Here is a 72,089-nt window from a genome sequence, read left to right as displayed (position 1 = left end):
AGCCCACCAATTACTTTATATCCCCTTAACATATTTTGTTTATTTATAACTTTCATCAACCCCAGTCATATTTGTTCATTAGTCATCTGTCTTTGCTCACTAGCATGTTAGCCTCCTGAGGGCAGAGACTTTGTTTCATCCACCTATTTTTGTGTTATCAGGGGCTAGATTTATTTCTAACACCTGGTTGATGCTTAAGAAATACCTGTTGATCTCATTGTGAAGTAATAGATGGATGAGAGAAAATATAGACACTGTGGACAAATGGTACAAAGGAAGAGAAGGGAAACTTTCATTCTAGTTAGCCCGTTTTGAAACACTACATGCAGTCATATGGCTCTCTTTCTGCTCACGTTGGTTCCTCTGCCCGAAACGTCCTGACTCCTTAAAAAGCACCCATCGCTAAACACCCCATGCCAATCTCACCTACTCTCCAGAGCTGTCCCACCGCTCAAAAGGCAGAATTGATTATGTTCCGCAATATGTTTCATATACATTTTAAGCATATCTCTGCAAGATCTCTTGAACTAGGTCTCCCCCTCCTGTTTGCCTCCTGTATGAGACAGTGTGTTTCCTAAAGACATCAGCTGGCAAAGTCCTACAACATACAGTGATTTCCATGGAACCTAGGATACACCAGTGAGGAAAGTAGGCAAGATCCCTAACCTTATTGGAATTATATTCTAATAAATAGGTATTAAATATTTGTTTAAAAAATGAATTGTCTTCAGTGATATCTGACTCTCTATGTCAGAACACCCAAGAATGACGGTTGCTTATTGAGTGGACAAGGAAAAAGACTAGTCTTTTGGTGTGGGGGTGGGGGGTCCTGCTATTTAGAATTATTTTAGGGGTTAAGAAATACAGCTTTTAGCTGACGACAAAAGAAAAAAATGGAAGTGGGGAAATCAAAGATTTCCTTAGGCATAGGGTGCTGTCAGGAGCATAAAAGGCACCCAGCACAGCAGGACCACGATAGAAAGTCATGGGAGAGGGTCTTGACCTGCCATTCATTCCAGTACCATCTCTCTGCCTGTGGGAACCAAGCATCGTGATGGCTCCCGTGGCGGCCATAGAAATCGACCTGAAAATTTGCTACTCCATGTATGTATAAGGCATGGGAAAATCCTTTCCAAGTATTGGAACTAGTGGTTAAGTCCATGATCATCACTTAGGGAGTTCTTGTATGGAACCGTTTTTATAAAGAAGAAAGCATTAAGAAAGGAAGAGGATTCCTTTGATCTGAAATATTTGCAAGCCAAAGGAACTCAAAGTTATCCAAGATGTTAAGAAATCTAGTTTCTTCTGCGTGGCCTCTGCACATAAGGGCTTGCTCTGTTTGTCTCATAGTCCTCCTTGCCCTGTCAGTAAGTTATCAATATTCATTAAATCTCGGATTAGAATAGGTCATGTGTCAAGCAGAGGTAGACTCATGCAACAAAAAATGAGGAAGTTTAAAATCAGAGCTGGTCCCCTAAAATATGGGATTATGGGTACCCTATCAATAAAAAGAATGACCCAATCTTTTAAGAGGTTTTTACTGGAAAACATAGGCAACAACACCAATTCTTTACCCAGTATCTATCTATCTCCATGTCCATTTAAAAAGGCAATGCACTAGTTTCCAAATATTCAAACTGGCATAATCTAAATAAAATAAGAGATTTTAGGACTAGAAAGAACATTACATCATTCATTCTTCAAACTAAAGCTTATATCTTGCTTCTGAATGAATATCCAGCTTCTCCTTGAACATCATCAGAGGAAATTATTCTTTGTTCACTTGTTTTCAAATATCCCCGGACATCCCCAATGACATTTCACACCTGATGTTCAGACATGTGCAATGGCATATACAGATTGGTAAGAAGAGAGAGAGAGAGAGAGAGGGAGATTGATTTTAAATCCTGATTACCAAATGTTTCTTCAAGAAAGAAATTTTAATAGTCTTAATGGTCTGATTTCTAAATGTTTCTTCCAAAGAGAAGCATGCAGTCAGACCAAATGGTAAACATCCCCGACAAGGTGGGGGCTGCACAAGATGCCAGATCAGGCAGTCCCCACACAGTGCTCCCTACTGTGCCTCATGATCACAGAAGAATTCACTAGGGGTTAATTCAATGTGTGTAATGTTCTCAGAGGAGGAAAGAAATAACTTTCCCCTATTTTTCAAGCTATTTACCTTTATGTCCCCTGGAACCTTTTAAATAACATTGCTTGAAAAGTCTGTAAGCTGCCCTTGGCTCCAGGAATCGTTAAAGAATTTATAAGCTGTTTTCTCTCCTATCCCAGGAGCTACTGCCAGGGGAAGCAAAATCCAGACGTTTGCAACTCAACACCAGTGAGTGCCTGGCTAATCTGATCAATGAGGAGGCAGCAGTCACAGTCACTTCTGACACAGGGCATCTGACAGGCCTCGATATTCTGTTCTTGCTAATGCCACCTCAGGGCACCCACCCAGCTCTGTTCCACTGTGGTAGAGCTCTGGTCTTGAGAGACATGCAGACCCAGGTACCAATCCAGACAGCCGACTTCTCATGTCTGCCAGGGCCTCTCTGGAAAGCTCAGGAGTACAGACTGTCTTGGGAGGCTTCTGATATTTCCTGCTGGCGATGTCCAAGATATGATGGCAATGGCGTGCGGTGTCTACCTGAGGCCCTTGGAGTGGTAGTATGTAGCCCTGTTGACACAGTTCAGACAAACATCTCAATTTAATCACTGAGTGCTGGTAGTAGCATTTGGGATCTCATAAATCAGCTGGGGGGGGGGAGCTTTTTTTGCATGAGCTCCTCAGAGAATTTCCAATAACAGACCTTTAGCCAGACCTATGCAAAGCCAAAGAATTCTCTTTCGTCACCTGCTTGTGATGGCAAACCTGAGGAATCAGGAGTCCTGGGAAACAGTCGGTAGTACTGTTAGCACAGCAGTGGAGGCTGTCATTTGTCTATTCATGAGATTCGTCCCATACCCCAGCTTTCTGATGGACAGATTGTCAGTGGGGGCAGGAAGGAGACAGGCTACCACGGCCTTTCTCCTAGATTCTCTTATTCCTTTTATATTTTTAAGTTTTCTTGTCCTTTCTTCACCTAAAGCTTATCTAAGAACTCCTATGAGAAGTAGGAGTATTTTTGAAAGTTACAAATTGAAATAAGTTGGACTCTCTATTGTTCTCCCTGACAAAAAATAAAAGCACATGCATTAAAGTACGTACGTACACACACCCCAAATTAAACTGATGGGCCTGAGTTGCCCTATTTTTCACCAGTCTTTTGCTTGACGTATTTTCTTCATGAGGAGGCAACAAATTGGATTCTTTAGCTCTAATAATGACTATCCAGCCAGTCAAGAGTATTAAACCAACTTATTTCATTTAATAAGATGGAAGAAGTGGTTAAGGTAGCCCACTTAGTTATTGGCTGAAAAATCTTGACTGACATACAGCCAAGATCTTTCTCAGGCCTGGGCATGTTTTAAAGAAAAGTATATGAAGATGTTTAAGCACTAAATATTCCACCTTTGTAGGAAAATAAAGTTGTAACTCACTGTAGCTGTGATAATATGAATGGCCACACCAAGCATTTCATCAGCTCCCAAACCTTAGTCACCTATCGTTACAGGCTATTCTCCACTTGTTTCATGTGTGTTCATCTTGTCAAAGAAATTTCTCTAATGCACTAAAAACAGGAATTAAGTCTTCTGCTTCCTTTTTACCAGCAAACTATGACAAGTAGGGGTCTCAGTGGCATCCTCTGTAAGACAGGGACTCAGCAGAGGAAAACACCCTCTATGAGACCCCTTTTCTCTAGGAGGTACATTTCTAGCTATAAGGATGAGTTAATATGTAGACTCAGAACCAAAGGCTAAAAGAGTAATGGGGTAGGGACAAATGAGGTATCAGCTTAAATAGTGACTTTATTGAGACTTTCATTTCTATAATTATCCTAAAAAGTATCTTCATCCTCTGTCATGTGTCATCAAAATTCACTTTGTTGTGTTTTCCTGAACATATGGCAATCTGTATTTTTCTGCCTCTTTTGCAGTTATATATGACCATGTGACAAAATTTTAACCAATGGAATGTTGTCATAATGGTGTGCACCACTTACAGACATAGCCCATAATACCCTCCCGTATACAACCCTCTCCTTCTTTTCCCAGTCTTCACATGAACAGCGAAGACTCTGTGGATGCAGAAGTTGAAATCTAGAGCTAGAAGAAGTGTGAGTTCCTGAATTACCACTGCATTGCTCCCCATCTAATACCCAAGGGTTTAATGTGTGAGAAATACCTCCTATGGTTTTAAGTCTTTTGTTTTAAATCCAGGCTTATATGATACATCAGTTAGCCTACCCTAGTTAAAGCATCCTGTGAAAACAGATTTCTTTCTTTGGCCAACCATATGAGTGTACATCCTGGGTGCAGTTTGGTATACCCTGCTGATAATATTTTCTACCTTCTCACATATTATCTGTCCCTTAACTAATTTTTTTCAGATGGTACTCTACACAACACCCTCTTCCTTTCTTCTAGGCATTTCTACAGTTTCCTTGAAAAACAGAATGGTTATGAATAACATTTTTAAGATTGTCTATGTTCTGTAAGCCTCATCTTAAAACTGTTATTCGGGAGGAAGTATATGGGAAGGGAGGGAGGGGAAGGGCATTGTAGCCATAACAAACCATACAGAAGAGCCATGCCTGAGCAGAAGCGGAAGAACTTCTGACTCTTCAGAATAGCTGTCAAGGGTAAACTTCTGTTCTTACTAAACCATGGAGCACAAGTCATGACTCAGATCAACACTAATGACAAATTATTTGGCCTTCCCTTCTGTTTTGGACAAAGAAAATAACATCCATATATCTTCTTCTTTGAGAACAGTTAGAGTCCCACATATTATTCCAAGAGGCAAATCACCCACTTTATGAAAAAGAGGAAGACATAAACTGGGAATATCTGTGCTTGGGAAGACTGGTTTTTCACACAGCCCAGTATTTATTGAATTTTCTTAGGACAGTGCATGCATATCACTTGCGGGGGCAGGAGATGGGAAGAAATAAAAACAGACTACCTAAGGCACAGGACTATTATAATGACTAAGAAGTGCCAGTAAAATTCACTCTTGATCCAATTTACTGAAAGCTTCATGTCCTTAACACCACCATAAATAATGAACAGAGTAACAGAATGTCTATAAACATAAAATTCTTCTCAGAAACTATTTTTTTCTCAGTCTCAGGGAGCCCAGATTCTTGAACAGAATTCTCACGAGGAGCCAACGCAGCCCGATATGTGGGCTTCTCTCCAACATCAGGAGTCAACAAAACGGTTTTGCCTTGAAGACTGTGGCCAGCGCTGCAGTTAAAGTTCAGCAGGTCTTTGTGGGGAGATGGCCTAAGGAAACAAAATTCTGAGTCCTCCCATTGTGAAACCGCGGTGGCAAAATGCAGCATAACAAAGGGGAAAAATGCTTTTTCCTTTCAGTCCCCTGGAAAAAGTTTCCCATATTGTTTTGATATTTCTTTTTCAATGTTTGCAAACATATTCATTGTTAATTGCAGAGGGAAGGATAACATGACACGGATGTTCAGCCGGTGAAATAACTATTCTCTACACTCACAGCTTCAATTTGGTTATCACATTGAGACTATTTTCTGTGGTTTATATCGAAGTCCAACTCTGGAAAATGTTTATGTGAATTTATCTCCAGACATATCAACCTCTCTTTACTGTTTTTCGTAAATTGTTGAATTTGATAATAAATGAGATGCAACACCAATGACTGAAAAAGCATCCAAGCAGCCCAAAGTAGTGGTGGGGCTTGTCTCTCCTAAAGAATTAGGTATCACTCACCATTTTCCCCTCCAAATGCTGTACCCAGCAGTCATGTTAGACTTGAGTGGCATCTTCTCTGAGACAGACTACTAACCAGTGAAACCCTGAAGATTGCCTTGCATGGGGCTGATAAAAATCAGATGATGACTTAAGAAAATGTTCATGCTATGAACTGTTATGAGATAAACTGAGGCAGCTGAAAATTTTAAAGGTTTATTTGAGCAAACATTGATTACAATGTGTGTAGCACCAAACCAGAAGTATTTAAGAGTGTTCCACCAGTAGGAGCTGGGAAAAGACTTTTGTAGAGGAAAAAAAAAGAAGCAAAGTAAAAAAATTATTGGTTGGCTATAGCTTAAAATCTATTTGGCTATTTATGATTGGTTGTCCTTAGCATTTTAATTTTGTAACCTTGAGGAATTTACTGGCTGAGATCTTGGATTGCTTACATAGGCTGCCACAGCTTCTGAGTCATTTCAATCTAATGGTCTCCTTGCTTAATTAACTCAACAATGTACACAGGGCAAGAGTTTAACAGTGTACTGTCCCTGGAAGAAAGAGTTATCAATAGTTTATTTCCCTCCTTTTATTTAGCTGTATCTTATTTTTTAAAACAAAGAAAATACAGTATTTGGACAATAACATAGGTTACAAAGAAAGAAACATTTACTCTTTCCCTTTATTCCTTCCTTTTTTGTCCAAGTGGAAACTTGGCGTATGACCGTGAACTGAAACCTGTGTTTCCTAGCTCAGGACAGTGCAGGCATGCTTAAGGAGGGCGAGGACTAGACAGCTTTAAAAAATGTAGACAAGACTATCACAGCCTTGGTGGGCTCAGACCACAGGGCAGATTTTTTATCTGTGCTGGCCCTAGCCTATGGTTTAGAGTTTTCTGTTTTTTTTCTGCATCTTTTTCTAAATTCATGCATGCATATCTGGTTGTCAAAAAAAAATCATATCCTGCAGTAACACACACACACACACACACACTTACTTTTAAAGAAAAGTGAAATAGATGTTAAACACCAGTAAAATTTTAGAAAAATTTTATTACACTCAGAAAACAAGATAGAGGTGATACTTTTACCACTTTTATTACCATTGTACTAGAAGACAAGCCAAAATAATAATAATTATTATTGTTATGGTTATAATTATAATTTCAAAAGATATATAAGGCTTAGAAAGAAACAAAAAAGACTGGTCCCATTTTCAGATATTTTGATAGTGAACATAGAAAATCCAACTATGAACTAGTGTAGGAATAAGGGAATGCAGCAAAATTTATGGATATAAATCAATATATAGAAATCAACAGAATTTTTAACTAGTATTATTAATTAGACTTATTGTGGTAATAATATCACAATATATATAAACATTTAATTGCACACTTGCAACTAATATAATGTTTATGTCAATTATATCTCAATTAAAAACAGTATTGTTATTTACTACCAATAACTAATTAGAAAATGGCATAAAAATAAAAGTTAATAATCTGAATAAGTGGAAAGAATCATCATGTACATTTGGCCAAAGTAGATATCATGCTATAGCCTTAAGTGCTTGTACTGGAGGGGAGATTGAATACAACTTAATGTGATGATAGGCAACCACTTAAGAAAAAAGTAGAAAAAGAAAGTAATTATTGCAGAAATACAATATAAATAAATGTGTAAATGAGAGAATCAACAGCTCCAAGGTTAGTCTGGTTTTGAGCTTTTTTACAACTATGAAAATATCCTCCACCAAGATTGAACAAGGAAAAAGAAAGAAGCCACTAATAACTAATATGAGGAATATAAATAGAAATATAACTACAAATACTTCAGATGTTCAAAAATAAGAGTATTATAAATAACTTTATGATAATACATTTGAAAACTTATTTGAAATAGCCAAATTTGTAGAAAATGCTACCTCATCCAAATTGATTCAAGAAAGATAGACCATTAAGAAATAAATTAGAACCCTGGCTGGTGTGGCTCAGTGGATTAAGTGCTGACCTGTAGTCGCAAGTTTGATTTCCAGTCAGGCCACATGCCTGGGTTGCAGGCCAGGTCCCCATTGAGGGATACGTGAGAGGCAGCCACACATTGATGTTTCCCTCTATTTCTCCCTCCCTTCCTCTTTCTCTAAAAAATCAAATAAATAAATAAATAAATAAAATATTTTTAAAAAATAAAATAAATCAGCATTTACAATTTTTTGACACAGAAAACATCAAATGGTTTCACCACCAAGTTCTGCCACATAATCAAGAAACAAGTACTTTCAATTTTAAACAGATTCTTCCAGAAAATAGAATTAGAAAGAATGCTGCTTGTCTTATTTTACGAAGTTAGAGTGAGCATCAAACCCAATATTTGATGAAGGGAAGTATGTAAAAGAAGTCACAAGCCAGTCTCTCTCATAAATAGAGATGGAAAAATCCTAAACAAAATATTTGCCAACCAAGTCCAAATATAAAAAGGACTGTGCATCATGACCAAGTGGGGTTTATCCCAGGAATGTATCCCCTATAGGAACCTGCAGAAAAGCAAAAACATGGGTAAAGATGCAGGGAGACAGAAGGTTTGGGGCGGGGGGGGGGGGGGGGTCTTTGGAAGTTCTCTTCTGATCCCTTCAATTTTTGTTTCCAGTGAAGGAGGGAAAAATGTTATTGGGTGAAGGTACAGATAGAGGAGCAGATCTTGAAGATTTGAAGAGAAAATAGGTATGAAATAGTCTTCCAGGAGAGAGGGGACATAAATGGGGTACAGTGTGACTGAACTGTGGTTCATGGTCAGGAACCTAAAGATCATTTACTAGAGGCCCCTCTTGCACAGTAAGAAATAAAAGACGGTTTAAGGAGGAGGAAGGCAGAAACAAAACTCTCATTACTTATAAAGTATATGATTATTTCTATAGAAAACCCAAAAGGGACTATAATGTCAATATGTAAAGGTCAATTGCATTTCTGTACCCTAAGAGCAAATAGTTGGAAAATGTAATCTTAAATAAGATCCCATAAAATATAGATGTGTGTGTGTATATATACATATATAAAAATTAGTTTGTAATAAATCTAACAGTAGTACAGATTCTTATTGAAAAGTGTGAAACTTTGAGCAATATTAAAGAAGACCTAAATGAAGGAAATGATACAACATATTCATGAATAAGAAAAATCAGCATCATAAAGAAATCAATTTACCCCTAAGTGGATATATAAATTAAGTACAATTCTATTTTTTTAAAAAACTTTATAAAGATTTGTTGTTAGTGGAAAGGCAAGAGATAGACCCTTCCAGAAATGAAGATTTCTTTTCATGATATAATAGTTAAAGTGATGTGGTATCTGTGCAGGGATAGACAAAAAGATTAACAGTATAGAAGAGAAAGTTTAGGGAAAAAAACCCTGCACATATATGGAGACTTAATTTATAATGGATCACTGGAGGAAGGAAGGTGCAATTCAAAAATGGTGCTGAGACAATGAGCTATCCAGATTTTTTATTAAAATTAATTTTCTACATTATATCACACACAAACACATTTACATAAAAACTTAACTGTTGTTCTGGCTTATGTGGCTCAGTGGATTAAGTGCCAGCCTGTGAACCAAAGGGTCACTGGTTTGATTCCCAGTCAAGACACATGCCTGGGTTGCAGGCCAGGTCCCCAGTAAGGGGACATGCTAGGGGCAACCACACATCAATGTTTCTCTCCCTCCCCCTCTCTCTAAAAGTAAATAAATAAATAATTTTTAAAGAAAATTTTAGAAAGCAATTTTAAATGTACCCTGAAAACATGACATTATTTTAATGACATTTGGATATCCAATACTTTCCTAAATAAGATGAGAAATGCACCAAAAGGAAAATAATATGTAGTGAATTCACTAAAATTAAATTTTTCTATATGATAATATGTCTTGGTTTCACTGTGCAATATAGTTGAATCAAGATAGGAAAAAGGAAATAGGCTATAACTGAAGCCATGTTAGAAACTACAATAGAGTTATGGTTACACTACAAATGTTTCTCTGCCTCCTTTTGGTAAGATCAAGGAGCTTATTTTCCAAAAGACAATATATTAGAGACAAAAGTGAGTTATAGAAAAAAAATAGCTGTGCCTTTGTAACAGCTGAAAAGTAGACATAGAGATGTCTTTGAGAATCCAAATTAAGGAAGCTAGACCTAGCCCATAAGTTAAGTACAAGGAGCTGAGAACAAAGAGGAGACAGCTTTCAAGGGGCAACCAGAGAGAAATGGATGGATGTAAATAAATATGAATATGAATTGATGGAAAATAAATCCAGGATGGATTAGTCAATCCTTTATTCAAGCTGTCTTCCTCTGAATTTCCAAACTTCTCACAGCTCATGCTCCGGGCAATCACTAACCAACGGCCAGTTAATGGCTGTCCTGCAATAAGTTTAGCAAGGGCAGAAAAAAGTTAACCCTGCCTTCACTCGAGGCTTGAATTTAAACCACTCACTCAGACATAGCCATGGGTTCATATTGTATTTGGCTTTCTCAAGTCACCTCCACTGCCCACATCCAGGACCCAGCCAGCCCCACTCTAATTATATTAATCCCTAAATTGGAAACAACCCTCTTTTCTACCAGCCCTGCCCCTCAGCACCCTGTAGCTCAGAACAGCTTCCAATATTGGTAGCCAAGTCTTCCCATCACACCTCGGACCCGACTGCCCCAACTACCCTCCGCTTAAGAGTAGCCTACTCCTTTCCTGACAGCATACCACATGGACCCTCATAACTGTTCCTGAGGTCTCTTTACTAGTGGAAGAACTTTCTGTTAAAGAGGGGGACTTGCTTCAAGGAGAAATTCATTTAAGCTGAAAAGAGAGTCTACATCTCTAAAACAACTGTACGAAGGCAGTAGGGGTAGAATTTATTGATTCCAACACTCAGTCTCCCTACCCTAGTCCCAGAGCCCCCCACTGCCTGCCAAGAGAATAAATCTGCAGATACGAGATATTTGCCTGGGGTGGAGACCCCTGCAGGGGTCAGGAGACAGGGACGCACTACACCACAGCTGACTCAACTGGACGTCTTCAGAGCTGGACTGTCTCACCTTGTGTGTCCGCAGGCCAGCTGCCAGTGCATCAGGACCAGTTATAAGAGGAAAAAAACACACTTTCCAAAAGCTTCCCTAAGTGTTCACATGGCGAGCTGCCCTCACTTGTTCTTCTAAGTGCTCAGGCCACTGGAAGCCACAAAACCCAGCTGGGACCACTTCAATGACTGGCTCCCCAGGGAAAACAATGGTGTGAAAGGTAAAAGGAAATTATGGAAACCAGCTGAGTCTTCATGGAAGTATCACCCTGGGTCTGTACCAAGGGTTCAACATTTGCCAAAGTGTAATTTATTCCCCAGCCTTAGAGCCAAGGGCAATGTCTTAAGAGCCTGAGATGGCCCTAAGCAATTCAGTGAAGTAAGCAAAGTCTAACTGCTTACTATGAACTGGACCATTCTCCATTATGCTTTTATATAATGGGGTACAGTGTCCCCATGTTGATGCTACAAGCCAAATTCCATATTGCTTCATCCCATATGGGGCTCCCTACTCCAGATAATACTTCAAGATGTGGACCTCTTCTCTTCTCCTCTCAAAATCTACCAGTCCTGAATTTCCTTTATTTAGTTCTTTAATGTCAGCCTAAATTTTTTGGTCACCTGTTATGATCCAGGCACCATACTATAGTCCAAAATATAAAACAATAAATTACCTATGTCCCTGTTCTCAGGAACTGAACTAGTTTGATTTCCCAAGGAATATGTGAAAGTCTACCAAACCTCTAAATTTATACTAATGTATTAATCACATGTCAAGGTTTATTTATTCCACAGACACTTATTTCTGTTTTATACCACTGGGAGTCTCACTGTGGGAGACACTGAACTCTGAAATGCTGGAGGGGAGGGGCAGAATATGGGGATGAGTGATGTCTAGAAATTAGGTGGAAATTCAAATTGAGATTTTAAGGAAAAGTCAGGTCTGGATGTAAGCATGACTGGGCTACCCAGGTGGAGAAAAATGCCGAGGACAACACCCTGGGAACATCCAACACTTAAAGAGTACAAAGAAAAAGTGAACTCAAAGTAAATGACTGAGAAAGAATGCCAGTCACAGGAGAATGACAAGAGTGTAGTTTTAAGACATCATTAGTGCCCCAGTTAATAACACATGGCCATTTGAACAATGCCCTCCAACCATCTCAGGCACATGGGCCTTTACGACTCTCAAATTATACCCATGGCAAACAGCCAATCAATCTAGAAGTGAGTTGGGCCTGCCTACTGTTCTTCCTAATGGGGATGTGACCGAGGGTTGAGAATTCAGGGTGGGCCACATGGCCTCCCCAGTGAACTGTGCATTCAGACCTAGGGGAGGGCAGGCTGTGCCAGGAGTTTGGGTTTCAACTGTTGGCTGCAAACGTGTGCCACTTCCCAGTGGAATGCTAGGGTTCTCCCATGCACTCTCAGCTTACAACATAGGTCACAATGCGCTGAAGTTTCTCTCACAGTGCATTGCTGTGGATGTTTGGAATCAGAAGTGCAGAGTCAAACAATAGCTGCACGGGATTTTAAAGAGCATCTCCAGAGTCCAGGCTTCTCGTTTTACGCTGGAGGAAGCTGAGCCCCAAAATTATTAATTTGGCCAGGGTTGCATCACAGTTAGCAAAGTAGTTAAGCAAATTGGCTTTGGACTCTGAGTGCCTGGGGACCTTAAGCTGCATGCCTTGGGCAGGTCCCTTGTCACTATGTCTCAGTTACCTCTTTCTTCAAGTGGAATAAGAATAATATGTACATCACACATTATTTATAATACGAATGAGATAATGACTGCAAAGCTCTTAGCATAACAACCCTCATAGGGTAAAACAGCCAGCTCTTAAGCCAAGTCTTCTGATTCTTAGATCCGAGTTCTTTCCCTGAGCCAGGCTTCCTCCCCTATGAGAAATTAGAAAAAAACGTGTTACGGATGAGTTTGGGTTCTTGATTCCTGATATAAAAGAATTTAGACAAGGAGCACTGATAAAACCAAAGGCAGACGTATTGAGGCTCTGCAGAAGCAAGAACACTAAGACAGGGCCCCGGGTTCTGTGCACCGAATGTGGGGCTTAGGGGATTTTATGACTCGGGAACGTGGAGGTTGCTGGGGTTAACCAATCAGGGTTAGCAAGGTTTTCCTTTTTTGAAACACTGATGCCCAGGAATAGGCACACAGATGTCGGGGCATACGTCAGCGAAGCAAAGCATTCTGGGATTGTGCTGCACTTATCGTGGGATATAGAAAGAGACTTTCCCAACCAGGTTTTGAGTTGGTCTCTGTGGTTGGTGACTTGGCTTTAGATATGAAACACAAACTTCAAAGAAGTGAGGATAGTTCCTGGACCACTGTTTTATAACTACCTATTGATAACTGCCATAGTACTGGCAGGGCTTGACTCACTTAATTTGATGGAGCAATTTGTCTTTGTAGGGCTTGACTCAATCTAGCAATTTTGAGGAACATTCTATTCTGCCTATTTCAAATGTACAGAAGCATTGCATGTGTACAAACTCATCACTATAGCATGTGAGTTATGCATTCATTTTTTAAAACAAATATGAGTTGGTCATCTATATACTGGGTGCTGATGTGCCCATACTGAGCAGGACCTAGTCTCTTCCCACTAAGAAGAGAAATTGCACTTTGTAGTGAGAGATTGCACTTTGTAGTAGCCAGGGGTGAAGTGAATTTGCTTGGAGTAAAGAGGAATAGAGAGAGTAGAGGCAAGGAGGTTGATGGGAGATTCTTGCCATAGTCCAGGCACAAGACATCAAGGTCCTGAGTGACCCTGGCAAGAATGAGAATTAAGAGAAAGGACAAAGTAATGAGATAGGAGCATGAGACTTACCTCCAACATGTTATAATTACTGTAATGTGTCTATGAAACCTTTGTTTTTATGTGTTTCTGACAAGAAATTTGCTTCCAGAATTCTAATACGAAGCCAGTTAGTACTTCATACTCAAGGAACCATTACACACTTACTGTAGCACACAGAACAGGACAGCTGACACACATTAGGCCTCTCATCCAGAGTCTCACACAGGATGGGGGAGGCCCAGATGCTCGTGTCAGAGCTGCCGAGATGGGGTCTGTGCAGCCAGGTCTGAGGCCAGCTATCTTCCTGTCCTGCCAAATTCATTGAAGGCGTGGCATTTCTGGTTTAGATGGTGACAAAGTGAGGAGAGCGGGGCTGAGCAGCATAGGCAAATGTCTAGGCTTGGCAGGGCTGTGTGTTTGGCTCCAGGGGCTGCAGCTGTACATTAGAATCCACACTTGAAGGAATGGGCTCAGGCAACACCTTGATTTCCTTACCTCCACAGGCTTAGCCCCGCGTGCCAGGACTCCAGGCCAAAGCACAGTCATGCTAATGACATCTGGCAGAAATGCCCACTGGTCCATTAAGACCCTACACCTAAACACTGCCCACCCTGGCCATTCTGTCCCTATTATGGCCCTGCCCTTCCCTCCGCCCCCAGGCCTGCTTTCCTTCCCAAGAAGGGAGAATGGTTAGCAACTTTCAGAAACTAAAGCAAACACCAAAGTTTGCCAACATTAACCTCTGCTAAATGGACCATAAACTTTCAGGACCTGGAACAAAACTCTGATTCAACCCCCTCTTACAGGTGCTGTGGGCACAAAGACTGCATAGTATATTTTGCTCTGGAAAACAGTCTCGAATTATTTTTGTAAAAAAAAAGTTGCTTGGAAGAAAATTTCATCCTGTGCTTAGAAAAATAAGCCCAGAGGCAATGCACCTCCCTTTTCCTCCATTCTCACTTCCCCACACTCCCATGGGAAGGTCTCCCCCGTCCTGGGAACTCACAGCAGATGCTGAAGAAGTCAGACATCTTCTCCCAGGTTTTCAGATGAGCATCCAGGTTAAGGCACATGCATACCACTCCTGCCAGTCCCACCTTCTAAAAGGCCCATAGTCACGATACAAATTACATTAGTGGAAAGCACAGGCCTGAGAGCCAGAGGTCTGGCTCAGGCTCACCACAGTTTCCTATGTGACCTTGGCATGTAACTTCACCTCAAAGTCTATGTTCCTCATCCAAAGAACTCAGTATAGGCCCCTTCTCTTCCTAAAATTCTTTACAGGAGTCACATTGATCAATAGAGTAAGCAGAAAACTTTTTTGTTTAAACCAGAAGAGATATGTGACTAGAAGGGGTAGCTGTTAATAATTATTCCTGGCAGCAACCTGGATGGTGCCAAGGAACCAGAACCCACGGCTACTGCCGTCCTCAGCACACACCATCCACAGCTGTGCAGGGAGTGTCACTGGCCCATTCACTACCAAAGCCTCTGCACCCTGGAGTCTGGTAGAAGAGGAATAGAGGAAGTTCTCAGAGCGTCCACTGCCTTTCCTCCATTCTCTGGCTCCTTCTCACCCATCCCCTTCCCTCTCTGCACTCACACCCCATTCTGGGCTCACCATGTTCTAAGTTAACTTGACATCAACACAGAGTGAGCAAGAGCCAGGTTGTGGTCCCAGACTACATTGATTCAAATTACAGGTTCATAATTTCCATTGATCTTGGGCAACTTATTCAAACTCTCTAAAGTATAGGCTTTCAAATGTTTTTTAGCTGCAATCTATAGTAAATATATTTAACACAGTACTCTATGTATACACACACAGCCCCTGTTAATATAACAAGAACAGTTTGCACGATATTAATGTAACCTGACAGCCAAGGAGAGTGGACTGGAATGTGTATGAGTGCACAATGACAACTTCACTGTACTGGTCAGTGGGGGTGGTAGAGTCTGCCATTGAGTGAGCATGTGGACTGTGTGGCCATCACATTCAAAATGACTGAGCAAGTAGAGCAACAAATATGCATCAAATTTTGCACTAAGCTTGAACATTCCTCCATGGAAACTATTTGGATGATTCAGAAGGCCACAGCTATTGGCAACTGGTGACTGGCAGCTTCAACAAGACAATGGGCCTGCTCATGCATTACATCTCCTCGAGAATTTTTCAGCAAAACATCAAATCACCCAGGTGACTCAGTGCCCCCCTACAGCCCAGATTTGGTGCCCTGTGACTTCTGGCTTTTCCCAAAATTAAAATCATCTTTGAAAGGAAAGAGATTTCAGACCATCAGTGAGATTCAGGAAAATACTATGGAGCAGCTGGTGGTGACAGGAAACATTGTGTGAGGTCTCAAGGTGCCTGCTTTGAAGGGGACTGAGGCATCAGTGTCCTACATGCAATGTTTCTTGTATCTTGTATCTTCTTCAATAAATGTCTCTATTTTTCATATTACGTGTCTGGATACCTCTGAGCAGGCCTTGTATATATACATATATATGTATATACACATGCACCCATAAATTGATACAGAAATTTACTGTGACAGTAATAATTCTTGACCTGTTCTGAACAGTTACTCTTTATTCGATTGATTCTATTCTGTACAGATTTTTGTAAATGCTAGTCATGGTCCTCACTAAGTGGACTTCATAGTCTCCTAATGGGTTAAGACCCACAATTTGAAAAACTCTGCTGCAAGCTTTAGTTTCCTCATCCGTAAAATGAGGATAATAATAATATTATCTTTCTCATGGAGTTGTTATGAAGATTGACTAAAATGTTCACATAAAAGTGTTTTACTTGGAACATAGTAAGTGCTCAGTGAGTATTAAATATTATTGCTTAAGGCAGGGCATTGGTAGGAAATAAATCTTGTCATAGTTCAAGTCCAAGAGGGAGACTCCCAGAATTCACACCCCTCATGAACCTGTATGTGAATCAAATGGACTTCTGCAGGGGGCATGTCTGACGTCAAACAAGTCTGGATGTAAGCTTCTGCCACAGATGCAGGTATGCGAGGACATGCCTCCTGGCCCCGTGGCAGCAGCCAACTTGCTACCATGAGGTGGCATATCTGAGGAAGGGAAAGCAAAAATGTGGAAAGGGCCTGGGTTTTAATGATATTTTTGAATTGCTGAACCTGTTCTGGAACTCTCACCTTACTCTTTCTTTTTATTTAAATCAATAAAGTCTTCTAACATGTAAACTTTGTTTTGGTGCATACCAGCTGATAACCTGCCAGTGGTCTCCCTTCTCTCCCCAGCAGGAAGTACCTCACATTTAAATCAGCCTCCTATTCTTTAGAATGAGCTTTCCCTAAACCTCCACTCTGGAGCACAAGACTCTGAAACCACAAAGATACCCCATGGTATGAAATTCCCCTGTGGTTCCCAGACCATTTTTTATCACCCCTGCAAGGCTCATAAGAATAAAGGAAACATCTCCACCCTCTCATTTAGCCATGGCCACTGGTATCACTGCACTCCAGGGGAAAGGTGGGGGCATCAGGAGCCCCTTCCACTCCTCAGTGAGGTATCACTGACTCCCTGAAATTCTGACAGTTAATTGAACCTAAGCCACAAAGCGAAGAAGCCTCCTTTGGAGATGCAAGGCTAGGCTCACCCGAGCCAGCAGTCAGTGGACAGAAGAGAAAACAACTTGTAAATTCTTCAACGTTGCTTGGCTCAGAAGGTAATTAGCTTGCTGGCTGGCTGACTTTGCAACTACTTTCAGTTAAGGGTTCCAAGGGACTGAAAGGTAAATAACCGGCAAGGTATCATAACACTGAGGACAGAGGAAAATGTTATTTCCACCCTCCTGTGCCCTTGGTGGCCACTTTCCAACTGCAGGGCAAGTTTGCACATGACGATGAGTGGTATCTGAAGGTTGGTTCTGGCAGGGGATGCAAGCGGATGACAGCTTAGGACTTGAACCTTCCATCTGAGTCACTGGTGATCCCTGCCACTGATTCCAGCCAGCACAGTCCAAACCTAGTCTGTCCTTTCTTTCCCTTATGCTGTAAACTTTCCCCTGTTTTAGTCAAACTATGCCAACTCAATAATTCTGACAACTGCTAACTGAATTTTGAACCTCTTCAGCTTCCAAATAATTAAGACAGAATGAGTTCAATGAAATATGGTCAGATTAAGATAATCAATTCAGTATTGCAGGAGAAAAACTAAAGCTGAGTCCACAATAAGTGCCTAACCCAGGGCCCTGCAGAGGATGTATGAAAATAATTAAGTTGTTTTTTCAAAGGTGCACTTAAGCTCTGACTGGTATGGCTCAGTGGGTTGGGTGTCATCCTACAAACTGAAAGGTCACCACAGATGTGCCAGGGTCATTGGCCAGGTCCCAGCTGGGCATGCCTGCAATAGGCAACATGGATGTTTTTCTCCCTCTCTTCCCCTTTCTCTGAAAATACATAATATCTTCTTAAACAGGTGTATTTAAGGGTACATTTGATAACTAAAGAAAGGGGAGATGGGAACAATTATTTATCAAGTATTTGTTCTCTATAGGGCACCACACACACACACACACACACACACACACACGAGGTATGTCCAGACAGTATCCAACCATGTAATATGAAAAATAGAGACATTTATTGAAGAAGATACAAGATACAAGAAACATTGTATGTAGGACACTGATGCCTCAGTCCCCTTCAAAGCAGGCACCTTGAGACCTCACACAGTGTTTCCTGTCACCACCAGCTGCTCCATAGTATTTTCCTGAATCTCACTGATGGTCTGAAATCTCTTTCCTTTCAAAGATGATTTTAATTTTGGGAAAAGCCAGAAGTCACAGGGCACCAAATCTGGGCTGTAGGGGGGCACTGAGTCACCTGGGTGATTTGATGTTTTGCTGAAAAATTCTCGAGGAGATGTAATGCATGAGCGGGCCCATTGTCTTGTTGAAGCTGCCAATCACCAGTTGCCAATAGCTGTGGCCTTCTGAATCATCCAAATAGTTTCCATGGAGGAATGTTCAAGCTTAGTGCAAAATGTGATGCATATTTGTTGCTCTACTTGCTCAGTCATTTTGAATGTGATAGCCACACAGTCCACATGCTCACTCAATGGCAGACTCTACCACCCCCACTGACCAGTACAGTGAAGTCGTCATTGTTCACTCATACACATACACACTCCTCGGCTGCCAGGTTACACTGATGTCATTCAAACTGTTCTGGTTATATTAACAGTGGCTAGACTTTTTCTGGACAGATCTTGTATTCTCTCATTAATTTCTTGCAAGAAACATATATTCTAGGTATTATCATTTCCCATATTTGAAAAACAAAAATGAAAATGTTGCCCAAGATCATGAAACAGGTATCAGAATTAGAATTTAACACTGGCCTTTCTCATGCAGGAGTCATGCTCTTTCAGCCACACTACACTGCCCACCAGGAAGAGTATGCTGTGGGAGACAAAGTACAGGAGTGGAAAGAAGAGAAAGGGAAAGAATCTACAAATGGGGTGGGTCGTGAGAAAGGGAAGGAACAAAGAAAGAGAAAGGATGATTGATGAGTGCCTTGGCTTTTTAGAAGAACTTCATGATTTGAAATTTGAAATGTGTAGTGAGTCCCTATGGATTCCCTGTGAGAATGAAGACATTTGTAGAGCTGTTTTTTCCCAGTGTCCCAGGGGCAAATGCCTCCAGGGAGTCTTCCAGGTACTTGAAGGCAGAGCTGGAAAGCCAGACTCTCCTTTTTACTCAGTCATGACCAAAAAAAAATCAATAGCTCAGTGAAGTTTCTGAAGGGATGACCCTATTAGTTTACAGTTACCAAAAAGTGGCATTTTAGGACTTGCCAATACCGGATCCTACTTTTTCTTTGGCCTGCACCTTCCTTTGAGACTGTTAGCTGAAATAAGCAGATGTTTAGGATAAGAAACAGGGACCGGTCAAAAATGCATTTATTATCTGTGTTGATTATTAAGCTATTTCATCTCTAAGCTCCAAGCTTAGCCTTCATTCTCAGCCTTGTGATGCTGGGGCTGCACCTGCAAACCCCATTTCTGCTTTACCACCTGTTTCTCCACTAGGATCTGCCAATAGGGGGCCCTAGAGAGAGACTGGAAGGCAGAAAAGAGAAGGGACTTGCTCCTTCCTGTTTTCTTCCTGGTCTTGTGGGCACCACCCCAGCAGCAGTTAGTTCCAGTTTTCAGTTTCTTCTTCATTCCCAGAACCAGGCACAATTCTGTCCTTCAGTGACAGCCTCTGCAGGTTGATGCCCCCTCCTAGATGTGGAGTCCCTGCTCTGAGTCCTTCTCTGAGTTCCCAAGACTCCTGTGCCGGCCAGGCAGGCAGCACCTCTCTGGCTTTTAGCTCTGTGGGGCCATCCTCCATGCTTCTAGATCTTAGTAGCCGTAACTTCTCTTTGTTCCCTCCACGCTAGGGTGGTGGTTGCTTCCTAAAATTGCTACCTGAATAACAACTCTGCATTTCTCCTTTGCATTTTCAGCATTTCAATTCCCAATATTATTAGAAAATCTGGTGGGTTCTGTTCTTCAAACTGGCCTTTGCCTGACTTACTGTCATTTTTGTTTCTATCTAAGATAATGCTAGGTGTCATTCTAAGATTGAACTGCATACGATTTGATTCCTTTAGGAATTCAAAGATGTCACTCATATGGTCTTCAGGGCAGACACAGAGGAGTTTGTGGACAGTCTACAGCCATACTTTGAGAACACATTCTGTGCACTTCTTGAAAAGAAGTGCTCTGGTCTTTTTTATTACTTTCCTCATGCCAGTAATTGGGGGTCCAAGTTATCATTAAATTTAAACTCTCTTAACCTTATGTGAAGAAGATTCAATGGTGAACATAATAACATTCTTACTTCATTCAAGGTGCTGAGACTAAAATGTTAATGTGGTGTTCACAAAATAGTTCCAGTTTCCTGTCTTCCAAGCATATGAGTGGACACCATTTCTTTGGTCCCCTAAAATCAGGGTCACCATGTGGCTTGCTTTGGTCAATAAAATATGAGTGAGGGTGATAAACTGTAGTATATCCATACAATGGAATATTATTTGGCAACAAAAAGGAGTCAAACCAAAAAGGGCATGGAGGAAATTTAAATGCTTATTGCTAAGTGAAGGAAGTCACTCTGACAGGCTACATGCTGTGTGACTCAAACCACAGGACCTTCTGGAAAAGACAAAACTAAGGAGTAAGTGAGAAATCAATGGTTGCCGAGAGGAGAGGAGAAGAGGAAAGGATAAAAAGATGGAATTCAGGGCATTTTTAGGGCAGTGAAACTATTCTGTGTGAGCCTGTGATGTTGGATTCAGGACATTTTTTGCTTGTCAAACCCATAGAAAGTACAACACAGAAAGCAGCAAACCCTAATGCAAACTGTGGATTTTAGTTAATAACGATGCACCAACATTGGTTCATCAATTGTAACCAATGTACCTTGGTAATGCGAGATGTTAATAATAAAAGATATTATAGGAGTGGGGAAGGAGAATTTGGAAACTGCACTTTCTGCCCAGTGTTTCTATAAACTTAAAACTGCTCTAAAAAGGAAAGTTTATTTGAAAAAAAAAGAAAAAAATGAGTGAGTATAATCTGTGTCACCTTTAGGTGGGAGGGAGCATTAATAGCCTACACAAAATTTGCCATCCCTTCACCCTTTTCTACTTCAGCAGTGGAAACTGGAGAGTGAATCTCTCCCTTGCCATGACTGGGGTGACTCAGTGGATGGGGCATCATCCCACAAACTGAAGGGTGGCCAGTTCAATTCCTTGTCATGGCACATGCCTGGGTTGTGGGCCAGGTCCCAGGTTGGGGCACCTGTGAGAGGCAACCAATCAATGTTTCTCTCTCACATTGATGTTTCTCTCCCTTTCTTTCTCCCTTTCTTCCTTTCCTTCTAAAAATAAATAAATAATATCTTCAAAGAACAAGGTGAACCTCCCTCAGTCTGGCTACCTTAGAGAAAATAGTATGAAATATTTCCCCATCTACCCACTCCCTGCCACACAATCTTCAGTGCGTATGTACCCTGAGTGAGAAATACACTTCTCATTATTATTGTTGTTGTTTTATGCAACTAAATTCAGCGGTTATTTGTTATTGCAGGATAATGTAGCTTATTCTGACTAATACAGAGAGAAATTTCAAGAAAATACTGCTCTGGTCTCCAGTAGCAATGTTAAACAGCAGCTAATCACACCATTTTAGAACAAAGAAACACACTGAACAATTTTCAAATTGTTTACTTTTTCTTCCCTAACTGTAATATGTACAGTTTTATTTTGGGGAAAGGAGGCACCACTATGCTCAAGAACCATTTATAACTGCTGTCTTCCCCAAGAAAAATTAAAAGTCATATGGCAACATTAAAGAACCCAAACAAATCAAGGGCATTTTCTATAGTAAGTGGAGATCCCTTTGTCAAATTTTGCTTGTGTGCCCCAAATTTTACCTTATGACAATTGTTTAATATGTTTGTTTTGGTTAAGTAATTAATTATTTGTTGGAATTTAGTATGTCAACTAAAGTGTCAGGAAATACTATTCTGAACCAATAGAACTTAAATTTTAAAATAACCCCTGAAATAAAAGGAAACTACTAGTACATGAGGAAGGGACCACCCCAAAACATAATTTATTTATCAAAGAGTGTATATTTATTTGTACATGTCTAAACTTCAGTCACCTCCAAAGTACTCTCCATTTGGTGCAATACACCTATCAAGACTTTTTCCCACTGCTCAAAACAGTTTTTGAACATGTTGATTTTGATGCTTTTTAGTGCTTCTGCTATTTTTGGTTTCACCTGTTCCACATCAGCTAAACATTTCCCTTTGAGGACTTTTTTATCTGGGGAAGCAAAAAACATATTTGCTCAGGGCGAGATCAGGAGAATAGGGAGGGTGGGACTTGAGGGCTATGCCATTTTGGGTCTAAAACTGCTGAACACTCAGTGCAGTGTGGATAAGTGCACTTGTAAATCACTCATCACAGGCAAACGTGTTGAGTCTGCAAAGAAAATTCTCTCGGGCTGAACACAGCCTCTCACAACAACTCCAGCTGGTTCACTGATACATACAGATGGGTTCCTGCAACACTCACTGAGCAGGGGGAGCCTGTACCACAAGTGGCCCGCCTCATCAACATAAACAAAACCAAATAAAACTATAGGAAGTTTGTGAACAACTTTGTATCTGACACACACAAAACAAGACCCTTAACTGAAAAAATGCAAAAAAATTACTATCCAAATTGTCTTGTCAAAATCTTATTTTTATCACCTCCAAAAACATCCTCCTGCCCCTTAACAGTCCATCTCTACTTCTGCCCCTGTACACAGGCTTTCTGTCACTACATATTTACTTTTTCTGGAATTCCATATACATGAAATCATACAGTATGTATTCAGTTTTTGTTTAGTTTTTTTCACTCAGCATAAGGATTTTGAGATTCCTCCATGTTGTGTGTATTAGTAGTTCAAGTTATTTTGTTGCTAAGTACTAATAGTATGCATTGGAACTCCGTGTGCTTACCCATTAGCCCACTGATGGACACTTGCATGTGTCCATCTTACAGTGGCTATTTCAAATAAAACTACTATGAACATTCATGTATAGTCATTGTATAGATACACATTATTTATGTGTTTTAACATCACTATTATGTTGTTGCATCCTTAATTCACACACACATATACACAAATGTATTAACTTGGCCAAAAAAGTCCGTATGGTTTTTTCTGTATAATGAAAGACACACTTTTTATTTTCACCAATAACTTTATTGTTTTGGATACTTTGAGTATGTTGGCTATCTCCCATGTGGCACAATGTTGATTGTTCTTAGTTAATGTCCCGATTTGATTGATAATAACTTCAGCTGGTATACCCAACCATGGAGCATCATCCAGTGAGAAATCCCCACCATGAAACTTCACAAACCATTTTGACATGTACAATAAGTCCTGGCACCTTCTCTATACACTGCACAAATCTTTTCTTTGCATTTCAGTTGTGTTTTTAATAAAGCATAATATGCCAAAATGTTGCATATTTTCTTCCATCTTCAACATTAAAATGGCTACACCAAAATTCACCAATTGTGATAAGATTTTTTTAAATGCATGCTGATGTGGCAACTGTCACAATACAGTCTGACAAAATGTTTTGAATGAAGTTAAAGACAGCTAAGTGCTTCTAGAGCCATCTTATGGAAAGAGTCAAACAAACTTTTTGGCCAACCCAATAATAATAATTTAAATGAAATTTAAATATAGTGATGAGCCCTGGCCAGGTGGCTCTGTTGGTTAGGACATCATCCCATGCACCAGAAGGCTGCAGGTTCAGTTCCTGGTCAGGGTACATAGCTAGGTTGCAGGTTTAAACCCCAGTTGAGGTGCATATGGGAAGCAACCTGATTAATGTTTCTTTCTCACATTGATATTTCTCTCCCCACCCCTCTCTCTCCCCCCTTTACTCTCTCTTTAAAAATCAATAAGCATATCCTCAACTGAGGATGAAAAATAAAGTGATGAAAATAAAAACAAATGCTACAACTCACAACTCAGAATTACTTTGTATATAAGTTACTGAAGAAGACTTATTAGTACTCACTAATTAGTAAATAGAAGAATGAAACTGTTAGTCAAATTAAGCTATGAGAGTGATGATTTGGACAAGCATTTGAACAAGCAAAGTATGAGCAGGAAAAATCAGAATGAATTTCCAGACACTTAACTTTAGTAAATGCATGACCCACTTGTCCCATTTGCATTTTCAGTCATCAGACTCAGTCAAACTAAGGGCATGAAAACATCAAGATTTTTGTAACATTTTTCAAATACAGCACAAAAACTTCTCTGCAAAATAAAAGGAGTTTTTCCAATAAAAATATACAATAATACACTTTATTTCAAAATTAGTTGACTTACTAAAGCAATGGAAGCAAAGAAGACTACAGATGCCTTCCACAGTTGCACAACTCAAAGAATAAAATTGAATTCATACTATTAGTAAGGAAAGTACAGAGCCAGCCACAAAGATAATTACTATTATTGTATTCAGAAAAAATTCAGAATGAATTGAAAAATTACTTTTGCAAATGACTCTATTACATGTTGCCTAATATCCATGGCATACATCATGGAAAAATATAAAACCACAGATGTATAAATATGGTCAACACTTAGCATTATAGGATTCTCATATTAGGGAGAAGTACGTAACAGATTCCTCTATTTTAGTCATTGAAAACCCGAGCTTCAGAATTAGAACTTTTTTCACTTAATTTGACTCTTGTTTCATGGGGTACATATATAAATAATCACTGACCAAGAAAAAAAAATCTCCTGATCTTCACTTAGTGTTGACAGAAAGAATGGTAAGAATATTCAGTACTATCAACTTTCAGGCACTGAATGTACTTCTTTTGAGAACACTATTCAAAGAAATGAATGCCAGATATAAACATTGCATTTTTCACAGTTAAATATTCTGCTGTTGAGGAGAAAAATATTCATAAACATTTTGGAATTGAGGAATGAGATGAAAATATTGTTTCATGACTGTAATGCCAACAACAAATAGTAGTGACTTCAAGGACCTTCAGAAACAACATATCCCAGTAAATAATTCAGTATTGGGAACCATCAAAATCTCTCTTCAAGGTGTCGAGGTTAGGATTGACGATAAAGAATTGGGATTTCTAAGAAAGGCCAATTATATGGGCATGGACTTGACTGTTCAATGACTCTTTTCCAGAACCTGAAGATTTTCTTCACTCTTCAGAAAACATAGTTAATAGCTTCACTGGACCTTTTAAGCAACACATTCAAATGCTGTGACAGATTAGTGTATGTTCTGGGGCAGACCCAAGCAAACTGTATTCTGAAATCACTGCTGCTACTTCCCACTTTGAATCACCTTGGAAGGGTGATATCCCTCCCAATCCATGATCTGAAAAGACTTTAAACAGTCCAGTGAGAAATCTTCCCATAAGACTGGAGAACATCAGGAAGACATAAGACTCATGACATTTTGTCTTTGAACTACACAAAAATTCCTTAGTAAAAGATTGTTAAAAAAAAGAACTATGTTCGGTAAATTTTTAAATATGTTCTTTTGTTTTTATTCTTTGAAAATGTTCATAGTTCAAAATTCATGTAAAATTAGGAGGTTACTAATGCACTGAATGTTATTAAGTGATTCAGAGATGCTGAATATTTGGAAAGAACTGAGGTGTTCCAGGTGGCTGTTGGGAAAATAAAGGAGATTGATCTGAGATGTTTTAGCAAGTAAAAGAATGTGAAATACAATACTTTTTAATCAAATAGGAATGTCTGGTAGTGCCACTTGATGGGTAACTGTCTCAGATTTGGATATCTTGGTTTGCAGCTGTTCAGAAAGGGTACAATTTCCTGTTACTCCATATAATGGATGACCCTGGACTGGGTCTACCAGGGTACACACTCCTCTCTCATCCCAGCAAACATAGATGAGCCCTTTGTTGCTGCTTAAGCCCCATAAGCCTCCCTAATAACAAGCCAAAGTCAGTTAAGTTCAGGTGGCTAAAATGGTGCTTTTGTTATGAAAGCAGTGGCCAGAAAATGCAAACTCTTTGAGTCACCCAGCCCAACTATTTCCTTCAGAATCCAACACCGAGCCCAGCGGTTTTTATTTTGTCTTCACAAACGAGGTAACGCTCCCTTGTAGCAGACTCTTGGATAACCGCAGGCAGCCGGGGGCACACCCCACTTTTGGGGGGGGGTGGTAGTTTTCAGACCAGATTTAAAACCAATTACCAGGCTTATGTAAGTGAGGGCATCAGCAAGAGCCTGGCATGAGTGCGGTGCGAGGCATTTAGGGAAGGAAACACACAGCAAAATAGGAGAAAGCCACCAGAGAAAACACAGAGAAGGAGCAGCAGCTGGGGCCAACCAGAAGAAGAGAAGATTGTTTTCTGACAGAAGTTACAAACACCTTTAAACCAAAAGACAGAGACAAAAAAAGCAATCTCTGCTTCGGTCTTGGCTAAGCACATGGTTATCACATGGGACCAATCCAACCGTGAATGTTGATCATTTCCTTTCCTTTCCTTCGCTTCTGCTAATGTTTTCTTCTGCTCAACCCAGGGCCCTGTTTTGATTTTGTTTGTTCATTGAGGCACAGAAAGAACCAATATCTGTGTTCTCTTGAAGAGTTATGGAGAAAAGAGACCAAGGGAAGGATGACGAGCTCAGATTAAAGACTTCTCCGCCTTCTCCACGTCACACCTCAGGGCCCCAGATGCAGGGCTTTGGATCACAGGAAGTTCCAAATGCTTCTTGAAGGCCTTCGACATTGTGATCAACCTGTAAAAAAGCATTTTCTAGATATTTGATACTTAAAACAATTTCTCCCTGCTTTGAGGTTATAAGAATGCTACCATGGCCCACTAGTTTCCAGATCCCCCAGAACGGCACCAGAGAGCAGGGTCTAACAGTTAGTCCTTACCATTAAACAAATCACTCAGTGTAGAGTCTCCTTCCTAGAAATCTCTAAAATCTATTGGGATAAAGGCTATGTGAACATAGCAGAGGGCTGGTGGTTTGTTTTTTGGGTTTTTTTTTTTCATTTCTTTACTCCCAGCAATATCCTCTTTTGAACAAAGAGTAACAGAGTGGGAGGTGATTTTAGAAGGGGGAGGCAATCTAGTGAATGTCTTTTCAAAGCTTCGTCCCTAAATGTTCAGCACACGTGTGCTCTGACATAGCTATGAAAGCTTCTGATTCCAAATTCTCCAGGAACTGGGTCAGAAAAGAGTAAAGGTTGATTTTCAAAGTCAAAAAGTTCATGGTGTCATTTGGTCAGGGTTTTTCAAGACAAAATGCAAACCTCTCTTTTTAAACTGGCCAGTAAACAGAGGCTATTCACTCCTGCATTCATTCAGTAAGCATTTCTGGAACATGCTCATTGAGGCCATGAAAGCTCTATGCCCCTTCCCATATAACTTGCCCTACTCATCTCCTCCTTTTGGCTATTCCTGAGATGTATCCTTTCTAATACACCAGTAATAGCAAGTAAATGATTCTCGAGTTCTATGGGCCATTCTAGCAAGTTATCCAACCCAAATAAGATGTCATGTAAATTCTAATTTATATCAATAAATGAGTGTATGGGAGGCTGGTGAATTCCAATTCAGATGTGAAGGGGGATTAGCCCTGGGGGACTAAGCCCTTAACCCATGAGCTCTGTAGTAACTCCAAGCAGCTCATGTCAGAATTGAACTAAATTGTAAGACACCTGGTTGGTGTCTGGAGAGCTGGAGAATAAGTTGGTTTGAGAAAACGAAGACCACACATTTGGTATCAGAAGTATTGTATATTAGAAAACAGTTTGTAGAAGAATACACATTAGCACCTAGAAGTAAGAATCAGGATGAGTTTAGCTTGCGTGAATGGCTTGATCTGTGCCAACAGAAAAGGGACCAGGTTTGGGAAGTCATGGAGGTATCTGTGAGCTTGTCACATTGGGGGAAGAGTGAGTCAAGTGGAACATGAAGGTGTGTCATGGGAACCCATTGGGAAGAGGCAGGGAAAGAATCTGAGAAAGAAGCAAGGGCTTGAGCATGACAGACCTCAAATGCCATGCAAGAGAGCAGATCAGTGAACAGAGGAATAACATGAGGTCTGAGACTCGGAAAACACATCCTGGCTGACCACATGGAAGACCTGGAGAGAGACATTTAGGAAATCACTTACCAGTCTAAGTCCCCCAAACTTTTTTAATGATGAGTACTTGAACTCAGGTAGTAGTTATAAGGTTGGACATGAGGAAACAGGTCAGGAGATATTAGTGAGTTAAAATTGATCATGCCTTAGTGGCTAACTGAATGTGGGAGCAAGCGAGAAGTTCAGTGTGGCTCATTTCAGACTTGAATGCTAGGCAAGTGGTGCCATTCAGTGAGATAGAGAACACAGGAGATGCATTTTTGAGAGACAGCATGAATTGGGCTTATCAACTTTAAGTTGTTGGTGATACATTCTGGAGCAGATACTTTAAGATCTGGACTAGAGATTTAGATATGAAAGACATTCGAATATGAAGACCCTTCAGGCAGATGGAATAGACCAGAGGTCCCAGGAAATAGTATACAGCAGGCATATCTTCAGATCTTTAAATGCTGGTGGGTGGTGATTATCTCCATCGTTAGAAGCTTTATCAGTGTCTCAGAGCAAGTTCAGACAAAATGGCTGAAAAATAAAACAAAGAGAACTCTGCACTGAGTTTATCAATCATCATCCCTGGTTGTGAACTCAAGGGACAGATCAATGGTTCGTGGCATCTTGAAATCACACATGCCCCAGACAAGATCATCAGATACATTTTTGAAACAAGAGTGCCTGTTCCTTTAGGCCCCTCGTGGTGGCTGGAATGTCCCTGGGCCAGAGTCTGTTGACCTCTTGGGACTCTTCACTGTCTGTTTAGGTTTCCCATGGCCCCTCAGCCAGCAGCCACTACTTTCCCTACTTTCCAAATCCCCTCATAAGTGAGCGAGTTCCTTTGCAGGCAGCTCCCTCTGCACCTGATTTCACAGAATGACTCATCAGTCTTAGGTCATCTGATTATCTAAACCAGAACTACATCATATTGAACCCAGAAACACTGACACCTCTTTTCACAGAATGTACTTTCTAAGGGAAATCGAAGGAACCAGTAGAAGACTTACCTCTTCATTTTGACATGCTGCTCTGACTGCAGAACGTGATCACCCTGCTTGACCCAGGCCCCAGGCACATGGTGGCCTAAGCTCTGGGGTAAAGGGTGTGACGTACACTTTCTGTTCCTGAAGTCACTGCTTATCTACAAAAGACCTCCTGGAAGAATATCTTTAAAGGCACATCTCTATCCAGGACTCCTTGTCTCAACTTTTCTAAAGTTTGTTATATGAACTCAGCTTCCTCTGTGGAAGTGGCTTGTGGACTCCTGCTCTGGGTCCACATATGCAAGAAGTCAACTCAGGCTAACCATGGTGTGTGCCCAGCAGATGTGGCCACTGGCTTTGGGTGAGAAAGTACTCCTAATCCATCAGAAGAGTGATTTCAGCATGTTCTCGGCAGCTTCTCAGTGTGATCCCACGAGGGTACCCCCATCCCCCTGCATGATATGTTGTACTTGGAGTCCTTCCCCGTTTCAATTTCAGTATCAGTCAGAGGGAAATAGCAAAACAGCATTCCTTCATGTAGATAACCAGTAGGCAGCTGGCTACTCCTGGTTGCTAACATAACTCCACCAGTGTATTCTGGCAGCTGGGTTTACTTAAGGGAGAAGACAGACAGTCCCCTGCTTAGAAACAGAGCTGCTAAACATTATTCCAGTAGCCTCCTTGCTGTCTGCAAAAGTAAAACCCTTGAGGAAAATACCAGCAAGGGACCTGTCTTCGAGTTGGCCTGAGCACAAGTTTCATATCTGCTACTTACCAGAAGTGTGGCCTTATTCATTCATTTATTAATTTAAGAAGCATTTGTGGAGTACATACCACGTGGCAGGCATACTTCTTAGATAACTTAGCTGACCTTTCTAAGCTTCAGTTGCCTCATCTGAAAAACAGGGATCTGAATACATACCCCCAGAGCTATGTGAGGAAAGAACAAGATAATGTACATAAACACACAGCACAGGCTCATACAAAGAAAGAACTCAGTTAATGATGTCTCTTTCCTACAGGTTATTGTTCATTTTTCCCCAGCCCATGCCAACTTCCTACCCAGTGAGAAACTCCTGATAATGCCAGCACCTTCCTCCCAGCCATCAGGTGGTACAGAGTCCACCACTGTATTTTTTTCCATCTTTATACAATATGCATCGACCTGGAGCTACTCACACTAAGGGCAGTGTAAATAATGGCAGAAACCGCGTTCTCTGCCCTGACCTCAAAGCTCACCCTTGCTGTCAGCTGCTCACAGTGTTCTTCCTACTGAAGTGCTCCAGGGTCAACACCACATATGAATCTGATAAAACTATATATGTGTAATTTGTATTCTTTTCTTGACTCAAAGTTGAGTAGATTTCTCAGTGATGGGCAGGAGTAAGCAATAGCATTGACATAGACATTTGGTAAGGAGACATTGACCCAATGAGCAAAGTTAATAGAAAAGTTGAATTAGGCTTTGCCCAAAAGTCTTCTCCAAATATTCTCCATTTTATCTGAAGCTATATTATAATGTAGAAGCAGGAAGAGCAGATACAACTGCTATAATCCTGACATCCCTTCAAATATCCAGTCCCACTGGTAGTGGCATTGAGGTATATCCAAGCAGCATGGCAGGGATGATGCCTTTTAGACCACAGAGCAGGCCAGATGTCACTCCAGTCAAAATGAGCCTTCCTAAAATGTCACCAATTCCCACACTGTGCTCAGGTGACTTCCCTTTCAGAGCACAGGTCTCCTAAAGCCCTGGATGAAATTCTGACCCTAAAGAGAAGTCTTCTGAGCTCTGCTTCAGTGCTTCTGATGTGAATTTCAATCACATTTATTGCAAATTTTTATTCTGTCCTTTTATTTCTTCAGTAAATATTTGCTGATCTCATACTATGCACCAGGCACTGGATCTAGTCATTTGTTCAAACCCATAGGCACCTAACGCAAGTACCTGGGTCTTTGGCCCCAAAACAGAAATCTGCCCTAATACGCTGTCCAATTTCAGCTCCTCAAACACTTGGTCTCACCCACCCTTTTCACTGTGAACCACAGTCTGTCTCTGCTGTGAGTCACATCTGTCAGACCTCTACTGACGGCACCAGCTGGACTACAGTATCCCCTATTTCCCTTTGCATCAGGCTCTTCACCCCAAGCCTCCTCCCGTCTGCAGGGGCGCCACTAGTTACCCTTTGTTGGACTGCCCCATGTGTGATTACCTAGACAGAGAACTTGCATCTAGGATGCACTTAATAAATGACACTTATTCCATTTAGACAGTCTACTGATTAAACAACCTAAATGAAACTAGGATCTTGCCTGACTTGTTCACTGACTTGTTCACTGATGTGACCTTACCACCTAGACTTTGTAACACATAGTAGGCACTGAAAAATGCTTGGACTGAAGATTCATTCTAGCCTGTTTTGTTTTGTTTTGTTTTTGCTTTAAAAACACATGGGAATATAACCCCTTGCCTTTCAATGATAATGCTGAACTGGACTGGAAACAGCAACTTCTGCCTTGTATACCTCTTTTTATTGAAGGCAGCTATGAAAGACACCAGGAAGTTGAAAATTCATCCTATCCTGAATGAAACTACAGCACTGAGTACTGTAGCACCTTCCTCAGGCAAATCGACCTTGGAAGTGGAGTTTTCTGCTCAGTTAAGCAGAGAAAGGAGGGCTGTTCATATGAATGTGGACTATTTCAAGCACAGTATTGGTCTCTTCTGTGTTTTTTCACCACCAAATATGTACAAAGATGACAGAGTGATCTCCTTTGCCTGACAACTGCAATTTGAAGTATATCCTGAAGAAGAACATGCCTCCACATCTTTTTTTTCCCATCAACTGTCAGAAGCCCTTGACAATGAGGAGTCATGCACAAGAGAGCTGAGCTGAAAGCTCAAAGAAGCAGAATCTGTTCAATCATACATCCTTTTGATTATTTATAAGGTATTTTAAAAGGAGCTACATGTTTCTCTGCAGACTTAATAGAGAGTTGTGGAAAGTTTTGAGATAATAGGGGGAAATGGAGTGAACTGTTTTTTTCCGATAAAGCTGTTGTCCTCCATCCACATGTGATTCCCAGTTCACTATCTTCTTGGGTTCGTGAGCCTCCATTATCCCAATAAATGCATGCATCGAGCAGACTTCCAACACGTCTGCCTTAGGTAAGGGTTAGCACAGGTGCATGGGGAAACATATAATGTCAAGATAATGCTGAAATGCCATGATATTCACAGATCAGGTATACATATTGGTATTAGTGAGGAGGGGATTGAAAAATTAAAAGAATGAGAGTAGAGTTATTATGGAGTAGGCATGGTGCTAGATGTTTTCTATATAATACCAGTCTTATTTGTATAATGATCATATAAACTTGACATCACTATTTTAGACATTAAAAAATTGAAAACAGCTCAGAAAAAGAAAGAAACCTGCCTAAAACCCCAAATATTTGAGTTACATTCCCTTCTCCAAAGAAAAATTTTCTATACTAGTAAAATAATCACTACTTCTACAATATTACTTGAGCTCTTTGTCCATAACTCTATGGTAACAGGTATAAATTCCATCTTAATTGTCCGTATGATCCATGTCACCAACCAGGCTTATCCCTTTTGCCTGTTTAATATTTCTTCATAGAGCTGTATAAGTCAGGTCTCAACCAGAGGAGCAGAAACTATAGAAGATACTATGAAGCAGTTGACTGCAAGGGACTGGCTTACGCAATCGTGCGGGCTGCCTAAATAAGTCTGATACATACAGGACAGGTCGACAGGAAGGCCATGGGTTGTAAGCCACTGCCCACAAATGAATTTCTTTTTCTCTCAGAGGAATCTCAGCCCTGCTTTTAAGGCCTTTCAGCAGAATGAATCAGGCCCACCCACTTCCTCTATGATATCTCTCTTAAACTGAATATGGACTTCAAACATATCTACAAAATATCTTCATAGCAACATTGATATTAGTGTTGGATTGGATAATTGGGGATATAGTCTAACCAAGCTGATGCATCAAAAAAATTATCACAACCTGATATATTTTACTTATTTATTATTTGTTGTCTCTCTCACTGAAATGTAAGTTCCATGAGTACACCAGCTTTTTTTTTTTAGTTTTGCTTATTATCATATTATTCAGGAGCTAGAACACCTGTCTGGTACATGAAAAATAAGCCAAAAAATGTGGAATGAGTGACTTTCTGGCAGAAAGAAGCCTCCTCTTTTCACATGGTCACTCCAGCATATAACACAGTTCCCAGAACAGAGGAGTTAGTCATAACAGTTTTGAATTATAATTGCCAGGAGAAGACCACCCTGCAATGTACATTCTTTCCTTGCCTGTAGAACTTGGGTGAATTGTGTTGTGGCAACGATAGGCACAGAGAGCCCTGATATTCCCGAGGTGAGGAGGAGTGGACATCAGCATCATCACATCCCTGCCAGGGCTCTGGGATCTGAAGATGGGAAGAAATACAGTTGCAACTGGCAGTCATGCTCAGAGGGATTCAGCGTTGGCTGAAATGAAGCAGGAAGGGACATAGAGTGCATGGCTTCTTGATCATTCTACTTCTGAAAGAAAGCCCCCTGCTTTGGATGATTGCCACGCAGAAAAGTCACTGCCTTGGACTATTGACTCAGATGATCAAAGTTAACAGAGGAAATATCCATGAGTTCCTAAGGTCTAGCTTCTGTTTCTGTGGCCCCTGGAGAGTTGTCCTTGAAGGAAAAGGGCATCTGACACCATGGGGATTGGGGTTTTTGGTTTTGTTTTTTTTTTTTTGTTTTGGGAGGCCTAGGGCAGTGAGACTGCTTCTCCTAACCACGGTGGAGTATTTTTATTTACAGCTGGGATGATAATTATATGTATCATTCTTGTAATATGGAACATGGTTCCTCCTTTCTACTCTTGAAGAAAAGAACGTTTTCCTACCAAATCTGTTATTGCTAAGTAGTATTTTCTTCTTCCCGATACACACGGGACCTTCCAGGCTGCCAACTCAGCAGATGCATGCAAATGTGTGCATACCACACACACCTCCCCCCACAGGCAATAGTAGAGAAGTAAATAGGAATAGAGATGGAACTGTGTGAACACCCAAGGTATAGCATGCTTATTTAATGCATGTTCTGGTATGCTCTGGACTATAAGGAAAATGCACTTAGAAAGTTAAAAAGTAACCAAAAAGTTTGTAGACATGAGACTACGAATTTGGCACTATTTAATAAAGGCAACCATATATACAATGGGGTCAGTGGACAAGAGAAGCAGTAAACTGAAGTATAATACCATGGAGTCAGGCTGTAAATTTCCCTCTTTATAAAACTCTATGGAAGAACTAGAATCAGAGCCAGAACTCTGGGAGATGTGGTTAGTACCTGATATTGTTGTCACCAAATAAATGCTTGCTACAGGTGAAATGACAAAACACCTGTTAGAATAGATAGAGATAGGCTTCAAAAGGATATCACTGAGGTATTTTTAAATGCAAAATGGATGATGCCTTTGAAGAGATGTAGATTCTCAGCTGCACAAAAACCACCAGTTCATAATTCTTTCTCAGACTATTTTGGTGATGGGTATTTACAGCAGTCAAAGGCTCAGAAGGATCTGCTTGCTCTACTACTCCCAAAGAAAAACATAATTGTACAACACCAATCTTCAAAGTCCGGAGGAGCACTTAGGTGAAGCACTGAACCAATTAACAAAGAATAGTAGACTTTGCCCACAGGTATTTTGGGAGAGAATACTCATTAGGCTGAACTTTGAGGCTCAAGGATCCGGAGAGGCTAGTCTCTGGACATGATCCAGAGACAAAGTGGCTGTTAAACATTACTGAATCAATTTAAATATAAATTGAAAATAAAAAAACAGATCTGAAAAATAAGTATTAGTAGAGATTGGCACTGATAAAAATAATTTTTAAAAATTATTTATATTGGACTTTGCCATGTTTTCATGGGTTGAAAGAACCTGAGTGTTTCTAAATTATAAAACTCTACATTTCAAAGCAGGTTGTGCAGCCAAGTAGGAACTGGCTACTTTGGGAGGATATTATTTATTTATCTATTCTCTACCTTGTTGCTAAAATGATTTAAGAAACTTATAAAAATGCATACAGTGAAGTAAAATAAAATAAATATTCGCTTTTTGCTTTTAAAAATTTTTATTGCATTTTTACATTACCTTTTAACCCCCGAAAATAAATTTAATGCAACTAAGAAAAAAAGAAAAGCAGAAAATAAGGTTAGGCAAATAAGATGGAGTCAGAAAAGAGATTAATACTCAAAATGAATTTGTTAGACACTAGATGACATAGAAGGATAAGGAAGCTCTCTAGCTTTTCCTCCATCTTCTACCATCATCCAATCTCCCTTTTATTTCTCTAAATGCTGTGGGTGGATGACATAAAGTCGCAACACCAATCTTCTCTAGCTCTAAGCTAGCCAATTCTTTCTCATTTCTTTCCTGGGAGAAGAAATAGAAATTAAGTGGTAACTAACCGATTATGGAAGGATAAGGGGTCTCAATGTCCTTCCACAATGTGAACTGCCTTCACATAAAAGTAAATAAATGAATTGAATCAGTAAGTATGAGTCTTCCACTACAACCAGAGTTTAACAAAGACGAGATGGAAAACAAGAAATCCAAATATAGATAAGAAAAAGATCAGTGATTCTAAAAATGCTCAACATCACTAATCATCAGAGAAATGCAAATTAAAACCACAATAAGATATCACCTCACACCTGCCAGAATGGCCATCATCAATAAATCAGCAAACAATGAGTGCTGGCAGGATGTGAAGACAAGGGAACCCTGGTGCAGCCACTGTAGAAAACAGTATGGAGTTTCCTCAGAAAATGTATAATGGAGCTGCCTTTTGACCCAGTGATCCCACTTATGGGAATATATCTGAAGAAACCTGAAACACTAATTTGAAAGACTATATGCAGCCTTATGTTCATTGAAGTATTATTTACAATAGCCAAGATTTGGAAGCAGGCCAAGTGTCCATCAGTAGATAAGTGGATTGAAAAGCTGAGGTACATTTACTCAATGGAACATTACCTGGCTGAGGAGGTTTGGGAGGGCTGGATGAAAAAAGGTGAAGGGATTCAGAGAAAACATACATATAACACATAGACACAAACAGCGGTGTGGAGACAGCCAGAAGTAAAGAGGGGTGGGAGGTGGAGGTGAGCAAAGGGGGACATAAAGTGACTTTGCTTGGGGCCGTGGGCACACAATGAACGCAGTGTGCAGGTGTTATTTTGTTCAGTTCTACACTTGAAACCGGTGTGGTTTTATGGACAAGAAAAGCACATGGAAATATATTCAATAAGCAGAAAAAGAAAAAGTGATTCTATCATTTGTAAGGTTTTCAGGGGTTAAATGATGATATTTGTTTCTTCCCTTCTTGGATTCAGAACCAAATGAGAGATGGGTATTTTAGCTTCTATTTTTCTGATTCCAACTTTAACAGAAATCAGAAAGATGAAAGCTAAAATATCAGCTCTATTACTGGAGTAGCTGAATTTGAGAACATAGCTTGACCTATACAACCAGATATGAGAGTTAATGAGTCTCCTGTAAGCGGGATCTATAGTCTAAAGTGCAGGTCTCCCTCCTGCAAAGGCATAGTATAGCTGGGTAAGCTCCAGATACTTGAGGAGAGCAGTGGGACCCTGACAAGAAGACCAAGCTGAGCCACATGCATTCAGAGGCTTTTCTCTATTTGCCAATCAGACGAGTGTCTCCTCTCATTGGTGAGGGAGAGGAGTTGGTTAATGAATGAGACAAGAGAAGAACGTGCTCACAATCTATCTCCCATGCTTCTCTATCCTCCTTGGGGTGGGACATAATCATTGTCCCTGATGGACTGCAATGCAGCAGTACCATCCTCAGTTGCATCAGATAAATAACACTGGGATGCATAAAAAAAAAGGGAAACAAAATTGTACAAGGATTGATTCATTTACAAAGTCTATGCTCACAGCTGCTGGTAACATGTACCTGTGTGTGAGGTTTAACAGGTCTATGCAGCAAGAGTACTTTAGGTTTCTTCTAGCCCTAAGAGTCTAAAAGGTGTGAGAATGCCACAAATATCATATTAACATAAGGCATCAGTCAAGATCTCTCTTCCTGGTGCTGACTGTCATACAGGCCAAATGGCACGCTGGGTCATTCTTCTTCCCATGAAGCCTTTCAATCCTTTACCTTCTTCTCAGGTTTAAGTTCCAACCTCTTAGAACATCCTAGAAAGCCTCATCCTATGGTCAAGGGCCTATCTATAATTAGTATAATTAGTATCTTATTTCTACAGCTTCTTCCATAACCGTTAGCTTTGCTCTATATTTCTGAAGCATCAGCACCATCACATGGGCATTCTCCTCTACCTGAAACACTCTACTCCTACAACTTTTGCTGATTAACCTCAAACCATACTTTGGGCCCCCATTTCCTCCAGGTAGCATCCCTTTGGTTAGGAGCCCCTTGGTTAGGATTGTCTTTCCCTCTGCTAAAGGACACAGATTCAAAGGAATACAAAATATAAATATCAAAATATATGAAGAATTTGCATGACTCTACTCCAGGAAGACAAACAACCCAATTAAAAAATGGGCAAAGGACTTGAACAGACACTTCTCCAAGGAGGACATACAGAAGGCCTAGAGACATATAAAAGGATGCTCAGCATCACTAGCCATCAGAGAGATGCAAATTAAAACCACAGTGAGATACCACTTCACACTGGTCAGAATGGCCATCATAAGCAAATCAACAAACAACAAGTGCTGGCAAGATTGTGGAGAAAAGGAAACCCTAGTACACTGTTGATGGGAATGCTGACTGGTGCAGTCACTGTGGAAAACAGTATGGAATTTTCTCAAAAAACTAAAAATAAAACTGCCTTTTGACCTAGCAATCCCACTGCTGGGATTATGCCCTAAGAATCCCAAATCACCAATTCAAAAGAACCTGTGCAACCCAATGTTCACAGCAGCTCAATTCACAATGGCCAAGAGCCAGAAACAGGCTAGTGACCATCAGTTAATAAGTGGGTGTTTTGTCTCCTTGAGAGAAATTCAAAATGGGCCCTTTAGGCATTTCTCTTTATTTCTCTTGCTGATATGTGCCCTGCAGGGGTTCTTGAGCCTCTTCTGTGTGTTTTGTGGAGCTTCCCAGTTGGTGGTGCTTGTGATCCTGCAGGAGGTGGAGTTGGGTGCATCCTTCCCTTCCTGGAGGTTTGATCTCTGCCTGGGAAGCGCGCTCTGTCTGGCAGTAAATATTCTCAGGCACTCAAACCCTGCCTGTCCAGTTCCTAGCCCGCTGCCCTCACAGCAGACATAGTCCTGAACTCTCCACTTGCACTGCCATTGGCCTGGCCTGCTAGCTGCGCTAGGCTGAGCCCAAGAAATGCCCTCACTGTGCACGTTTCTGATCTCTCTGCCCAGCTGTATGCAGTGGGAGCAAACTGTGCTTTCAATCTTTTCCCTTTGCTGGCAGAGCAGCTGTGCACAGGGTCCCTACCCAGCACACTACAGCTCCCCTTTTGAAAAGTCTCTCTGGGCCCTCCCACTGCAGCGCTGAGTCACTGTCCATTTTACACACACCACCTCTCCAAAAAGCCAAAAGTCTCTCACACTCATCACACTCTTGGCTGGTGGCAGCCTGCCTCCATCTGACCCAGGTACAGATAGAGTCAGTCCCTCTCTCTCTCTCTCTCTCTCTCTCTCTCTCTCTCTCTCTCTCTCTCTCTCTCTCTCGGTTGGCATTTGCTCCTGCAGCTATGGGTGTGCTGCTTGCTGTCTGTGTATGTAGCCCATATCTCCCAACTTTGTGTATCCAAGTCACTCCTGGTCTGGGTCTGTGGGTTCCCTGCCCTGGGAGAGGAGGGAGCCACAGAGCTGCAGTTTGTGACTAGGTTCTCCATGGCTGCAGGCGCTATGCATACATGAGGTATCTCCCCTTCAACCTATAAAATCTCCTTACTGCCCATTGTGAACCATCTTCTGAACTCCTTGGCTCCCAAACTTCACATCAGCTAAGATTCCTTTGAATATTGAATTTTATTTGTTGAAAGATCAGCTGAGTATCCGAGTTAGGGGCAAGAGCAAGTGGACTCAGCCTCCACCTACTTGGCTGCCATCTTCCAACCTTGAACCTTTCATATTTGACAATTAGAGATCCATCTTCTTAATGCAAGAAGTTATATTAAATTACTAACACAAGTCACAATGGTTATTTTTGGATATACTGACTTTTATACACTAAAATAACCAGTGGATAATTTCTTTAAAAATGCACAATGCTTCATTGCTTTTTTTACTTGTATCAAGACATTAATAACATGCAAACACCATAGCAGCAACCTAACAGTGAAGGACACAGCTCCTTTGCCATGGAAACTCATCTGAGCTCAATAGAAAGGTGCCAGGCTGTAATGCTGACCACATCTCTGAGCTCTGTGGCCTGGCAAGGCAAGTCCTGAGTTTGGATTTATCCACACACCCGGACAATACACCACTTTGTACAGTTCTGACTGTGGCCACAGACCACAGGTGGCTCCCACATCAGCTTTCCTCCAGGGCATCGCTAGGAAAACAAGCTGGTATATTGAAATGACACTGACAGTCATTATGTTAACACCAGGAAAAGAAGTATTAATCCAGTAATGTCAAGTTTTGAAAAGACCCAAATTACAAAGCCTGGGGTTTTACATTTGCGAAAAGAAATAGTGTATTTGCAGACCCACATATACCCCCTGAAGAGAAGCTTAAAAATGCGAAGTATAGGACCTGACAGATGGGGGTCCACAGAATGTGTGGATGGCCTCTTGGACCACCTCGAACATTTTCTTACAAAGAGAAGAAACATAGTAGAAACTGTTTCCCTGCCACCACAATGCACCATTTATGTCTCAGCAGCATCTTTGACTTGGGAATAAAGAACACATTTTTTGTCTTTGTAGTTCTGATTCTTTAGGTGAACAAAACAAGGCATACAGCCTTTGTCTGTGATGGTTTTTTCTTACCTCTTCCTCATTTTTTTCTTTTTTAGAAATCTGACTCTTTTCTCATTAAATCTCATGTAGTAACTTTGGCCATGTGAGATTTGAAAGGCAACTTAATCTCCTTCCAACATTCACCCCTAACACCCCTAATCTCCTCCCAATCTTCCCTGCAAAAAGTGACCAAGATATCCCAACACGTCAGGATAGTTCATGCGAATGGGAAATGTTGATTTCGGAGTTAAATAATGTTTGTGAAAGTATCTTCAAAAATATGCACTGATTATTATCATTTCCCAGAAAAGGGCGTCTTTCCTGCCTAGCTGGTCACTGTCAGCTTGAGGAATAAGGGAAGGCAATCACGAGACACAGGAGGCAGAACCAGGCAGAAGGGGGGCCTCATCCAGGGAGAGACTCTGAGCCAGCAGAGGCGCGGTCTCGGCATTCCGGGTCAGCATTTGTGTTGACAACAACCAGCATCTCAGCAACAGCTTCACCAGAGCCAGAGACACAGCAGACTTGGCTGTGGCTTCAGCCAGGAGCCAGTCCTGCCTGTATGTACGTGATCATCCCCTGCCTACCTCTCCAGTTGTATCTCCACTCTCTCCCTCCTGTGCTGCACTCAGCCAGCCTGGAGTTCTCGCAGGTCAGAGAACAAGCAAAGCTCAGTCCTGCCACTTGTCCTGTACCTTGCTGTTTCCTCTGCCAGGAACATTGTTTTTCTAGATCTCTCCATGGTCACGTCCTCATTTTGATTTTTTCCCCCTCAAATATCACCTCCTGATCTTGATCCCAAATGATCCCACTTTCCATGTTCACTCTGTGAAAAATGCCACCACATGCTAACCACTCATTCATTGTCTCCTTACTCAGCCTCAGTTTTCTTTCAAGCCCTAAAAGCCAGCTGACATACAGATATAGACTTGTTGTTTTGTTTTATTGATATTCATCTTTCTCATTAGAGTGCATGTTCTATGAGGTCAGGGACCTCTCTGTATTTATCTTTTTCCCCAGTGCCTATGGTAGTGCAAAATACACAATTGGTGCTTAGGAAATATGTGTTGAATTAATTAATTAACTAATATGAGTTAGTTAGTTCCCCTTTAACTAACCTATGTCTGTTATTCTGCATTCCTCTAGCTCATAATTACCCTTTAGAAGAGGTGAAAATCTTCTCTTAAAGAGAGATCCACCCCAAACTGAGGTCTATTATTCAGTCAGTTATTAGTCATAAAGGATTTACTAGACATTGACCACATACAATGATTTGTTAATGCCTGTTTTGTATGAGGCTCTATGTTACACCCTATGGAGTTTACTCCTTATTAAGATCATCCTCATCTTTCAGTCATCAGTTGTTTAAAACATTCAATTAATTTACTAATACTTCCCTTCTATCACTTAAATGTGAATTAACATCCCCCTAGGTTCTGTATATACTTGCTGCATATAGCATTTAAGGCCGGATGGTATTATTTAATTTGGGGATATAAGATTTTGCTTTTCATCTATACAAAACTTTTTAAAAAATACATCATCCACAAAACTCTGTCCTCTGGCACCATCTCAGAGTTATCACAAAAATGCTGCACCTATTCTCCCAGGAGGGAATGTCCTAACTCTGCCCATTTTGGGTAATAAGATCATTAAACTTGGCTCCTCTGCTCCATTTTAATGCCATTATAAGAGGGTGGGTGCCCTGTTGCCTGGCCTTCCCTTGGCACGCATCCAGCAGGCTGCACACCCATGGCGATGTCGCCCCCGCGAAGGCGCCCCAGCTGGGGCCCAAGCTCCCTCTAAGCACCTCCTCGGGCAGCTCAGCTCGTGCTCTGCTGCCCCTCTCTGCACGCTCCCTTGGCACCGGCACAAATATGTGCTTATAATGGAATTAGTAAGTGACACCAGCAGCCTCTTCCAGAGTGTCAAGTGATTCCTCTAAATGGACATGACCCTTCCCTCACCTCAGTGGCGCCACGTAAGCCAAAACCCCAAGTTAGGAAGCACGGATTCCACTTGGTGTTTCCCATTGTTTATGGCTTCCCGGCCAAGTTCTCAAGCCCTGTGAACTTGTTTTCGTCCAAGTCAGTTAAACCCAGTTGAGCAGGAAACATTTCATGACGTAAAGGAGATCTACAAATAGGTGTCACCCTGCACCAGGGCTGGGCTAATTCTTCTGAAAGCAGTTCACTTAATGATTCTTGCTGTTACTTAAGTATAAAATCAGTCAAGAAAGGTAAGTCATGGGTCTTATGGGGAAGACAGAAGGAAGTAAAACATTCTCCTTTCCCTCTGCTGCTGGCTTATATAGATAGATGTCTTCCAATGAAATGGACTTTTGGTTTGGCACAATTAATTAGGTAAAAAAATCTCATAAATAAGTTAATTTAAATAAATAAATAAATTCATGCCAAGAAAAAGCAGATAACCTATATGAGACTGTAACCACCCAAAGGGCTATACTCCAATATGCTTACTTTCTAAACTTACCAAATCATTACTGTGCAATTCTTTAATAAGACAATATAGTGGACCTTAAGTGTTCTGTATGAGAAATCTCACTGTGACCTGCCTTACTGAGGCCTGAGAAGGGCCCTCTCCCAGAGACTTGGAGGTCAGGATCAGCCTCAGAGGCCATCCTGTTAGTGCATCACTGTTCAGTACATCACTGTCTGGGGCAATTCCCTTGTCAACTGTCCTGTGTGTTTGTATCCTTTTTAGGGGATGAGATTGCAGAGTGTGGATTGCTGAGATACAGCACCATAGTAGAAAGACCACAGTTCAACAGGTGTGCTCTGCTCACAGAGGTATCTTCTCTAAGAGAGATGAGGTATTAAAAGCAGGAGACTAGTGATCCCTGCCCACACTTGAACATTCACAATGTCTTTTTAGTGTCCCGGATGAGATAGGTGGTATTTGCACAATTCTGTGCAGGAGAAAATCTCCCTAAAGGAAAGGAAAAATGGTGACCTAAGAATGAGCAGAATTAAATTTCACTTGGTTCTTATGTTTACCAGGATCCTAACTTCCTGAGCAGGTAGTTGAATGCTAATGGTCACATTTTTGCTGGGATTCCAAGACCCCAGCTGTGATTTGACCTTTAAGAATAAAATTGCTACCAGGGTACACTTGAATGCTTCTTAAATCCTATGACAATTATATAAGTTGGATTGGAAATCTATAACTTTGTAGGTCTTCCAGATGCTGGTGATAGATTTTTCTTGCCTTTTATTTTTAACATTCTTAGTCCTTCCCCAGCCATAGTAATCCACCTTAGAGAGGCTAGTTTACCCAGTTAATTTTCTTTCACATCAAAATCTGGAGTATAACCAACATGAGCTTTCCTTGCAAGTTTTATTATATGTCTGTGCCTGTATACTCCAGGGAATGTGCATTTGAATTGGGACTAGGGTGGGGGCAGGGATTGGCAGGGTCCTCAGCATGCCTTGTGTGTGAGTAAGCCTGGATGTACCTGTTATGGAATTCTCCCTGACCATTAATCATAAACATGACCACTCTTCAAACTCTGTTTTTCCCCTCATGTGTGGTAGTCAGATATTTTCCATCCTAACATGAGCAATTAAGTTTTGAATTGTTTATATATCATTGTTTTGCCTTATTTTATTGGAAAAGGTGAATGCCACAGAATCTCGTTCATGAGTCAACACGATTGTGTTAATCAAGATATGGACTCAGTGGCAAAACTAAAAACTAGACATGGAAAACCTGTTTTCACTGTCTCCTACTTGAGTTGTCTGAATTATATTAAAAAATCAAGCAGTATGCATCAATATAAGCTTAAAGTAAATTAAGTGTTAATGACATTAAATCTCTTATTAGACAGAAATCTTGTAAGAGCTTCAAAATAGATTCATTTATATTATGTCCTCAATCTATCTATTTCATAAGACAGAGCAATCGAGCACCTTTTCCAAACACAAGGTCCATCTCCATCTTTTTCCTTATCAGGCACAGTATTTTCATGCTTGTCTGAATTTAAAAAGAGCTTGATGTTCTGCTTCAATAATTTTAAGACTTTTTGTATTTCTAATTTTGCTGCCATAAAATATTTTATTGCCATCTGAAAGTCTTTGGTATCTCTGTATTCAAAGCAGAGAATGATAGAGAACTAAATAGCCAAACCAGTAAAACTTTAGAAGGCAGCTCAATAAAAAAATCAGCACCGTCTTATTTTTAAGTGCAAGTATTAGTTTGCTCCTTGAACCTTTATTATGGTTACGTCACTTTAGAGTAACCTATCCGCTGTCTAAAATAGTTTTCCAGTATAAAACTGACCTATCCACTGCCCACTGCTACATAAGAAGGCTGATGCCTTTTCCCTCCTAGAGAGAAGAATCTGAGACTAGACGCTGTTGGAAGAACACAATTATTGTTCTTACAGCATGTGCTGGTTACTGTGTATACTTCTCCAGCAGTGTGCGTACCAGTCTGTGGCTTCACCTACAATGCTCCCAGCCAGCCTGGAAGTCCAAGTCAGAAAACTGCTTAAAGACTTCAGACACATGTACTCAACTTAGCATCTCTTAGCATCACATTCTTTACTTGAAATTTAACATTCTTTTGAAGGTTAGGGACTGAGATGAAAGGGCTGAATAGGATCAGATAAAATGGATAAAGAGCGGCTCAGTGGATTGAGTGTGGCCTGCAAACTGAATGGTCACCAGTTCAATCCCCAGTCAGGGCATGTGCCTGGGCTGCGGGCCAGGTCCCCAGCTGGGGGCATGTGAGAGGCAACTGGTCACTGTATCTCTCACATATTAATGTTTTTCTCTCTTTCTTTCTCCCTCCCTTTCCCTCTCTCTAAAAGTAAATAAATAAAATCTTTATAAAAATGTATAAAGAGTGGGAAAGATTTTGCTTGATACAGGAAACTATTTTCAAGACAACCAAGTGGATTATGACAAGGATGGTAACCAAAAGTTGTACATTTTCCTGGTGCACTGGGCAAAAGAAATAGATTAACTCTTAGTTGAAAACAGAATAGAAATAAGCAAGAACTACCTTATTTTAAATTGTTAGGCTTTTAATTGTGTTAAAAGTTATCACTTTTTCCTTCATTACTAAAAAATCAGATATCTGTATTCTTTTCTCTTCAGTCATATCTCAACTTAAAAACATGCACTGAAGGACTTTTCAAACTTCTTTTTTGCCAGCCCTAAGAAATATTCAATCTACTGTGACTGCAGAGTTTCAGAAGCAACTGAGAAATAACATGAGTTCCGAACTAAGATAGGCAGACTCATATGCTCCTCCTTCTTGTTCCCTGGGTAGATAATTCTAAAAATGGGAATCTTTCCCTGGATGGGGTTGGATAGTCCTATTGTCCTGGGCAGAGAGGATCCCAGCCTGGGCTTCAGAGACAGCCTGGAGGAAGAGCAGCTTCTCTTTCACCATCATCATGAATAGGCAGTCAGATAAATCCAGGCTTGGTCTTGAAATCCAGGGTTGCAAGGCACTTTACTCACAGGTTGGGCCCCTCAGATTCCATCACACCACAGCTGGGTGGTAAGAGGTCACTACACAGCTGTTTTGGGGACTGAACAATACTAAGCTTTTAGAAATTGCAGACTATTTACTGTTGTCCCACAGCAATTGTGGGAAGAGTTTTGGAACGTCTTCTGAGAAGTCCAGTGTAGTAAGAATGGAGAGAGAAAGCCACAATTTGAATAAAGGAAGCCCAAGAGGGCTACAGGAAGTAAAGAAATGATGGGAGTTTCTCCTCCCTTGTGGCCGGGCCTGCAAATAGCCAGGCCTTCTGGACGAGACAAGACCTCATGCTCTGGACGGCTTTGTTCAATTTGACAGACATTGAAATGTTTGAGGTACTGCACTAGTTTCTGGGGATGCAATAATGAATTCTGTCCAGCGCCTCTCCTCACATAGCTTAAACTCTAAATGAGGCCACAAATGTGTGAACCAAGTATATCAATAATCCTTCTTGCCCTTCTCTTTTCACCTGGGTCAGGGCAGCTTAACCCTCCTACGTTGCAGCCGGTCAAGGCTGGACAGGTCCACTCTAGCTTCAGGGAGATGGGAGAAAATGTGCGGAGTTGTGGGGATGTTTGACATGCCTTTGTTCATGGGTGGGCAAACCATGCATGCTGCAAGCTGCGTGTCTCCCTAGTGAGAAGCCCCTACCGCCTTAAGTACTAGAGGCAAATGAAGCCAGCTTCAAGCCAGAAAATTATATAACATAGCATAATTCTGGTCATGTGAGCCCACTTCACGTTATGGGAACAGTTTATGGGACCCAGTCTCAAGGCTATGAGGACACTACTTATCAGGCCCCTCCAAGGCCATGGGAATGCTGCTTCCCTTAGTTACCCAGACACCTGGGTGAGGAAGCCAGACTGCCTCCACTTACCCTACACCTCCAGATGCTGCTTACATGTCACCTTGTCGACAAAAAGCTTCCTTGACCTCACTGCCAGGCATGGTTTCTCTGTGCCTTCTACTTTGTAGCACAGCCCTCATTTGTCACTTCAGATTTATTTGTGTATTTTCTAATATACATCTTTTTCATAAAGGGGGTTATCCAGCATTATCACTGCAGTCTTCCCAGCATATAGGACAATGCCTGGCACCCTGTAGGTGTTCAAAACAGAACTTGGTGAATGAATGAGTAAAGTGGTGTCAAAAGCAAGAATGAAAGTATGTATGGGACACTATGTGAGCACAGAAAAGGGGAACTTACCCTGCCAGGAAGCTCTAGAAAGGTGTCCTTGAAAAAGATAATTGATCTGAATCTTGAGGGTGAGTAGATCATCCAGGTAAGAAAAGAGGACACAGGTGCACCCAGCTGGGGAAGCAGTGAGTCACAGAGGCAGGAAGCGGCTTGCGCTGGGAGAGCCGCTGCAAGCAATGCAGCATCCCTTCAGGACGTGGATTCTGAAGGAGGGCATAGCAGGAGCTGTAGCTCACACATGTGGAAGGCTTTGTAAGTGATTTCAAGAATTCCTTGACTTTTGAGCAATGAGGAGCAAGCCATTGAAGAGTTTTAAGTCAAGAAGTAATGTGGTCAGACTGGCAATATACCACTGTATGGGCAAAGTAGAAAAATAATGACCCCCAGATCAAGGTAGACACCAAAGACATGAGGCTCAGGGTCACATCCCCATCAGCTCTCCCTAGCACAGGGCCTGTGACAATGGATGTGGAGGCCCACAATGCATAATCTCAAGTTAGTCTCAATGGCAAATACTGGCTAAAGCTGTCTCAGGTGTCCAGCCCTTGTGGGGTTACCTGAGAAGTAAACAAACCTAGCTAGGGAAGCAAAATAGCTATGGAACAAAACTATACCATACCTAACAACAAAACTATGTGTAAGTAAGTACAGTGGTACCTTGGTGCTTGTCTTTATTCATTCTGGAACTTGTGATGAGTGCCGAAACTAACAAGTACCCAACGAATTTTTCAAGCTACAAATGATGAGGCATTTTCTCCTGCGGGGTGGCATTGTGACTCATAAAAGTTCTAGCAAGTGCGACATGTCCCAATCAAGCACCAAGTGCTGAAACACTTTTTTCTCATTAAAATGCAACAAACACAGGGAGTTCTGAAGACAAGTACTGAGATACGACTCTAACACAATATAAATTGGAAAACAAAACCAAAACCTCAGAACAAAGTTGGACCAGGAAATGTGGGGTGAGCGGGGAAAGACTTATTGTAAGAGGTGAGTCTTAATCTGGTCCTTTAAGAAGGTACCGAGCCCTGTCTGGTGTGGCTCAGGTGGTTGATCACCATCCCATAACTGAAAGGTTGCTGGTTTGATTCCTAGGTTGCAGGTTGATCCCCAGTCCAGGTGCAGCCCGAACGACCCTCAGTCCAGACACATAAGATCGCTGGTCCAGGCAGGTACAGGAAGAAACCAATCCACGCTTCTCTCCCACATTGATGTTTCTCTCTCTCCCTTCCTCTCTCTCTAAAAAGTAATGGAAAAAGATGTCCTTGCATGAGGATAAAAAGGTGGTAAGAGTAATGATGCAGAATGAGAGGAAGGGTGCTCCGAAGGAGCTGCCTGGGAGGCCGCAGGAGGGGTGAACACCGCCCGACAGAAGAATGCTGCCTGGGTGCTTTGGACGGGCCGTTTGAGGAAAGGACATGTGTGACGGCAGCTCTCATCAACTGACTATAGTAAAAACTATTTTAAAAATGTTTAAGACTGCCTGCTTCTCTTTTCTGAATCTTGAAGTCATTAGGTGGGGCTGAGTAAGGTGTAAGTAGTTCTGGCTGGGGTGGGGTGGGGTGGACAGTAGCTGTGGGGGCTCGGAGCAGGGTGTCAGGGTCTGAGCAGGAGGGACCCTCCCGGGAAGGCACCTGGTCAAAGGAATTGGAGCCTGCGGAGCAGGGTGAGGGGGCTTCCACACACAGGCACCTGGAGCACGAGTCAGTGTCCGATTGTGATGGATGCTTGTCAGTCGTGGAGAAGACGGTCCTTGTGTGTGGGAAATGCACACTAAAGTGCTCAGGCAGAATGTTTGAGTTGGAAAGCAACCATGTTAGGACAAAGTGTCAGCAATTTGCTTTCAAATAGTTTCATGGTACAAAATAAGGTTTTGTACCAAGCTTACAACCTCTGTAAGTTTGAGATATTTCAAAATGATACTGATTCCAAAAACTCTTAAACACTGGTAACTGATAGGTACTTACCTCTAAATTTGAGCTAAATCATAGGCATATCACACACTTAGACTCTTCAGAAACTATTTCCTTATAAGATTTTAAATTCTGTCTGTGCAAAAACTGAAATGAAAAGAAAAAGAAAGAAACAAAAAAAGTCTTAGATCATAAACCATGGTTACTTAGATAATCCCAGAAATGCTTCAGTCCCTGGGCTTTGTCTTTTCAGCTAAAATTGGCCTTTATTTTCCTATTTCTATTCCTCAGATCCATATATTCAGCTACTTAACAATGACTGGCCTTCCATGCCCAGAAGTGAGGTAGGTGTCAGCGGCGCAATGGAGAGGGAGAGACTGAGTTCCCCACCTCGGTTGCAGTTTGGTGTTACTGTTGCAGTCTAGCCCGTTGTTAAACAATAACCACAGCATCAGAAGAAAGTCCCCATGAGGCCAAGCAGAGTCCTCTGTGTTTGCTGTTTCTACAGCCCTGCCCACACCCCTGCCCGAGACATCTGCAATGCTCGCCGCTCCCCCACTCATTCCGTCCTCTGACCACACCTCACTATCAACTCCTTTCTTCTGCTGTATTCATATCACATCTTCATCTGGCTCCATGAGATCAGGGACTCGTGTTAGCTGACACCTGAGGGCTCAGTAAGTGTTTGCAGATTGAGTGAATGAGTGAATTGATGAGTTAGGCTGTGAAAGGGGGAGGACACCTATATGCGCCTGAGGGACAGAGGCAATAAGGACAGGCTTTCCTGAGGAAGTGACATTCACAGACACCTAGAAACCACAGGAAATGCCAACTAAATGGAGACAACTGTACTTGAATAGCAAATTTAAAAAAGAAAAGAAAAGAAAGGAGTGTTCACTTGAAACCTTTATTGCTTTATTATGCAACATCACCTCTATAAATTCAGTACATAATAATAAATAAATAAAAACTTCTAAAAAGTTAAGGTAGGCCTACTATGTGCAGGAGGATCAAAAACTGGCCTTGATCAATGAGAGGTCACTGCCTTCCAACAATATATATATTTTAGCGACACACTTCTGTGACAGAATCTCCATTTCTCCCTTCTCTGTTCTCTCTCTACAGAGTGTCCATACTAATCTGACCCAAGAGGCAGCTTTTCCTTCTTTTAACCCAGTTGCAGGCCCCCAGGGCTGACTAGCAATTGTTCACTACCGTGTAGGGCTAGGAGCTTGGCATAGGGGCACAAACCCCAGTTTGTGTCGCTTATTAGCTGTGTAGCCTTAGGTGATTCTCTTCACCCTCTGAGGCTCTTCCCTCCCATGAGAAAATCTGTCAAGTAAGAATTCTGGTCTCACAGATTAGGAGCAAAGACAAATTCATGCAAAAGCACTGTATAATTTGCCATTATTTCTGCCATACAACCCAAACATACGGCCTGAGATAAAAAGATGGTAGCCACAAGCAATGAAGGTAGTCTTTGTAGTACACAAAAACACCTGCCCTTTGTCAACAAGAGACCCTAGAGAGAAGATCAAGGTCCACCCTGAAAAGCTTGCTCTGTTCCTCTCTACCGCCGCACCATGCGGACCACCCACCCCCTTCCATCAGGAGCGCGGACCCTGCTGGCGGTTGCAGAGCTCCAGCTCCAGAGCTGCCCCCTCCAGGCCTGTCCTCAGAGGGCTGTGCTTCAGAGTGAGGGTGCCGCGCTTTAATCCTGGCACCAGCATTGACTATCTGTGCCTCAGTTTCCTCCTCTGGAAAAATGATGCTAATTATACCTACCTCATAGGGTTTTGTGAAAATTAAGTGAGTTAATGTGTATCAAGTGTTTAGAGAAGTATCTGGCAAATAGGAAGGGCTTAAAACATTTTCGCTGTTATCCTACCGTACTCATTGTTAATATGCAAACCAAGAATGGTTTTGTTCCCTAGAGTAAATTCGCCACAGCACAGTATAGGTGGCACTGGCACCCACTGCCCTATTGCCCGTGCCAGGGAGGAAGGGACAACCCCTTCCAGGGACATTTGAAGCTGGAAAGTGGTCACTGTAAAGAATTGGAATCTCTTGCTCAGAACGTGGGCTGGGGAGCAGAACACTAGGAACCTGCTGCTGTTTCGTCTGGGCTTCTCCACCTTTGTAAGGGGGCCGGCGCTTCTTAGTAACCCAAAGAAAGTGGAACATTCAAAGATCAATCATTCTACTGGTAAAGAAGGTAAAATCACATCAACTTTTCCTCAATATGGCACATACTCTTCTTTCCAGAAGTACTGGAAATTTCATTTAGTCAATGGCTGGCCAAAGGGAGAATGTGGCCATCGCAAGGTATGATTCACCCAGGGATAATTAAAATAAATGTAATAATAGCAGTAGTAGTGATAGCTAACATTTATTACATACCTCTTGTGGGCAATGCTCTGCCATACATGCGTTACAGACAATAATTTGTCACATGCCTTACAAAAACCCTAGGAGGTATTATCTCACTTTACAGAAGAGAAAACTGTCTCCATGGTTCCCAATAACAGGAAATCAGGGAGATTTCAGTACCAGCGTCAAACCGAGAAAAATACAGAATCTGCAGACAGTAGGAATCTGTCAGGAAATGGCGTGCCTGCCACTGTATCGCTCAGCCGCAGGAACCCTTGGACTCACTGTGTGAGTTTCTAACAATGAGGCAACCCTTTCAGTTCTCAGAAATGTCTCAATGAAAAACAAGTCATATGAAAAGCTCTTTAAGGTGGAATCGCTTTTGATAGCTTCAAAATTTAAACCCATCATAAAAGACTGGTTCTGGCAGGTCTATTTTAACAGCAGTTGTATTCTTCAAGTTGTTTGGAAGTGGTGTTGGTGATCAGTCACACTTGTATAGGCTTTTCAATCTAAAAAGCACTTTTAGTGCATTTCTATCTGATTATTTCAATGATGGTGAGTAGTAGTAGCCTTTATTCCCTTTTTATATATCAAATTGAAGCTTAAGGTGCCCTCAAGCCCCAGAGCTAAGTAGAAGTGGATGTAAAAGTCATGTATTCTGTTTAATTCCACTTTATTTCTCCACTATATCATGTAGTAGTTATATTAGTTTCAGGTGAACAATATAGGGATTTGACATTTTTATACCTTACAAAGCGTTCACTCTACTAGTTCTAATAGTCATCTGTCACTGTACAAACTTATGTGCAGTGTTATTGACTATTTTTTCCTTCACTTTTTTCACCCACCCCTCACCCCCTACCCTCTAGTAACCATCTCTTTCATCTGTTTCTTTTAGTTTGTTTTTGTTTTGTTTGTTCATTTGTTTCATATTTTTACATTCTATATATATGTGAAACCATTCAGCTTTTGTCTTTCCCTGTCTGACTTAGTGCACTTAGTATAATCCTCTACATTCTTTCATGTTGTTGCAAATGGCAAGCTTTCAGTCTTTCTCATTGCTGTGCAATATTCCATTGTGCATATATACTACATCGTACCCATTCAGCTGTTGATGGACACCTGGGTGGCTTCCATATCTTGGCTATTGTAAATAATGCTGTGATAAATACAGGGGTGGGTACATATATCTTTTCAAAGAGGTGTTTTGTTTTCTTTGGATAAATAGTTTTTGATAGACAGAATTCATGTCTCTGCACACAGTAAAATTCCATTTCACAGCCATACACTAGATACCTTAACAAGCCAATGAACTCATAAGAGCATGTCACTGCTTGGAGGGTAAATGTATCAAACAGAGACTATGGAGGAACCGGTGTGTTGAATTAGGGCGAACACTCCCAAACTCTCCTGCAAGCAGTCAACTGCATAGTCATGGCTTATAGATGCTTTTTATTTGCCGGGAAACAAAGACTTTGGAAAAACTCAAAAGAAATCTTATTGATATTGTTGTTTTCCTTCTTCTTGCTTTAATCCAGGTTGGCTAGAAGCCAAAGAAACAAGGTAGTCACTTCTTCTTCTGGACCCTGCCATTTCAATTGAAAAGACAGTCATTGACATTGCATTTTATAAAATAGCATTGAGTGATTTGGGGCTCTGAGACCTTCCCTGAGGCCTAGTAGGTAAAAGGAATGAAGGCTCCTGAAGCAGGACTGAAGCCACAGTCCACTCATCCCTAGCAGGTTACCAGAAAAGGAGTTCACATGGGAGCCCTCCAGTTTCCCTCTGGAATGCCCCTCTGAGGCTTTGGCTGAGTGTGGGGAAATCCATGTCAGTGGCTTCCCGCCGCTTCATAGTCACAGTTATTAGTGACTTCCAAAGGCACTTAGAGTCAGGTTTAGGTCATGTGGAACCGAACAATGGGATTCCTGCCGCCAAGGAGAGAGGACTCTACTTTCAATTCACAGTCAGCACCAGCACCCCTACTGCTTTTTTTCCCTAAGCACTGCCCAAAGTGAAGAGTTGTGGTGTGAAAGGTCTACTTCTGATGTTCTCTGGCCCCTGAGGGGCCTGGGCTGTGACGCTGCCTGCTTTTCTGCTCAGCAAACAAGGACTTCCAGCCTGAGATCTGCTGGCTTCCAGCTTGAGGTCTGATCTCTACAAAGACCCTGGCTCTCTCATGCATGTGGTAGTGTGATGGTGTAAGACAACTGAGCTTCAGTGGAGTTGGGACACCGAGCACTCCACGGCTGGGACCTTTGACTTCTTTAGATAGGGAGCAATTAGGGGAGGTATAGAGAGGTAGGGGAGACAAATGCAGCTCGTGGGAACAGTCAGCATGATCTCAGAAAAGACTTTTTAATGCCTTGAGAAGAAAACCTACAAGACAATGCATCGCAAAGAAACTCCTGACTGTATGTACTGTAACAATATACTCCTCCCCCCACATCCCCTGCCTTTCCCCTTGACATCATATCACACTGACTGATGGTAATACTGGTAATAAACCACTTCACTGCCCTAGCAAATCGCTCCCCTGCAAGTTGATCTTACTTATTTAGTTGACACTTGGAATTCTAATATCCCAAAGAGTGATACTCCTGTGAGTCTGTCCTGTTGTTTACACACACATATTGTCCACATAATACCCATTTAGCTGGCTTAGCACATCATCTAACACAGAGATTTTCACCCTACTTGTGATGTAAATCCCCCTTCATTATGTGCTTTCTCCTGTGATCCTAAGTTAGAAATTATTAGAGGTTACTATGTACTTTTTGAATCCCGTCAAGCTATCACTGATGCAAAAGGGAAACAGCCCCCTTCAGCTGCTAGTGAAAAGCCCTTCTGTTAGGCAAACTCCCGCTCTATAATTAGCTCACATTGCTTTCAAGCTTTGGCAGCAGTAACAAATGGGCCATTTCAAATATGAAGATTTTAAGAGCGAGCATGGAAAATGAGGGTGGGAGGACATAACTGTTGGAAACATTCACCTCCACATACTACAAAGAGTGTACAGCCTCTCACTTTTTACCTGCTGAGACTAGGTGAAGAAGCAAGAAACAGACATGGCATCTGGCTCTGAACTGCAGCCTTAGTTTTTAAAAACACTTGCCCAAGAGACTGACTGTATCATAATAAAAAGTCTTCGTCTCCCACCAACATAATCAAAACTGTTCTTAACATACCACAAATGAAAAAATGTTTTGCTTCAATATACCATGCCAGATGATTTCTTAGGGCATCTTACCTCTCTAGAATGACATAAAATAGAGCATCAACGATCCTCTGATGCTGCATCCAACCTCCTAACCTAGGGAGCATCACTGAACCCAAGCACATCCAAGGTTTGTCAAGACCCATCCTGGAGCAGCAAGCTCAACTAAGGAGGGAGGGAGGAGGGAAGGGAACTAGCAGCTCCTGAGAACCTAACTCATCATGACAATGAACTGCAGGTGCATTGTCCCATCCGATCTCCACAACCACCTGAGGAAGTGGCATATTCTCCATTTTACATGAGAAAAATAATGATGAAAGGGTGTAATAAATTAGCGAATGTCACGTGACACAAGCCTAGGTCTAGGCTCTTTCTACTGCACCATATTGCCCTGATTCGAGCACATGCACAGGGCACAGGGAAACGAGAAATGCTGAGAGGCAATGTCTTATCTCAAAAGCAAGAATAACTCAGCATTTAAGTTAAAATTTTAATCTTACACATAACACTCTGGAAAAATGTAGAGAACTTATTCAAGGAGGGTGAAATTGAAGATAAGAAGCCAAATAAAAAGGCAACTGCAGTCTGCCAAGAGTGTGTTGATAAAGGCTGAAATCAAGCATATATCAGTTAGGAATGCATGGTTTTAAGCAACCTAAACAAACAACAGACATTCAGACCCTTTGGCTGCTTTGGAAGAGCCCTCATCAGAAGAACTACCAGGAGGCTAAGAGTGAGACTTGAGAATGTACCATAACATAAATATCCAGAGGGCCAGGGCACAGAGGAAGAAAGGCCCTCATGTAGTAGACCAGTCTGGCTGGGATGCTCCTGCTGTCACCCTGCCAGGAGTGGCCTCCAACCATTTCTGATCTGCAACTCCTCACTCCAGTTTCAAAGACATGGGACAGAGAAGCTCCTTGGCCAACCATTGGCCACACCCCAGAAATCTAGTCTGAGAACTATGAAGACAGAAAAGAAGCTTTCACTCTTGGATTCCATCCATGGAATGCAGGTACCTGGAACAGTGAGTGAGAAGTAATTAGCCCCAGTGGAAATCAGGGTACTACTCAGAAGGCAGAATGAATGCTGGATGGCCAAAAAATGATCAGAAGTACTAGCAGCAGATTGGAGGAGGATATAATGCATTTAAAGTGCCATTAACATTGAACATTTGTTGAAAGTCTGTGCACAAAGCAGTGAGCTACATGCTATTGGAGATATAAGGAAGTGTAAGGCTCACATGGAATAAGAGACCCAAACACAAGAAAAATCAATAACAATACTAAATCCCATATATTAGGATGTAGATGATAAGGCATATGAGTTCAGAAAATGGAGAGATTATCAAATCTAAAATAATTGGGAAAGTCATCCCATGCAGCATGGAACTTGTATAATATGTAGAGTTTGGGCCAGCAGACAGGAAAAGAGAAAGCATTCTAGGCAGGGAGGATAATCTGAGCAGAGGCTTAGAGGTTCAATGCACGCAGTGCATTTAGGAATCAATTCATGCACAGTGGTCTAAGTAAAAGAGTTCATATAAGGAACCATCCCTGACTCAGAGTCAATAATATCTAAGATGCACAAAAATGGACAACTTTCCCCCTTCTCTTCTTGTTTAGCTGACCTTGGTCAATCACTAAGCAGTTCTATTTTAAGACCTTAGGGAGGAAAGTAAGAAAGGTGTTGTATTTGCAGGACTGAGGGGTTGGTAATGAGACAAGAAAGAAAACAGACTCAAGATGGACTGGCATCTGGCATTGAGCTTCAAATTCCTGATTCCCCTTGCTGGACCAGGTCCACTTGAGTTGGGCTGAATTCATCCAGATCATTGACAGGCTGCCAAAAGCCCCGACTGCTCCAGCTGCCCCATTATCCTCCCTGTTCTTCCTCCTTCCCACCCTGCAGCAACATGTCTCCCATAAACCTGCAGAGCCAAGGCCCAGGAAGAGAAGTGGGTCCAGGACAGGGAGTGGAAACCTGGCCCCCACTGGATCCTGGCAAGAGTCTTTTGCCCTGGCAGCTGCTTCAGCATCAGAACCACACCTAATAGGACCACCGGTCCTCTCCAGGGTTTGATCCTCTTCCAGGTTCCCACTCTCCTTAAGTGGTACTGCAGATGGCATAGAGGGACTATGTGCTCATTACATGCCCAGCTGATACTGGTAGGAATTGGTCAGGCCTCAAGGGCCCTGCTAGCAATTCTGGATGTTCTCCTTTCCAGACACCTCCAGGCTCCAGGAGGTGTCCATCTGCTGTCCTTCTTTCCTCTCCCAGTTCTTGGGCATGATAGACCAAGCTCAATAGATTGGGTCATTAAAATGGGATTGCAGAGCGTTGAGATGTGCACATAGGCAAATATGTAGTACTAGGAGTAGGCTTTTTCTTTAAGGAAACTCAGAGGAATAGCAGGATGCATTTTCCCCATAAGAGAGGGGTGGCCCAGGCAGCTTATTTCCTTCCTACCACCCTATTTTCTCTCTGGGTGATGATGATATTAGTCACCTTTAAAACCTAAGCCCAAATTTGTAGCCAATGCTAACAGGAGAGTAAATGCTTTCCACATTTCTAGTTCTTTGTGACATTTAGTGGACTAATTGAGATAAGGCAGTGATGTGGTTCAGGCCCTCAATAAGCTCTAAGAGAGATAAAAATCTTACACATAAAATTTACCACCGAGACCAGCTTGAGACACCCAATTCTCTTCAATGACTGGTATATTATCCAAGAGGAGTGGCAGAACTCTTGCACACAGCTGGAATGAAAACAAAACAAGACTCGTACAATTCACCATACAGTTGCTACTGAGTTCAATGTATCTGTAGCTATAAAAGTAAAATAATAAACAAATAGGTTTTTTAGCTGAGCATCCCAAATATCCTCTGACCATGCTAGATTCTATTACAGAAATGGCCTCAATTGTCACACTCTTTACTATGTGACTTTGTAGCTCCCCCCATGAAGAAATGGGCTCTATCTCCCTACTCCTTGAATTCAGACTAAGCAGTGTGACTTGGTTTGTCTAACAGAATGAAGTGAAAGTGTTGGATTTCCAGTTCTAGGTTTATGCTTCAGGGGCCTTGCATCTTTCTGTTAGCTCTTTTGGAACCCTGTCCCCATCATGAAAATAACCCCATGCTTTACTGTTGGATAATGAAAGACTACATAGAAAAAGTGAGATGAAAAGTTGAAGCCTCCAAGGCCAGCAGCCTTCCATTGACTTGGCAGTGGAGCACAGACTCAGGAGTGAGCCTGGCCAAGACCAGAAAGACCATGCAGCCCAACCTATAGAAACACGAATTAGACAAATGGTTGTTTTAAGTCAGTGATTTATGGGTTGGTTTGTTATACAGCAATAGGTAACTGATACACTCATTTTTAGGTTTTTGGACACCCTATTGTTTTTTGGACATCAGGAATCAGTGCAATTGTTCCAGCCACACAATTACCATTTGCAAACCTGCCCCATGAGCCCTGCATATATATCCAGATCATTTCTGAACTTTACATTTAATTTGTCTCATATTTCTACTTATCTTGCTTATCTTTCCTTTATATTCCTGCTATCATCAAACCTTCATTTCTTTTGCTGGACACTGGAAATAGGACCCTAATTGTCCTCTGCATATTGTACCTTGTTCTTTCTGTGATCCCTCACTGTCCAAAGAATTATATCTAAATACTTTATTTCAGGTTAGGACAAAGCAACAACACCAAATGGTATTGAGTACCCACTATATGTCATTCCAAATTGAATAAGATAGAGACTTACTAAGGGTGATAGAGGCCCTCTTTAATCTTGTCGCATTCTCCCTCTGCACATTCCTGACCCACAACTTAGCTACCAAAGACATCTGTCCTGTCCCTTAAACATGGAATCCTTATGTTGGCATTTTTGCTCATGTCACTAATCTCCAAACCCTCTGGCTAAAATGCCCTCCCTGTTTTTCCCAGCTTCTCTAACTCTTTGTCTTCCTTCAAGGTCCAACTTAAGTCCTAATTTCTCTGAAACCACCTCCTTCTTCCGCTGCTCATTCTCCTGCCTTAGTTCCTTTAGCACCCCCTTAGCTGTCAGCTATGGCATCTAGTGCGGCTAATTACATGCTGGCATGGAGGCCAGGGCCATGGTGAGTCCCCTCTCCAGCACCTAGCACAGTGCCAGACACATGTGCCTGCTGGTGATAATAACACTTGATAAAGAGAGATTCAATTAAACTTCTCATTCTCAAGACAATGTAAAATGTTGACTCTCCTTTTAAATAACAGTTCTATACCCTTTATTTTGGATATTGGATTTGAGGAAAACTATAGATCCTCACCATTTTTGCTATGCCTCACGAGGAGGCAGAAAAAAAACAAAACTCTTTCTGACACCACTTGGTGAACATTTACTAAGTACCAGATGCTACCCTGGACATTTTATTTCTATTATCTCACTTAAAACTTGCAACAGTCTTATGTGGTACATATTATTGCTTTCATGGTACAGTAATGGAAACTCATTAACATGAGTTTAATAGCTAGTTGTGTTAAAGTTGACTCCAGTTCTGTCTGAGCCCAAATTGTGTGTTCTTAGTAAGCTATAATGCCTCTGACTTATCCAATTATTTTGCTCTTGAGACATATGAAACAGCTTTTTATCATCGTTGCACTTTCTCATCAGTAGGCCTCAACTCCCAACCTAGATTTCACTTCCATAGAGGCTACTCTAGCATCTTATATGGTAGGCAGAAGAATGCCCTTACCCCAAAGATGTTCATGGCTTCATCCCAGAACCTGCACATATATTGTGTTATGTTTTTTAGGGGAATTAAGATTGCAGATGGAATTAAGTGTGCTAATCAGCTATCCTGGAAATGGGGAAATGACGCTGAACCACCCAGGTCAATGTAATCATAGGGGTCTTCATAATCAGAAGAGGGAGGCAGGAGAGTCAGAGAAGACTTGACAACAGAGGCCGAGATCAGAATGATGCAGTTTCTAGAATACAGGCAACTGCTAGAGACTGGAAAAGGCAAGGAAATAGATTCTCCCATAGAATCTCCAGAAAGGATGTTGTTTTAGCCCTTATGACCTCTGACCTCTAGCATAGTAAGATAATAAATTTTTGTTGTTCTGAACTACCAAGTTTGTGGTACTTGTTATAGCAGCTGTAGGAACATAATATAGCTTCTCATAGAAACCATTAGGGCCAGTTCATGGTTCAATAGCATGTCAAGACTTCTCACATCTTGGAAGCCACAGTCTGAATAATAATTATAGTCATATTCTTATTTTTTATTAAACTGTTATGGAGGCATTGTTCATTGTTCCCACAAATAAACAGAGAAGAGTCCTTGAACAGCCACTTCAATGTGCTAAAGAAAGGGAGAGAGCTGACCCTTCCCTTCTCTCCTGGGTTCATACATCCTATAGCATCATGTTCTATTAAGGTTCTGGTAAGCTGAGATTTCCTGTAGAATTAATGTATTCTTGTTAGTTTTGAAATAATTTCTCTTTCCTCCCAGTAAAATGAAAAACTGCCAATGAAGTACTACAGGCCAGCCATTGGGCCCCGTGTCCTCACACATACCACATACACAAATAGGAAGATGGTCTCCAAGGCTGTAATTTCCTGGCCAGCAAGTGTCTTCGGTTTCACTTGAGTGGTTAATGGTGATGTCACCCGAGTGCCTTAGTATGGGGCATTTCCAACCTTCAATTAAAAGACTATCATTTACTCTATATATTAACATCCAGAACAATAAACACAGTGGAACATGGTCATTAGAGGCAGCCATAATCCATGGCCTGCTGGTGTCGATGTCAACCCTGCTGCGTTTGACATCTGAAATAAGTTCAAAGACAGCACTGCATGTTCAAAGCTGGGACTGCGTTGAGATATCCACCCTTGGCAGCATTCTGTCTTCTCACCTTCATCATCTAACTTATCAGCATCTTGGGTTCGTCCCAAGAGTGTAAAACCCCCTTGTGTTGTACAAAAAGACATCAGGCCAGAATTCTCCCTGAAGGGGAGTACTGCCAGTTTCAGCTGAGTGAACTCAGTGGGAGTTTTCTATGAGATAATAAACCAATTCAGGATGTTATAATGCCTGATCTAAAGAATGTCAAAATGTAATTGGTAGGCCTGAGTCCTTCAAGAAGAAAATAACCTTGTGATACCAAATGGGAGCAGGGTAGATAATGTTGAAAACTAGGAAAGCCAAAGAAAATTTTACTTCAAGTTAGCCAAAATATCTCAAAGTGCTCTTCAAGTTTTTCCTATGTTTTCCACATTCATTCCATTCATTCAGTGCATACTAACAGATCACTAATTGGTGCCAGAAAAATAGAAATGTTAATAGGATTGCATAGTCTAGTGGAAGAGACAAAGAATCAGTCAATATCAATATTTCTCATTATCTAGCACTTACCAGGTCAAGCAGGAACTATTTTCTTTCTTTCTTTCTTTCTTTCTTTCTTTCTTTCTTTCTTTCTTTCTTTCTTTCTTTCTTTCTTTCTTTCTCTCTTTCTTTCTCTCTTTCTCTCTTTCTCTCTTTCTTTTTCTCTCTCTTTTCTTTTCTTTTCTTTTCTTTTCTTTTCTTTTCTTTCCTTGCAAATGAGAAAACAGAGCCATAGAGCACTTGAGTCCTTTTCACAAGGACTAGAACTGGAATTCAAGCTCAGCGAGGTTCCTTACCTCTAGGACCCATGTGAAAAGTGCCATATTCTTCCGGAACCAAAGGGCTCATGTTTCTCTCATCCTATCAACACATCATCATTGCAATTTCTGGGGGTCCATCCCCCTCAATTTCTGAGCTGACCTCTTAATTCAGAGGGTGAAAAATTAAAACAGAATTCAAAAGGCTTTTTTTTATCAGGTGGTGGAGGTGACAGGGCAAGGAAGTCCCATGGTGTTTATTATACACTTCAGGTTGGGTGGAGAGATGTGCTTGAGTCCTTGAGATGATGGAAAGATGCTGAAGAGTTAGATAAAAAAGTAAGAATACCAAGAAAGCCTGCTTGGTATAGTCTGAGGCACTCTGGGACCCAACAATTCCATGGCAGTTATAAAAAGCAGGCCTTGTTTCTCCAGGGGGCTGGCAGCAACTCTCCATTCCCATACTGGGTGATTCTGGCCCACGTATTCTCCGGGAGAGCATCTGATATGGTTGGCTGTCACACTGAATCTGGAGCATCCTGTGGGACGCCTGATCAATTCATAGGCAGAAGCTGCCCTCAGCCCACCTAGGGCTGCCTCTGGCTGTGTCCCCAACACCCAGACTGTTGGGTGGCAGCAGAGCATGTGAGTCCCCAGGACACAGCACAAGCAAACTCAGTGCTCCTGGGGGAGCATTTTTAGAAGAAGGCTTGTGAACGCAGCAGGTATGTAGATGGCCGGTGTGCAACTTACTGCTCTTCTGACTTGCTGCCCTCCTGAATTACCTTCACCATTGTTCCTCTTTGCCTAGTGTTTTTTTATTTTGTTTCATTTCACTTTGGTTTGGATAAAATGTTCTTCACTATGCCTGGGCTGGTAGAAGCGCATCAGGAAGTCTCAGCACACCACTCTGACTCTCTGAGCTCAGGCTCTGGGGACTTTCTGGGAAAAAGTCCCATCTGTGCCCTAATGCCATGTTTGGAGCAAAGGTTTCTCCAAGTTGCCTAAAGCACTTAACACCCAAGAGCCCTGATGGGGTGGGAGTGGAGAACATGAGAGGTCCTTTGGAGGGGGCTTCCTGGACTTCCCATTGGGGTGTGCTTACTACACATTTGCACACCCTGCATGGGTGCCTGTGCACTTCCAAACCTTGGAGACTGGCTGTTTCAAACCACTCTGGCCAGCTAGACCTATGGGCTTTCACTGCACGTGGCCGCCACCTGCTGGAAGCATCCTGGAACTTGCCTCTGGGCCCCGAGAGGCTGACACCTGGCCAGCAGGAAGGTGTGAGAGAAGATTGTCAAGTTCCCTCCATGGCATTCATTCCAGGGAGAGCCTCTAAACTGGCCTTGACACACAGGAATCTGTTTTTTAATGGACTTTTGGAGACCTAAAGTCTACAAATCTCTCTGATAACTCATCTGAAAGTGTAATCACCTTCTCTCAGAAATATTTTCCCTGTTTGTGATCTCAACGATGCTTCTGTTTAGGTTAATTTTCTACTGATCTGTCCTGACCAGGGATGAAAAGCAGCTGCTGTCAATTCTCCAGTAGAGGCTTTTTATGGGCCTGGAGGAAGATCAGTGAAAGTGCCTCCTTCTCTGGAAAGGTCCCAAGTTTTATTTTCCATTAAATTGACTTTTTTTAGCCTATTTTAAAACTTATTTATGATCTCTGTGTCTCTCCTCTGAATGCTCTCAATTTCTCAACAGCTCTCCTTCCTAGGGCACATGACACCCTTCGCAGACCCAGTGCGCGATCTCCCAATGTCATGTGTACTCTCCAGAGGACCACTCCTTTGGCACAAACTTTCTGAGCACTGTGGACAAAAAAAGGGGGCCACATAGTAAACCCGACAAGCTCAGGGGACCTAAAGTAACCACATAAGGTGGCCTGAAGTTAAAATTTTCTAACTACAAGGGAGTCACAGTGGGTGGTCCTGTCCTAGGTCAATACCTTCCCTGGCAGAGATCAGTGTGTGCCTGGCTGGAGCCTGTCTGTTGTATCATTGCATCAAGGATAACGTGCCTTTGGAATATCAGGGTGATTGCCTTTTTCCAGACCCCTTAGGGCACAGTCACTGCACCCCATCAGGGACCACAAAACCTCTCATTGCTACTGTTACCATGTTAATTGTTAACTGTTGACTATCCCATACCCACCAATGTAAAGGAAGTGTGTGTCTATTCCTTTTACTTTTTAAACAGTCCCAAAGGTTTCCCTGCTTTGCTTTCTCCCACCTCCCTAATGCATCACCAGTGAATTTCATATAACCCTCTTACGTCTCTTTCCTTGGTTGTAATGTATAAAATAAGGTGCAAAACTGCCCTGTCTGGAGCGTTTTCTCAATCTGCTGAGATTTTGCTTTCCCAGAAATTGTCACCAGTTTGACTCAAATAAACATGAAAATTCCCTATAGGTTTGGATATTTCTAACGTTGATAGCACCTACGCTGTGTGAGGCACACAGGTGAAGCTTGTGAGGCACAGCTGACGACTGGCTGACTAACTCTCCAAAGTGAGGGAGGAGATAACGCTGCCTGTGGCCACGGAATCACTCTGTACGGCAGGCACAGGCCTCGGTGCCGCTAGAGGTCAGCGAGGAGAGAGAGAATACTTTCAGCCCAAATGCGTATTAGGCTTCACGTAGGCAGTGTGGACAGAGCTGGTCTTTGAAAGTGTGATATTATAATTCATAATAAATGTATATTTGTTCTTAGACCCATATCTGGCAAAGAATTCCTAAACCCTTGGTACTTCTGGTAGTGAGAGCAATAATTTTGTCTCTTGCTATGTTAATGAGGCCATTTCCTAAGCTGGTTGCCAGGGGAACGGCAGTGTGATTGGAGGGTTGGAACTTTCATTTTCCTACCCACCTCCAGGAAGGGGAGAGGGCTGGAGATTGAGTACAATCACCAATAGCCAATGACTTCATCAACTGTGCCTATGGAATGAAGTCGCCATAAAAAAAAAAAGAACAGAGTTTGGAGAGCTTCCAGATTGATAAACACGTGGAGGTGAAGGGAGAGTAGTGTGTCTGGAGAGGGCGTGGAAGCTCCTTGCCTCTTCCCGCAACCTTGTCCTCCACATCTCTGCCATCTGGCTGTTCCTGTGTTGCATCGTTTCCTAATACACTGGTGATCTAGTAAGTGACTGTTTCTTTGATCTGCTCCAGTAAATTAATCAAACCTGAGAAGGGGTCCTGGAACTCTTAGTCGATGAGTCAGAAGCTCAGGTGACCACCTGGACCTGTGAGTGGCTCGTGATGTGGGGGTGGGGAGAGCAGTCATTTAGGACTGAGCCCTTAACCTTTGGGACCTGGCTCCAGAAGCTGGCTCTAGATAGAGGTTAAATTGTTGGACACCCAGATGGTGTCTGAAAATTGCTTGATGTGGGGCGAAAACACTTCATTGGAAATGGTGACGGGAGTCGTCAGAATACACAGAATTTGCTTGGACCTGACAAGTATGTCAGGAGGGGAAACAGCATTTCAGGCAGAGAGAAGAGCCTGAGGAAAACCCTAGAGACAACGAATACCAGGAATGGGTATGAGCTTCGGGCTGCATTTGTGTGGGTGAAGGGAATGCAAGGGAAAAACAGACTAGGCTAGATTGTGGGGGCCTGCCCAACATCGGGAAGTGAGTAATGAATCCAGCTATTGTGTTTACTTTATACTACTCATTTTTATTTTTATTAATTTGAAAACAGCTTGTTTTTCACCCTGCTGACCCTAAATTATTCTCAGCTGTTCTAGTGTCACTTTGTCCCCAACCAGCATTGACTCTTGGTTTTGAGTTGTCTGCTGCAAGTCCCAGCTTGGTTTTTACTCCTTTGTCTCTCTCTCTTTCTCGGCAATATGTCTCGCCCTGGCATTATTCACTCCCACTCGCCAAGCCTGGTTTCTGACAACGTCAGGTCCAGCAGCCAATTCTCCCTCCGTCGCTCAATTCTTTCCCAGATACAGTGGGTCTTCTGTACTCCTCCCTCTGCCTTCAGGACACTTAGGAAGGCAGACCCTGGGAAGTAGACCCTGGTCAGGTCACCTGCCCATTCTGACTTCGGCATCCTCATCTTCAAAAAGAGAGGGAAGGTCTGACCTTCCCTCAAGCACAATCTTTCTCAAGCGTGTGCTCTCTAAGGGAGTAACCTCTACACTCTCTGTCCAAAAGCCATACCCCAAACTGTTTTCACAAAATAATTTCAGCTTTCCTGGAAGAATTTGTTTATGAAATTGACTGAGAATGGTGTTTGATACAAATTGGATTTGCTAGGAAGTCAACTGGCTTTGAGTTATTTGTTTTCAATTGGGGTGAGGATAGAGGAAAAGATGAGAGGCACGCCTTGCTTCCCCCTTGCCAAAGGGCCTCTGCTCAGGAGATATTTTCAAAGACAAAGAGAAAATGATGGGTTATAAAACACACAAATGAGCTGCAGGTGGCATTCATTACCTGGGCTCTTCTTGAATTAGCCAACCTCTCACCCTCTCCTTCATCTCTATGTCATCAGACTAGCCCCGTTTCATTCAGCCAGTCCAAAGCCAAGACATTCTGCCTGGTGCGGCTCTCACTGAAGTCCACTGCCATGCAGGTCCCTATTTACCCGTCTCTGCAGGGGGACAGTCTCATGCACAGCTGCTCTGAGCCACCAACCACACTGATCTCGGTCGTCTGTGCAGTACTAATTGCCTGTAGCATCTGTCCAGCAGGAATATGAAGTGAAAAGTGCCAACAGCCGGCCAATTAGGAAACTCCAGCCTCAGGTACCTGTCAGGTACTAGAATTCACATGAGCCCAGGATATCAGGAAAAATCCCGAGGGTGACAGAGGGAGGACAGAACTAGGAGACAGGCCTGGGAGCACACGTCACAAAGAAGGATCATACCTTGTTACTTCTGTATCGCTATTATTATCATCATTGTGGTGCTTCATGAAATAATTCCACATCAATTATTTTAGTTCATTCTTATGCTAGTCCTGTAAATTTAGTGTTAAAATCCAATTTTGTAGATCGGGAAACTAAGCTTTCAATTTGTGATGCCTTATGATAAGAGAACTTGACAATGATTCGAGTATGAGTTCCCTTGAACTGAGGGAGGAAAACATGTGCTGCTAAGATCCCACAGTCAAGTGATAAATTAACTTGGAACGATTTCTAAGCATGGCACTTTAAGAAATAATGGAGAAAACAATGTGTATGTTTGTTGTCCTGGACCCTAGAAACCTTGGAAGTCTGCAGCTACTTAATAATAATAGTATCAAGCATCTCCGGGAGAATAATTTCCATTTATAGCCCTGAGGCTTAGCCACAAGTGTGGTTAAAGATGGAACTGGGAAGGACAGTGACCACAGGGTAGGGAAAAGTAATAACAGCTGGATGGTCGAGAAGGGACCTGCAGGGAGAATAACTTTCATCTGAATTGGCCATTTCTGCTCATTCCCAAAGAGAGGGGAATAAAAATCATGCAGATGATGCCTGCAGGTAATGCCAATTTAATTCCAACACCAGTAAGATCTTAAAATGCTAACCAGAGAGAAGAAAGGTCTTGGATTACAAGAGAGGACCCACAGGAATGTGGGCTATGCTCCTCTCTCTCTCCCCCCCGCCTCCTTCTCTCTCTCTCTCTTTGCTTAAATACTGCAGACTTTTTGGTATTTGATGACTTAAATGGCTTATAAAAGTAGCTAGAGCAGATTCCAAGATCTCCGTGAGCCTTGATTTCCCAGATGTATAGCAAGCAGTTCATACTTTTTAACTGAATATACAACATGGGTGCCTTAGCCCACAGCTTCCTCCATGCCTAAAACCCCTTTCCTTACTTGAATGAGCACTGTGTTTACCCTTCAGGCCCAGCTTGAATACTTCTTCTCTGCAGCCTTCCCTGGTCACAACGCACAGCATTCCCTTCACATGAAATCCAATTACATAGATTACGCAACTCGATCTTTGTTCTTAGATCATTAATGTTGGCAGTACCGAACACCTTATTCCTCTTTTAAGGGAAGAAACTATATTTCACAGTTCTTTTTATTACAGTTAGTGTCTGTTATGCTTTAATTTTTAAAAAAAAACTCTGTGTACTTGTCTTTTTGACCCATATAATAATTCTGCAAGGCAGATGGGGATATTAAGCTCCTTTGGTTGCAAATGACAGAAGCCCCACTTATTGCAGCTGAAGTAGAAATCGAAGTTTAGTTCACTCGTAGACCCAAGGGAAGAACCCAGGACAGATTTGGTGAATTTAGGAACTAGAATATGGAGTTTGATGCCTTCATTGTTCAATGACCTTGCTGTCCATCTGTGTTTGTGTGGGGTTTTTTTGTCTCTGTTTTTGCTTTTTTACTTTCTTTTGTGCATTGCCTGCATTCTCTGCTGCTTCCTGGGGCTTGCTCTGAGGTGGAATGTGGATATTCTCTTTCTATATCAACATGTGTAAATCCCGTAGCCTCAACACAATCACAAGATCGGAGGAAGGAATAATTTGCAAAAGACAGGCAAAGTCTACACCGAAAGAAAGAAGGGAGAATGCAAAGTAAACAGAAAACAAATCTCCACTATAGCAATTTATAATTGTTATTGTCCTCTGAAACCCACATTGAAACCAAAGGTCAAATGAAACACTCTGCTTCTTTTTAGCAGATTCAGGGTGAAAATTTGATTCCCAGAGCTCTTTCCCCACAAAATATACTATTTTGATAGTTCACACAGGGCCCTACTCATAGAATAATACTCAACATAAATTAATCAATAGAAAATTGATTAAAACTGCCTCTAATCTCCTGCTTTCTTTCCAAATTGGAGTGTTTAGGGGTATAGGAGAAATCACTGTAAGATAATGAATCTACTACTCAATAATTACAGTGAAATATAATTTGGAAAGTGTTAAAGTAATAATTATAACAGCAAAAAACAATCTGTTAATGAAAGTGCTTAATACATATGCCAGGAACTATTCTAACAGATTCACATGTGTTAATTCAGTCACTCCTCACCACTCCAATGGGAAAATACTATTACTCCCATGAATGGAGAACATGAGACTTAGAGAAGTAAGTCATACCTGAAATCACAGAGACAGTTGGTGGCAGGGCTCTGAGTTCCTGACAGCCGGACTGTGAGCAGGCCTGGGCTCCTGTCCACTGGCTACCCGGCTCTACACCAGCGCTCCCCTTGGGACTGGCTACCATTCTGTCATGGACAGTACCAAGGCTGGACACTGTCACACAGCACTCAAGCCTCCCCCTTTTCTGACTTGAGTTTTTGCCACACTTTAGAATGGAGGAAAATTGAAAAGAAACATTTGGGCAAAATGGATGATCCATATATCAGATGTTTTGGCAATAGATGCTCCTGAAACAGTTATGTCTACTCATTTTGGTTCCTTTGCCCAAGCTGCTCCCTCTGCCTTGGGCAGAGAATCTTGAATATCTCTTCCTAGAAAAAGTTCACTCACTTTAAGATCCCACCCAAATATGTCCCTAGAGGTTTTCTTGACTCACCCAAGAAATCTCGGACTCCAATATACTATAGACTGGCAACGCATTCTTCATAGATATAGCCCAGTAATATTATGGCAGCCTTCAGGGAAAGGGCTGATCCTCCTGTGCCTTATTGGTGTTTGGGTCTCTAGTGCCCAACGCAGAGCCTGGTGCACCTGAGGTGCTCAGTGAATGCTTGTTGAATGAGTAGATAAGTGAACGAAGGTTAGAAAGCATACTGAGTTTGTTTACTTGTTTGGAGGGCCCACAAGTGGATTCCAAAGTGATTTCCAATTCAGTATCTTGTTACTGAGAGGTATATCAAGACTGAAGTCCCAGGAAGAAAATCAGCAGTCTTGGAGGGGGATCAAAAGAAACAGTCCACATATAGTCCCTGGCTTTGTTATGTCTGAAATGGCAAAGGAAAATGGAAGAAGAATAAATATAAGTGAAGCCATATAACTAGCAAGATGCTATAATCAAATTATTTTGGTCACTGCCTCTCTGTCCTAACCATAGGAGTCCATAAAGATCATCTGTCCTATGTCAAACACAGAAGAATTCTGGTGGGTGTATTTCTCCTCAGCTGTGTACACAAGTAACTCATTAGCTCTCTTGTGGGTGTGGACCACATCATTGTTTTCACTTTCCCTGACCTTCCCACTCAAACATCTGGAAGCAGATGCTCCCCATACCTGTACAATGCAGTTCTACATGATTTCCATAGAGCATGCTCACTGATGAGCTTCAAATTTGCATCCCCAACAATGTAAAACTGTCACTATCACCAACCCATGTCGGAAGTTAATGTACTTTCATTTGTTTTTGTCTATCATCTTTTTTAATTTTTATTTTTTCAATTGCAGTTGACATTCAATATTATATTAGTTTCACGTGTTCAGCCTAGTGATTAATGCATTTTCTGGGAAACTATAAACACAAAAAATAGAATCGTAAAATTATAAACCTAGAAGAATGTTGGAATAGAGCTATTCCTTATCCACTCATGGAAAAACATTACCTGAAGTCTCCAGTGTCTTTCCAGGGTCACACAGCCAATCAGGAATACTGGTGACATACCCCTTAGAAGAGTTTATCCTTGTGCTGTACAATGAGCTCTTCTTTGGTAAAAACAATTCAGCATTGTTGTATCCATCAAAATAGTATCTGTAAAATAAACTCTAAGATTGGCAGGCTTTCTAATTTGGGTCAAATTGGGAATAGTTCATCAAAGGATATGGCAAAATTTAGGATACACTCTAAGATATTTCTGAACTCTTGCAGAATCTGGACACCCTAGCTGTGCTAGAAATCAAAAAGTTTAAGATATTCAAGAGGTAGGGTCTTGAAAAGAGAACAACCAACTTGGGGGTTGAAGAAGTTCCTCAACAGGGTCTGGGGGTGGGTGAAAAATGAGCCTAGCCATTCAGATAGGGTAAAAAGGGGCTATTGTTGACCAGCACTTGCTCAATCTTGGGGGAAGAATATGATTGCTTTCTTAACATTAGGCTTGTCCATACAACGTGCTTTAGACAAAGATACATAAATGGAAGTGATAGGTGTTATCTCCAGGCATTAGTTTTAACAGTAAGTACATAACTCACCATGTTCTCATTTGCTGGATTTGGAATTGTGGAAGTCTGTGTTTGGTTTACCTCCATGGGATAAATCCCAGGTGGCTACAGTGAGATGTCTGTTTGGAAGTCCCTAACGGACACATAGTGTGAGCAGGAAATGTGGCTTGCTATTTTAAGCTGTTGAAATTTAGCATGATATAGCGCATCCAGTCTAAAAAAGACTGTGGAGCCTGTTCATTCTGAAAAGCATGGTTTATGAATCTAGCTGGGTGAGGTTGGATTCCAGCTCAGTTAAGCACCTGTAATTTTGCCTGCATGTAAACCCCTCATGTCCTGGATTTGATGGCACCCTAAAGGGTTTTGTAGTCTTTGCAGTGTCTCAAGCCAAATGATGATTCATAACAGAATGAAGATCAGAAAGGACAATGGACTAAAGCTGCACCCCCTGCCTGCCCAGGCAAAGCCCCTGGACTCCACAAGCCGAGAAGACTAGTGTCAGAGCAAGAGGCCATGTATCCCCATTTATATTTCACCCTTGGCATTCCCATCGCGTCTTCACTCCCATTTCACATCTCAGTGGCCGGCTCACCCATCTCCAGTGGCATCTGATGGGCCTGAGTAGGCAAGTCTGCTCATTGATTATATATGCATGAGAGTGCATGTGTGCCTATATGTGTGCACATGGGTATACTCAAATATTCAGAAAGAACTTGCTAGCTACAGAGAATGTACTCTTTTCTGTATAGAAGCTGTCTAAACTACCCAGCTTCCCTAGCAGCATTAACACAAATCTAACACTTAGCAGTGGATTCCTATTAGAGTTGAGGCCATGGCTATAGTTGCTACCAGTGGTCCAAACCCAGAGTATTATCTGTGGTGCCGGTGTCATGCACCAAGAAAGTAAAGAAAGTTCTTTTCCCATATATCACTTCAGTCTACACCCTTCTCCAAAGAACAGAGGCAATATACTAGGCAAGTTAAGCAGCACTCAAAATTTTTAAATCAAATGGTTTAAATATGAGTAAAAAGGAACTAGCTGATGAATAGAACTCAGAAGCCAAAGCTGAAATTCACCTCCTAATGGATCCATTCTGTGCATTTTTATTCTCATCTTCACTTTTTAGGTAGAGTCTACCTGTACATGAGAATCCCAGAGCATTAGTGTCGAGAGGTACACTGGTCCAGTCTCCTCGTTTTATTGATGAAGAAGAAGCTGAAGCCCGGAGAGGTTAAGTGGAATACCAACTCCAGCAGGCTGCTGCATCTGCAGGGGTCTGGGAGAAGTTCCAGTACCAGGCAAGCCACTGGCTGATTTATATAAAGGAGACCAGCCTTTGAAGCTAAACCTTGATTGGGATGAACGTGTTCCTTTCTTTCTGACATTTTCATCAGCACAGCCATCATCAGCCTTTCATCATGTGCCTGTTTACTTTGTGTTCCACTAAATGCTCTTTACATGACTTGCAGAGACTATTTTGGTAGCTTCCTAGACACAGAAAATGTTTTGTTTAGGCCCCACCTTATGTTCAGGGTGTCTGGGGCCTGCTGAAGTTGATTGCATTTGAAAGAGGAAAGACAAGGAGCCAGACAAATGAAAGGAGATAGTTATAGATCTGCCTTCAAATCCTTCTCCGTCCCGCCCCCACATGCCTCTCTCCCTGTTCCTTCCTTCCCCCCTGCAGTTAGAACTCTGCACCAGTCATTGAAATAGTTCTGGAAGCTGAATTAAAAAGAATTTTGGACATAAAGTTCACACTCTAGAGAGTTGCCACAG

This window comes from Phyllostomus discolor, chromosome 1, assembly GCF_004126475.2.
Source record: "Phyllostomus discolor isolate MPI-MPIP mPhyDis1 chromosome 1, mPhyDis1.pri.v3, whole genome shotgun sequence".
NCBI classification, from domain to species: domain Eukaryota; kingdom Metazoa; phylum Chordata; class Mammalia; order Chiroptera; family Phyllostomidae; genus Phyllostomus; species Phyllostomus discolor.
Note: the sequence above shows the minus strand (reverse complement) of the source record.